At 38.4% G+C, this 72,089-nt stretch overlaps 1 non-coding gene across 1 annotated transcript; it reads left to right on the plus strand.

Moving 5' to 3' along the window:
* Nucleotides 1-22,962: 22,962 nt before the first annotated feature.
* LOC121483638 lies at nucleotides 22,963-23,069 on the plus strand. Its single transcript, XR_005985768.1, has one exon. It is a non-coding gene; the product is annotated as a U6 spliceosomal RNA (small nuclear RNA).
* The last annotated feature ends 49,020 nt before the right edge of the window (nucleotides 23,070-72,089 follow it).

Below are 72,089 nucleotides of genomic sequence, written 5' to 3' on the forward strand. Positions count from 1 at the left end.
CTAATCTAGTTCCCTTTTTTTGCATAGAGAACTACACTAAGCCTTTTATGAATAAATGGAGGTGCAGCAAGAACTACTCAGGCTGTTAGGACAAAGAAACTTGATTTTTAAATTCTGGTTACAGGGATACTGGCTGGTTCAGTTGGTAGAGCATGCAACTCTTGCTTTCAGGGTTTTGAGTTCTAGCCCCTCGGGTATAGAGATTACTTAAAAATAAAATAAAATCTTAAAAAATAAATTCTGGTTACATAGGTAGCAATATGACCTTAGACAGTGGTTCTAAAAGTATCAAAGCCTCATTTTTTATGTGTAAAATAGGGCACAGTATTTCTACATCACAGCATAGATTGAAGATACTACCGATACAGGAGAGCTTGGTTCTTGTTTCACGAAGTTGAAGAATGAATCATGTGGACATAGGAGAGTGAATAAAAGGATAGAAATTTAATAAGCAAAGATACATAGAAAGCTCTCAGGAGTGAGAGGGGTCCTGACAGAATTGCCACTGAGGGCTTGTAGGGTTGGTCTTTTATTGAGAGACTCTTCAGGGAACCTAAATCCTTTTAACATATTCATTGATACCACCATTGAGTATGGACTATTGACAACATCTTTAATGGTTTGCTTCCTTTTTAGAGTCTAATGATTTTTTGTTGGTCACAGATGACTATCATAAAAAAAGATGCCGGAGGAGGGAGCAAGTTGGCGAAAGAGTAGGGTCCCCAAGCCACATGTCTCCATAGATAACTTTCAAATCATCCTGAAAACCTACAAATTTAGTCTGAGATTTAAAGAGAGAACAGCTGGAATGCTACAGTGAGAAGAGTTCGTGCTTCTATCAAGGTAGGAAGATGGAAAAAAATAAAGAAATAAAAAAGCATCCAAGGGGGAGGAGCCCCGAGAGGAGCTGGGATAAGGCCACACGGCGAGTGCCCCCAGGACAGGAAAGCCCCGTTCTCGGAGAAGCAGGAGCTTCACCAATCTTCCCAGACAGAAAGGCACTGGCAGGGAGTTGGGCCAGGAACCAGGAGATGCGAGGATGCCCTCTGACTCCCAGGGGCACTAACAGAGGACATGGGCCCTGGGGAGAGCACGCCACACACCGCTGGGCCAAGCTCCCTAAGCGCTGCAACATGCACCCGGCGGGACCCTGGATGCAGCGCCTGGGCGGCTCTGGCAGCGGCTCCGCTCGGAAGAGGCTTCTCGCCCCAGAGTGGGATTCCAGTGGCGATGGCCCAAGAACCGGTGCTCTGCCCGGGACAGAGGCTGGAAAGACACAGGACAACAAGGACGCTCCTGCCTCTGGACGGCCCTGAGCTGTGTAGATCCACGGCCCCTGCCCCTGGAGCACCCAGGCCCCCGCAGACTGAGAGCTCCATAGTTACTGAGGGAGCTGACTCCAGGGCTGGACAGCTGGCCGCTGCCACAGTTGTTTTTCCTCCTGGGGCATCACAGGAAAAACAACCCCATTGAGCCTCACAGTGGCCTCACAGGATAAACAGGATAAACAACTCCCACTTAGCCCTGTACCAGGCAGGGGGCTGAGCAGCTCCCCCATGTGCTCACACCGGAGAATCAGCACAGTAGGCCACTCCCCTAGAAGACCACCTAGAAGGACAGGGGAAAAGCCAGTTATTGAACAAACAGCATTGAAAAGCTCCAGGGGAAGTCGAGGGACATACAGTATATAGAATCAGAGAATACTCCCCCTTGTTTTTTGTTTTCTGTGTGCTTCCCCACTTTTTTTTTTCTATTTTTTTTTCTTTTATCTCTTCTCTTTCTCCCTTTTCCAGTACAACTTGTTTTTGGCCACTCTGCACTGAGCAAAATGACTAGAAGGACAAACTCACCTCAAAATAAAGAATCAGAAACAGTCCTCTCTCCCACAGGGTTACAAAATTTGGATTACAATTCAATGTCAGAAAGCCAATTCAGAAGCACAATTAATAAGCTACTGGTGACTCTAGAAAAAAGCATAAAGGATTGAAGAGACATCATAACTAGAGAATTTAGATCTAATGAGGCAAAAATTAAAAATAAATTAAATTAGATGCAATCCAAACTAGAGGTACAAACAATAAGGGTTAACGAGGTAGAAGAACGAGTGAGTGACTTAGAAGACAAGTTAATGGCAAGGAAGGAAGCTGAGGAAAAAAGAGAAAAATAATTAAAAGATCACGAGGATAAGTTAAGGGAAATAAATGACAGCCTCAGAAGGAAAAATCTACGTTTAATAGGGGTTCCCAAGGGTGCCGAAAGGGACAGAGGTCCAGAATATGTATTTGAACAAATCATAGCTGAGAACTTCCCTAACTTGGGGTAGAGAAACAGGCATTCAGATGCAGGAGATAGATCCGCCCCCCCTAAAAATCAATAAAAACCGCTCAACACCTCAACATGCAATAATGAAACGTGCAAATTCCAAAGACAAAGAGAAGATCCTTAAAGCAGTAAGAGACAAGAAATCTCTAACTTTTATGGGGAGAAATATTAGATTAAAAGCAGACCTCTCCACAGAGACCTGGCAGGCCAGAAAGGGCAGGAAGGATATATTCAGGGTCCTAAATGAGAAGAACCTGCAGCCAAGAATACTTTATCCAGGAAGGCTCTCATTCAGACTAGAAGGAGAGATAAAGACCTTCCAAGATAGGCAGAAACTGAAAGAATATGTGACCACCAAGCCGGCTGTGCAAGAAATACTAAGGGGGATTCTGTAATAGATAGAGGAAGTCCAAGGGAACAATCCACAAAAACAGGGACTGAATAGGTATCATGATGACACTAAACTCCTATCTTTCAATAGTAACTCTGAACGTGAATGGGCTTAATGACGCCATTCAAAGGTACAGGGTTTCAGACTGGATAAAAAAGCAAGACCCATCTATTTGCTGTCTACAAGAAACCCATTTGAGACATAAGGACACCTACAGCATGAAAATAAAAGGTTGGAAAACCATGTAACATTCAAATGGTCTTCAAAGGAAAGCAGGGGTAGCCATCCTTATATGAGATAAGTAAGTTTATCCCAAAGACTAGTAACAGATGAAGAGGGACACTATTTCCTACTTCAAGGATGTATCCAACAAGAGGACCTAACAATCATGACTGTTTATGCCCTGAATATGGGAGCTGCCAAGTATATCAGTCAATTAATAACCAACGTTAAGACATAGAAAATAATACACTAATGCTGGGAGACTTCAACACAGCTCTTTATACAAATGACAGCTATTCTAAGCACAACATCTCCAAGGAAAGAAGAGCTTTAAATGATACAATGACCTGATGGATTTCACAGATATTTACAGAACTTTACATCCAAATGCAACTGAATACATATTCTTGTCAAATGCACATGGAACTTTCTCCAGAATAGACCACATACTGGGTCACATATCAGTTTTTTACCAATACCAAAAGATTGGGAATGTCTCCTGCATGTTTTCAGACCATAATGCTTTGAAATAAGAACTAAATCACAAGAAGAAGTATGGAAGGATTTCAAACACATGGAGGTTAAGGACCATCCTGTTAAAAGATGAAAGGGTCAACCAGGAAATTAGAGAAGAATTAAAAAGATTCATGGAAACTAATGAGAATGAAGACACAACTGTTCAAAATCATTCAGATACAGCAAAAGCAGTCCTGAAGGGGAAATACATCGCAATACAAGCATCCATCCAAAACCTGGAAAGAACTCAAATATAAAAGCTAACCTTTCACCTAAAGGAGCTAGAGAAAAAACAGCAAATATCCTACATCTAACAGAAGAAGAGAGTTGATAAAAATTCGAGGAGAATTAAATGAAATAGAGACCAGAATAACTGTGGAACAGATCAACAAAACCAGGAGTTGGTTCTTTGAAAGAATAAGATAGATAAAGCATTAGCCAGCCTTATTAAAAAGAAGAGAGAGAAGACACAAATTAATAAAATCATGAATGAGAAAGGAGAGATCACTACCAACACCAAGGAAATACAAACGATTTTAAAAACATATTAAGAGCAGGTTTACGCCAATAAATTAAGCAATCTAGAAGAAATGGACGCATTTCTGAAAAACCACAAACTATGAAAACTGAAACAGGAAAAAACAGAAAACCTGAACAGGCCAATAACCAGGGAGGAAATTGAAGCAGTCATCAAAAACCTCCCAACACAAATGTCCAGGGCCAGATGGCTTACCTGGGGAATTCTATGAAACGTTTAAAGAAGAAACCATACCTATTCCACTAAAGCTGTTCGGAAAGATAGAAACATATGCAATACTTCCAAACTCGTTCAAAAAGGCCAGCATCACCTTAATTCCATAACCAGACCAAGACCCCACCAAAAAGAAGAATTATAGACCTGATGAAGATGGATGCAAAAATTCTCAACAAGATAGTAGCCAAGAGGACCCAACACTACATTAAGAACATTATTCACCATGACCAAGTGGTATTTATCCCCAGGATGCAAGGCTGCTTCAACACTCATAAAACAATCAATGTGATTGATCATATAAGCATGAGAAAAACCAAGAACCATAGGATCCTCTCAATAGATGCAGAGAAAGCATTTGACAAACTACAGTATCCATTCCTGATCAAAACTCTTCAGAGGGAGGGGCAAGATGGCAGAAGAGTAGGGTCCCCAAGTTACCTGTCCACACCAAATAACCTAGATAACCTTCAAATCACCCTGAAAATCTACAAATTCGGCTTGAGATTTAAAGAGAGAACAGTTGGAATGCTACAGTGAGAAGAGTTCACGCTTCTATCAAGGTAGGAAGATAGAAAAAAGAAATAAAGAAACAAAAGGCATCCAATGGGGAGGGGCCCCACCAGGAGCCGGGTGAAGGCTGGGGCGAGTGCCCCCAGGGCAGGAAACCCCAGTCCCGGAGAAGCAGGAGCTTCACCAATCTTCCTGGACATAAAGGGACTCGCAGGGAGTTAGAGCAGAACCCCTGGAGGGCGGGGATGACCTCAGGTTCCCTGGGACACTAACAGACCCCTGGGCCTCGGGGAGAGTGTGTGGAGCTCCCTAAAGGGCTGCAGCGCCCACACAGCGGACACGGGAGCAGCTCAGAGGGGCTCAGGCGGTGGCTCCGCGGAGAGGGAGCTGCCCGGCTGGGAGCACGAATCCAACAGCGCAGGCACAGGAGCACAGGGCGCTGGGGACACAGCCCAGAATCCAACCTCACCCTGGGACAGGCAGAGGCCAGGAGGCCCTAGGACAGCAAGGACGCTCCTGCCCCAAGCTGAGCAGATCAGCGGCCACACCCCCAGAGCATCTAGGCTTCTGCAGAGGGAGAGCTCTGTAGCTACTGTGGGAGCTGAATCCAGGGCTCTACAGCTGGCCACTGCCTCTGTGGTTGTTCCTCCAGGGGGCTCACGTGGTAAACAACCCCCACCGAGCCCTGCAGAACTCAGGGGGCTGAACAGCTCCCCCAACTGCTAACACCTGAAAATCAGCACAACAGGACCCTCCCCCAGAACAACTAGATGGACAAGTTCCAGGGGAAGTCAGGGGGTTAAAGTATACAGAATCAGAAGATACTCCACTGTGTTCTTTTTTTTTAAATTTAAATCTTAATTTTTTGCTTTTTGATTTCTGTTTGCTTCCCCCACCCCCTTTTTTTCCTTTCTTTCTTTTTCTTTCTCTTTTTATTCTCTTTTCTACCTTATTTTCTTTTTTTCCTTCTCTCTTTTCTTTCCTTCTTTCTCTCCTCTCTTTCTCTCATTTTCCCAATACAACTTGTTTTTGGCCACTCTGCACTGAGCAAAATGACTAGAAGGAAAACCTTACCTCAAAAGAAAGAATCAGAAACAGTCCTCTCTCCCACAGAATTACAAAATTTGGATTAAAATTCAATGTCAGAAAGCCAATTCAGAAGCACTATTATACAGCTACTGGTGGCTCTAGAAAAAAGCATAAAGAACTCAAGAGACTTCATGACTGCAGAAATTAGATCTAATCAGGCAGAAATTAAAAATGAATTGAATGAGATGCAATCCAAACTAGAGGTCCTAACAACGAAGGTTAATGACGTAGAAGAACGCGGGAGTGACATAGAAGACAAGTTGATGGCAAAGAGGGAAACTGAGGAAAAAAGAGAAAAAACAATTAAAATATCATGAGGATAGGTTTAGGGAAATAAACGACAGGCTCAGAAAGACATTCTATGTTTAAGGGGGTTCCCGAGGGTGCTGAAAGGGACAGAGGTCCAGAATATGTATTTGAACAAATGATGGCTGAAAACTTTCCTAATCTGGGAAGGGAAACAGGCATTCAGATCCAGGAAATAGAGATCCCCCCCATAAATCAATAAAAAACGTTCAACACCTCGACATTTAATAGTGAAGCTTGCAAATTCCAAAGATAAACAGAAGATCCTTAAAGCAGCAAGAGAAAAGAAATCCCTGACTTTTATGGGGAAGAATATTAGGGTAACAGCAGACCTCTCCACAGAGACCTGGCAGGCCAGAAAGGGCTGGCAGGATATATTCAGGTTCCTAAATGAGAAAAACATGCAACCAAGAATGCTTTATCCAACAAGGCTCTCATTCAAAATGGCAGGAGAGATAAAGAGCTTCCAAGACAGGCAGGAACTGAAAGAATATGTGACCTCCAAACCAGCTCTGCAAGAAATTTTAAGGGGGACTCTTAAAATTCCCCTTTAAGAAGAAGTGTAGTGGAACAATCCACAAAAACAAGGACTGAATAGATATCACGATGACACTAAACTCATATCTGTCAATAGTAACTCTGAATGTGAACAGGCTTAAACCCCATCAAAAGGTGCAGGGTTTCAGACTGGTTAAAAAAGCAGGACCCATCTATTTGCTGTCTACAAGAGACTCATTTTAGACAGAAGGATACCTACAGCCTGAAAATAAAAGGTTGGAGAACCATTTACCATTCAAATAGTCCTCAAAAGAAAGCAGGGATCGCCATCCTTATATCAGATAAACTCAAATTTACCCCAAAGTCTCTAGTGAGAGATGAAGAGGGACACTATATCAACTTAAAGGATCTATCCAACAAGAGGACTTAACAATCCTCAATATGCATGCCCCGAATGTGGGAGCTGCCTAGCCTATCAATCAATTAATAACCAAAGTTAAGATATACTTAGATAATAATACACTTATACTTGGTGACTTCAATCTGGTGCTTTCTACACTCTATAGGTCTTCTAAACACAATATCTCCAAAGAAACGAGAACTTTAAATGATACACTGGACCAGATGGATTTCACAGATATCTACAGAACTTTACATCCAAACTCAACTGAATACACATTCTTCTCAAGTACACATGGAACTTTCTCCAGAATAGACCACATACTGGGTCACAAATCGGGTCTGAACTGATACCAAAAGATTGGGATCATCCCCTGCAAATTCTAGACCATAATGCCTTCAAATTAGAAGTAAATGACAACAAGAAGTTTGGAAGGACTTCAAACGCGTGGAGGACCATCTTGCTAAAAGATGAAAGGGTCATCTTGCTAAAAGATGAAACAGTCAACCAGGAAATTGGAGAAGAACTAAAAGATTCACAGAAACTAATGAGAATGAAGATACAACCGTTCAAAATATTTTGAATAGAGCAAAAGCAGTCCTGAAGGGAAAATACATCGCAATACAAGCATCCACCACAAAACTGGAAAAAACTCAAATACAAAAGCTAACCTTACTCCTAAAGGAGCTAGAGAAAAAACAGCAAATAGATCCTACACCCAGCAGAAGAAGAGAGTTGATAAAGATTCGAGCAGAACTCAACGAAATCGAGACCAGAAGAACTGTGGAACAGATCAACAAACCAAGGAGTTGGTTCTTTGAAAAAAGTAATAATGTAGATAAAGCATTAGCCAGCCTTATTAAAAAGAAGAGAGAGAAGACTCAAGTTAATAAAATCATGAATGAGAAAGGAGAGATCACTACCAACACAAAGGAAATACAAACGATTTTAAAAACATATTATGAACAGCTGTACTCCAATAAATTAGGCAATCTAGAAGAAATGGACGCATTCCTGGAAAGCCACCAACTACCAAAACTGTAACAGGAAGATATAGAAAACCTGAACAGGCCAATAACCAGGGAAGAAATGAAGCAGTCATCAAAAACATCCCAAGACACAAGAGTCTAGGGCCAGATGGCTTCCCTGGGGAATTCTATCAAATGTTTAAAGAAGAAACCATACCTATTCTACTAAAGTTGTTTGGAAAGATAGAAGGAGATGGAGTACTTCCAAATTCGTTCTATGAGGCCAGCATCACCTTAATTCCAAAACCAGACAAAGACCCCACCAAAAAGGAGAAATACAGACCAATATCCCTGATGAACATGGATGCAAAAATTCTCAACAAGATACTAGCCAATAGGATCCAACAACACATTAAGGAAATTATTTGCCATGACCAAGTAGGATTTATCCCTGGGACACAAGGCTCGTTCAACACTCGTAAAAAAATCAGTGTGATTCATCATATCAGCAAGAGAGAAACCAAGAACCATATGATCCTCTCATTAGATATACAGAAAGCATTTGACAAAATACAGCATCCATTCCTGATCAAAACTCTGTAGAGTATAAGGATGGAGGGAACTTTCCTCAACATCTTAAAAGCCATTTACGAAAAGCCCACAGCAAATATCATTCTCAACGGGGAAGCACTGGCAGCCATTCTCCTAAGATCAGGAACAAGACAGGGATGTCCACTCTCACTACTGCTATTCAACATAGTACTGGAAGTCCTAGCCTCAGCAATCAGACAACAAAAGGACATTAAAGGCATTCAAATTGGCAAAGAAGTCAAACTCTCCCTCTTTGCCGATGACATGATACTCCACATAGAAAACCCAAAAGCCTCCATCCCAAGATTGCTAGAACTCATACAGCACTTTGATAGCATGGCAGGATACAAAATCAATGCCGAGAAATCAATGGCATTTCTATACACTAACAATGAGAGTGAAGAAAGAGAAATTAAGGAGTCAATCCCATTTACAATTGCACCCAAAAGCATAAGATATCTAAGAATAATCCTATCCAAAGAGGTAAAGGATCTATACCCTAAAAACTGTAGAACACTCCTGAAAGAAATTGAGGAAGACACAAAAATATTCCATGGTCATGGATTGGCAGAATTAATATAGTGAAAATGTCAATGTTACCCAGGGCAATTTACACGTTTAATGCAATCCCTCTCAAAATACAATGGAATTTTTTCAGAGAGTTAGAACAAATTATTTTAAGATTGTATGGAATCAGAAACAACCCCGAATAGCTAGGGGAATTTTGAAAAAGAAAACCATATCTGGGGGCATCACAATGCCAGATTTCAGGTTGTACTACAAAGCTGTGGTCATCAAGACAGTGCGGTACTGGCACAAAAACAGACACATAGATCAATGGAACAGAATAGAGAATCCAGAAGCGGACCCTCAACTTTATGGTCAACTAATATTCGATAAAGGAGGAAAGACTGTCCATTGGAAGAAAGATAGTCTCTTCAATAAATGGTGCTGGGAATATTGGACATCCACATGCAGAAGAATGAAACTAGACCACTGTCTTGCACCATACACAAAGATAAACTCAAAATGGATGAAAGATCTAAATGTGAGACAAGATTCCATCAAAATCCTAGAGCAGATCACAGGCAACACCCTTTTTGAACTTGGCCACAGTAACTTCTTGCAAGATACATCCACAAAGGCAAAAGAAACAAAAGCAAAAATGAACTATTGGGACTTCATCAAGATAAGAAGCTTTTGCACAGCAAAGGATACAGTCAAGAAAACTAAAAGACAACCTACAGAATGGGAGAAGATATTTGCAAATGATGTATCATATAAAGGGCTAGTTTCCAAGATCTATAAAGAACTTCTTAAACTCAACAGCAAAGAAACAAAAATCCAATCATGAAATGGGCAAAAGACATGAAGAGAAATCTCACAGAGGAAGAGATAGACATGGCCAGGACACACATGAGAAAATGCTCTGCATCACTTGCCATCAGGGAAATACAAATCAAAACCACAATGGATTCCACCTCACACCAGTGAGAATGGGGAAAATTAACAAGGCAGGAAACCACAAATGGAGAGGATGCAGAGAAAAGGGATCCCTCTTACAACTGTTGGTGGGAATGTGAACTGGTGCAGCCACTCTGGAAAACTCTGCGGAGGTTCTTCAAAGAGTTAAAAATAGACCTGTCCTATGACCCAGCAATTGCACTGTTGGGGATTTACCCCAAAGATACAGATGCAATGAAACGCCGGGACCTGCACCCCAATGTTTATAGCAGCAGTGTCCATAATAGCCTAACTGTGGAAGGAGCCTCGGTGTCCATCGAAAGATGAATGGATAAAGAAGATGTGGTTTATGTATACAAGGGAATATTACTAAGCCATTAGAAATGACAAACACCCACCATTTGCTTCAACATGGATGGAACTGGAGGGTATTATGCTGAGTGAAACAAGTCAATCGGAGAAGGACAAACATCATATGTCCTCATTCATTTGGGGAATATAAATAATAGTGAGAGGAAATAGAAAGGAAGGGAGAAGAAATGGGTAGGAAATATCAGAAAGGGAGACAGAACATAAAGACTCCTAAGTCCGGGAAACGAACTAGGGGTGGTGAAGGGGAGTAGGGCAGGGAGTGGGGGTGAATGGGTGATGGGCACTGGGGGGGGGTCACTTGACGGGATGATCACTGAGTGTTATTCTGTATGTTGGCAAATTGAACACTAATAAAAAATAAATTTATTATTTAAAAAACTCTTCAGGGATCCCTGGGTGGCGCAGCGGTTTGGCGCTTGTCTTTGCCCCAGGGCGCGATCCTGGAGACCCGGGATCGAATCCCACATCAGGCTCCCGGTGCATGGAGCCTGCTTCTCCCTCTGCCTATGTCTCTGCCTCTCTCTCTCTCTCTGTGACTATCATAAATAAATAAAAATTTAAAAAAAAAAAACTCTTCAGAGGGTAGGGATAGAGGGAATATTCCTCTGGATCATAAAAGCCATCTGTGACAAGCCCACAGCAAATATAATTCTCAGTGGGGAAACACTGGGAGCCTTTCCCCTAATATCAGGAACAAGACAGTGATGTCCACTGTCACCATTGTCATTCAACATAATATCAGAGTCCTAGGCTCAGCAATCAGACAACAACAGCAACAAAAAAATAAAAAATAAAACGCACTCCAATTGGCAAATAAGTAGTGAAACTCTCCCTTTTTGTAGATGACATGATACTGTACATAGAAAAACCCACAAGACTCCACGCCAAGATTGCTAGAACTCAAACAGCAATTCGGCAGTATGGCCGAATACAAAATCAGTGCCTGGAAATCAGTGGCATTTGTATCCACTAGCAATGAGACTGAAGAAAGAGAAATTAAGGAGTTGATCCCATTTATAATTGTACACAAAAGCATAAGATACCTAGGAATAAACCTAACCAAAGAGGTAAAGGATCTCTACCCTAAAAACTACAGAACACTTGTGAAAGAAATTGAGGAAGACACAAGAAGATGGAACAATATTGCATGCTCATGGATTGGAAGAAAAAATATTTTGATAATGTCTATTCTCTCCAGGGCCATTTACACATGTATGCAATCCCTATCAAAATACCATAGACTTTCTTCAGAGACTTGGAACAAATTATATTAAGGATTGTGTGTTATCACACTGGGTGTTTTATTATATGTTGGCCAATTGAACACCAATAAAAAATAAATTAGAAAAATGAATTCTGTTGAATCAGAAAAGACCCTGAATAGTCAGGGGAATATTATAAAAAAAAACATCTGGGGGCATCAGAATGCCAGATTTCAGGTTGTACTACAAAGTTGTGGTCATCAAAACAGTGTGGTACTGGAACAAAATCAGACACATACATCAATGGAACAGAATAGAAATCCAGAACTGAACCCTCAACTTTATGGTCAACTAATATTCGAAAAAGCAGGAAAGACTATCCACTGGAAAAAAGATAGTCTCTTCAATAAATGGTGCTGGGAATATTGGACATCCACATGCAGAAGAATGAAACTAGACCACTGTCTTGCACCATACACAAAGATAAACTCAAAATGGATGAAAGATCTAAATGTGAGACAAGATTCCATCAAAATCCTAGAGCAGATCACAGGCAACACCCTTTTTGAACTTGGCCACAGTAACTTCTTGCAAGATACATCCACAAAGGCAAAAGAAACAAAAGCAAAAATGAACTATTGGGACTTCATCAAGATAAGAAGCTTTTGCACAGCAAAGGATACAGTCAAGAAAACTAAAAGACAACCTACAGAATGGGAGAAGATATTTGCAAATGATGTATCATATAAAGGGCTAGTTTCCAAGATCTATAAAGAACTTCTTAAACTCAACAGCAAAGAAACAAAAATCCAATCATGAAATGGGCAAAAGACATGAAGAGAAATCTCACAGAGGAAGAGATAGACATGGCCAGGACACACATGAGAAAATGCTCTGCATCACTTGCCATCAGGGAAATACAAATCAAAACCACAATGGATTCCACCTCACACCAGTGAGAATGGGGAAAATTAACAAGGCAGGAAACCACAAATGGAGAGGATGCAGAGAAAAGGGATCCCTCTTACAACTGTTGGTGGGAATGTGAACTGGTGCAGCCACTCTGGAAAACTCTGCGGAGGTTCTTCAAAGAGTTAAAAATAGACCTGTCCTATGACCCAGCAATTGCACTGTTGGGGATTTACCCCAAAGATACAGATGCAATGAAACGCCGGGACCTGCACCCCAATGTTTATAGCAGCAGTGTCCATAATAGCCTAACTGTGGAAGGAGCCTCGGTGTCCATCGAAAGATGAATGGATAAAGAAGATGTGGTTTATGTATACAAGGGAATATTACTAAGCCATTAGAAATGACAAACACCCACCATTTGCTTCAACATGGATGGAACTGGAGGGTATTATGCTGAGTGAAACAAGTCAATCGGAGAAGGACAAACATCATATGTCCTCATTCATTTGGGGAATATAAATAATAGTGAGAGGAAATAGAAAGGAAGGGAGAAGAAATGGGTAGGAAATATCAGAAAGGGAGACAGAACATAAAGACTCCTAAGTCCGGGAAACGAACTAGGGGTGGTGAAGGGGAGTAGGGCAGGGAGTGGGGGTGAATGGGTGATGGGCACTGGGGGGGGGTCACTTGACGGGATGATCACTGAGTGTTATTCTGTATGTTGGCAAATTGAACACTAATAAAAAATAAATTTATTATTTAAAAAACTCTTCAGGGATCCCTGGGTGGCGCAGCGGTTTGGCGCTTGTCTTTGCCCCAGGGCGCGATCCTGGAGACCCGGGATCGAATCCCACATCAGGCTCCCGGTGCATGGAGCCTGCTTCTCCCTCTGCCTATGTCTCTGCCTCTCTCTCTCTCTCTGTGACTATCATAAATAAATAAAAATTTAAAAAAAAAAAACTCTTCAGAGGGTAGGGATAGAGGGAATATTCCTCTGGATCATAAAAGCCATCTGTGACAAGCCCACAGCAAATATAATTCTCAGTGGGGAAACACTGGGAGCCTTTCCCCTAATATCAGGAACAAGACAGTGATGTCCACTGTCACCATTGTCATTCAACATAATATCAGAGTCCTAGGCTCAGCAATCAGACAACAACAGCAACAAAAAAATAAAAAATAAAACGCACTCCAATTGGCAAATAAGTAGTGAAACTCTCCCTTTTTGTAGATGACATGATACTGTACATAGAAAAACCCACAAGACTCCACGCCAAGATTGCTAGAACTCAAACAGCAATTCGGCAGTATGGCCGAATACAAAATCAGTGCCTGGAAATCAGTGGCATTTGTATCCACTAGCAATGAGACTGAAGAAAGAGAAATTAAGGAGTTGATCCCATTTATAATTGTACACAAAAGCATAAGATACCTAGGAATAAACCTAACCAAAGAGGTAAAGGATCTCTACCCTAAAAACTACAGAACACTTGTGAAAGAAATTGAGGAAGACACAAGAAGATGGAACAATATTGCATGCTCATGGATTGGAAGAAAAAATATTTTGATAATGTCTATTCTCTCCAGGGCCATTTACACATGTATGCAATCCCTATCAAAATACCATAGACTTTCTTCAGAGACTTGGAACAAATTATATTAAGGATTGTGTGTTATCACACTGGGTGTTTTATTATATGTTGGCCAATTGAACACCAATAAAAAATAAATTAGAAAAATGAATTCTGTTGAATCAGAAAAGACCCTGAATAGTCAGGGGAATATTATAAAAAAAACATCTGGGGGCATCAGAATGCCAGATTTCAGGTTGTACTACAAAGTTGTGGTCATCAAAACAGTGTGGTACTGGAACAAAATCAGACACATACATCAATGGAACAGAATAGAAATCCAGAACTGAACCCTCAACTTTATGGTCAACTAATATTCGAAAAAGCAGGAAAGACTATCCACTGGAAAAAAGACAGTCTCTTCAATAAATGGTGCTGGGAATATTGGACAGCCACGTGTAGAAGAATTAAACTAGACCATTATCTTACAACATACACAAAGATAAACTCAAAATGGAAGAAAGATCTAAATGTGAGACAAGAATCCTTCAAAATCCTAGAGGAGAAGACAGGCCACACCTTCTTTGCGCTTGGCCACAGCAACTTCTTGCAAGATACATCCATGGAGGCAAGGGAAACAAAAGGAAAAATGAATTACTGTGACTTCATCAAGATAACAAGCTTCTGTACAGCCAAAGAAACAGTCCACAAAACTAAAGGGCAACCTACAGAATGGGAGAAGATATTTGAAAATGACCTGTCAGATGAAGGGCAAGTATTCAGTGTCCATAAAGAACTTATGAAACTCAACATCAAAGAAAGAAACAATCCAGTCATGAAATGGGCAGAAGACATGAACAGAAATTTCACAGAGGAAGACATAGACATGGCCAACAAGCACATGAGAAAATGTTCCACCTCATTGGCCATCAGGAAAATACAAATCAAAAGCACAATGAGATACCACCTCACACCAGTAAGAATGGTGAAAATTAACAAGACAGGAGACAACACCTGTTGCAGAGGATGTGGAGAAAGTCGAGCCCTCTTGCACTGTTGGTGGGAATGTGAAATGGTGTAGCCACTCTGCAAAACTGTGTGGAGGTTCCTAAAAGCATTAAGAATAGATATGCCCTACGACCCAGCAATTGCATTCCTGGGGAATTACACCAAAGATAAAGATGCAGTGAATGCCAGGACACTTGCACCCCAATTTTTATAGCAGCAATGTCCACAATAGTCAAACTGTGGAAGGAGCCTCGGTGTCCATCGAAAGATGAATGGATAAAGATGTGGTTTATGTATACAATGGAATATTGCTCAGCCATTAGAAACGACAAATACCCACCATTTGCTTCGATGTGGAAGGAGTTGAAGGGTATTATGCTGAGTGAAATAAGTCAATTGGAAAAGGACAAACATTATATGGTCTTATTCATTTGGTAAATATAAAAATTAGCGAAAGGGAATAAGGGAAAGGAGTGAAAATATCAGTGAGGGTTACAAACATGAGATACACTTAATTCTGGGAAACAAACAAGGGGTAGTGGAAAGGGAGGTGACCATGGGTTGGGGTGACTGGGTCATGGGCACTGAGGGGGACACTTGGCGGGTAGAGGCCTTGGTCTTATTGTATATGTTGGCAAATTGAACTCCAATAAAAAGAATTTTTAAAAAAGACAGCTTGAGCGTGGTACAAAAACAGACACATAGATCAGTGTAATAGAATAGAGAACCCAGAAATGGGCCCTAAACCCAATGGACAACTAATCCTTGACAAAGCAGGAAAGACTATGCATTGGAAAAAAGGACAGTCACTTCAATAAATGGTGGGGTGAAAATTGGACGTCCACATGCAGAAGAATGAAACTAGACCATTATCTTACACCATACACAAAGATAAACCCAAGATGGATGAAAGATCTAAATGTGGGACAAGAATCCATCAAAATCCTAGAGGAGAACACAGGAAACACCCTTTTTGAGCTTGGCCACAGCAGCTTCTTCCAAGATACATCTATGAAGGCAAGAGAAAGAAAAGCAAACACGATCTATTGGGACTTCAAGATAAAAACCTTCTGCACAGCAAAGGAAACAGTCAACAAAACTGAAAAACCACCTACACAATGGGAGAAGATATTTGCAAATGACCTATCAGATAAAGGGCCATGATCCAAGATCCTTAAAGAACTCATTCAACTCAACAGCAAAGAAACAAACAATCCAATCATTAAATGCGCAAAAACATGAACAGAAATGTCACCAAAGAGACATACACATGGCCCACTAGCACCTGAGAAAATGCTCCACATCATTGCCATCTTGAAATACAAATCAAAAGCACAATGAGATCACTTTACTCCAGTGAGAATGGTGAAAATTAGTGAGACAGGAGGCAGCAAATGTTTGGAGAGGATGTGGAGAAAGGGGAACCCTCTTGCACTGTTGGTAGGAATGTGAACTGCTACAGCCACTCTGGAAAACTGTTTGGAGGTTCCTCAAAGAGTTAAAAATAGATCTGCCCTACGACCCAGCAATTGTACTGCTGGGGATTCACCCCAAAGATACAGATGCAGTGAAATGGCAGGACACCTGCACCGCAATGTTTAGAGCAGCAATGTCCATAATAGATAAGCTGTGGAAGTATCGTCAGTGTCCATCGAAAGATAATGGATAAAAAAGGTGTGGTATATGTGTACAATGGAATATTACTCAGCCATTAGAAATGACAGACACCCACCATTTGATTCAACGTGGATGGAACTGGAGGGTATTATGCTGAGTGAAATAAGTCAATCAGAGAAGGATAAACAGTATATGGTTTCATTCATTTGGGGCATATAAAAATAGTGAAAGGGAATAAAAGGGAAAGGAGAGAAATGAATAGGAAATGTCAGTGAGGGGGACTGAACATGAGAGACACCTAACTCTGGGAAATGAACAATGGTTGGTGGAAACGGAGGTGGGCGGGGGGTTGGGGTGACTGGGTGATGGGCAGTGAGGGGGTGATGGGAGGGGGGGGGTGATGGGCAGGATGAGCCCTGTGTGTTATGCTATATGTTGACAAATCAAATTCCAATAAAAATATACAAAAAACAGACAATCCAGATTAAAAAAGAAGATAAAACAGTAAGTGGAAAAAAATTTAACTGAAGGAAAGAGTGGCTCAGCTACAACTGCAGTGAATATACAGCACAATAGGAACCACTCCTAAAAGGCTAGGTTCTGGTAAATAAAGGACACACACTGGAAGGCAATGCAGGACCACTTCTTCATAGAGCCATTATTTTCAAGAGCTCGAGAGAATTGTCTTTCCTAACACATTGAAGTAGACACAGAAAGTTACAAATGAAAAGAGAAGAATATGTCCCCAATGAAAGAACAGAACAAAATAACAGCAAGAGACCCAAGCAAAGCAGAGTTAAGTAATATGCCTAAGAGCAAACTTAAACTTACGATCAACCATAAAGATTCTCACTAGACTTAATAGTAGAGGACATCAATGAGACCACTAACTCTGAGATAAAAAAAAAAAAGAACCAGTCATAGATGAAGAACACAATAAATGAAATTAAAGATAAACTAGATAGAGTAAAGCAAACAGATCAAATCAGCCACCTGGAAGGCATAGTAGTGGAAAACATACAAGCTGAGTAGGTTGAGAGAAACAAAAAATATGCACAATGAAAATAGACATGGAAAACTCTGTGACAACTACAAACATAATAACATTAGTATTATAGGGATACCAGAAGAATAAGAAAAAGAACATGGGGCAAAAAATTTCTTTAAAGAAATTATAGGTGAAAACTTCCCAAATCTGGAAAAGGAAGCAGAAATTCAGATTCAGGAGGCACAGAGAGCTCCCAATAAAATCAACCCAAGGAGGTCCACACCAAGATAGATAGTAATTAAAATGGAAAAAGTAGGAGTGCCTGGGTGATTCAACTGGTTAAGCAGCTGAGTCAATTTCAAGTCAGGTCATAATTTTCAGGGCCCTGAGATTGAGTCCTGAGTCAGGCTCCATGCTCAGCAAGGAGTCTGATTTAGATTCTCTCTTCCTCTGTTCCTCCCTCTCTCTCTGTGTCTCTCTTTATCTAAAATAAATACATCTTTTAAAAAATGGTAAAGGTAGTGACAAAGAGAAAAATTTAAAAGAAGCAAAACAAAAGAAGATAGTTACATACAAATGAAACCCCACAAGGATATCAGCATATTTTTTTCCAATTTTAAACTTATTTATGATTGATATATAAAAAGTCATACATATTTAATGTATACAACTTGATGAGTTTGGAGGTAAGTACACATCCATGAAACAATCACCACAATCTATGTCATGAACATTTCCATTACCACCAAAAGATTCCTACTGCCCCTTTATAATTATCATTATTACTGATAATACAACATAAGATACACTCTCAGCAAATATTTTGTATATAATTTGGTATTGTTAACCATAGGCTTTATACTGTATAGCAGCTCTCTAGAACTTATTCATTTTGTATACATGAAACTTCATATCCTTTGAATAATACCTCCCCATGCCCCCCACCACAGTGATTGGTGACCACCACTGCACTTTCTGCTTCTATGAGTCTATTTTAGATTTCTCATATAAGTGGGATCATGCAGTATTGTTCTTCTATGACTGGCTTATTTCACTAAGCAGGATGTCCTCCAGGTTCATCCATGTTGCCACAAGTTTCAGGATTTCCTTTTTTCTAAGGCTGAATAGTATTACTTTGTATGCATATACCATATATTCTTTATCCATTCACCTATTGATGGACACTTAGTTGGATTCTGTATCTTGGCTACGATCATGGGTGTGCAGTATCTTTTTGAGATCCTGATTTCATTTCCTTTGAATATATACCCAGAACTGGGATTGTTTGATCATATAGTAACTGTATTTTTTTTAATTTTTGAGGGATCTCTATATTGTTCTCCATAATGGTCCCCGCAATTTGTATTCCCACCATCAGCAAATTTTTCAGCAGAAATTTTACAGGCCAGAAGGGTCTGGCATGACATATTCAAAGTGATGAAAGGGAAAATATCTGCAAGCCAGTATACTCTAATCAGTAAGGCTATCATTCAGAATACAAAGAGACATTAATAGCTTCTCAGATTAACAAAAATTAAAGGAATTAGTGACTACTAAACTAGCCCTACAAGAAATGTTAAAGGGAACTCATTAAGTGGAAAGGAAAGACCATAAGCATGAGTAAGAAAAGTAAGAAACACAAAATCATCAAAAATAAGTATATCTATAAATATAAATCAAGAGACTCTCAAAATAAAAGGAAATAAAGTATGAAACCATATACCTCAAATGTAGATAAGAGTAATGGATGGGTACAAACTTAAGTGACCATCACCTTAATATATACTGCTATATGAAATGTTATATACAAACCAAATGGTAACCAGAAATAAAAAATCAATGATAGATATGTGAAAGATAATGAGAAAATAATCCAAGTATATCACTAAAGAAAACCAACTAATCATGAAAGAAGAGAGCAAGATAGTAACAAAGAAAACTACAAAACAACCAGAAAATCAGAAACAAAATGGTAATAAAGACATATTATCAAAAATTACTTTGAATTTAAGTGCATTAAATGCTCCAAACAAATCACATAGGATGACAGAAGAGATTTTAAAAAAACACAAACAAGCAAGACCCATCTCTATGCTGCCTACTCATATCAAACCTAAAGACACATGCAGATTGAAAGTAAAAGAATGGAGAAGCATCCCATCATGCAAAGGTTTGTAAAAAAATTATTGTAGCAATACTTATTTTGGACAAAATAGACTTGAAAACAAAGATGGTAATAAGAGACAAAGACAAAGAGTATATAATAAAGAGAACAAACCAACAAGAAGATTAAACAATTATAAATATTTATGCACCCAACCTGGGTGCACCTCAATACTTAAAATCGTTAATAGCAAATAGAAAAGAAGAAATCAATACTAATTCCATAGCAGTAAGGACCTAACATACAACTTACATCAATGGACAGATAGTCCAAACAGAAACTCAACAAGGATGTAGTGGCTTTGAATGACACACTGGAACATATGGACTTGACAGATATATTCAGAATAACCCATCCTAAAACAGCAGAATGCACAGTTTTTTCAAGTGTACAAGAAAAATTCTCCAGAATCGACCACATATTAGGCTACTGTCTTGAAATCATTTGAGAACTAAAATATCTCTTTTTCCCAAAGTTCTGCAAACTAAATATAAATGACTTTATATATAAAGAAATAAACATAATAGCTCATGCATAGACAACCTTTGTGCTATTGCTCTATGACCCACTCAAAAGACCACCAGAGACATTTAAACTATAAACCAGGAAGACCAATCAGGTTGCCCCTAGCTGTCTTCTCTCTATCTGAAGATATTTCAAGTTTGACATCTACAAGCATTATCAACTGGCTACACTCAGAACCCAGAAAGTGGGTTACCATTTGATCCAAACATTAAGAACCGATTTTCTTTTGTTTCCATAGAAATGGAACCTGATTCAACACCTGATTTCTTTGAACCATAGGCCTAACTTTGAAAATAAATCATAATCTCCTCAAATGAGTTTGACTGAACTGACCTATTATCAGAACTAAGGGATTGAAAAAAAGATCTAAGGGATTAGATCAAAGAAATGAAACCACCTATCAGCTCAAATTTTAATATGTAAAACCCCCAAGGATGTTTCAAATGGGGGTACTGGGGGTGTGTGCCTGTGTGGCTCAATGGTTGAGAATCTGCATTCGGCTCAGGGTGTGATCCTGCAGTCTTGGCATTGAGTCCCACATCATGTTCCTTTGGGGAGCCTACTTCTCTTCTGCCTATGTCTCTGCCTCTGTGCGTCTCTCATGAATAAATAAATAAAAATCTAAAAAGAAACAAGTTCTTTATGATCTATAAAGAACTTATTAAACTCAACAGTAAAGAAACAAACAATCCAATCATGAAATGGGCAAAAGACATGAACAGAAATCTCACAGAGGAAGACATAGACATGGCCAACAAGCCCATGAGAAAATGCTCTGCATCACTGGCCATCAGGGAAATACAAATCAAAACCACCATGAGATACCATCTCACACCAGTGAGAATGGGGAAAATTAACAAGACAGGAAACCACAAATGTTGGAGAGGATGTGGAGAAAGGGGAGCCCTCCTGCACTGTTGGTGGGAATGGGAACTGGTGCAGCCACTCTGGAAAACTGTGTGGAGGTTCCTCAAAGAGTTAAAAATAGATCTGCCCTATGACCCAGCAATTGCACTACTGGGGATTTACTCCAAAGATACAGATACAATGAAATGCCGGGACACCTGCACCCCGATGTTTATAGCAGCAATGTCCACAATAGCCAAACTGTGGATGGAGACTTGGTGTCCATCGAAAGATGAATGGATAAGGAAGATGTGGTATATGTATACAATGGAATATGACTCAGCCATTAGAAACGACAAATATCCACCATTTGCTTCGACGTGGATGGAACTGGAGGGTAATATGCTGAGTGACGTAAATCAATCGGAGAAGGACAAACATTATATGGTCTCGTTCATTTGGGGAATATAAAAAATAGTGAAAGGGAATAAAGGGGAAAGGAGAAAAAATGAGTGGGAAATGTCAGAAAGGGAGACAGAACATGAGAGACTCCTAATTCTGGGAAACGAACTAGGGGTGGTGGAAGGGGAGGTGGGCAGGCGGTAGGGGTGACTGGGTGATGGGCACTGAGGGGGGCGGTTAAGGGGATGAGCACTGGGTGTTATTCTATATGTTGGCAAATTGAACACCAATAAAAAATAAATTTATTAAAAAAATAAAAAATAAAAAGAAACAAATGGGGATACTAAAGGGGTTCAGGACAGGTCCTCCACCCATAACATGTACTTTGGAATGTGGATTATTTTGAGCTGAAAGCACTTGAGACCCTGCAGGCTCAAAAGAAGCGTCTGCCTCCTCCCCTTTAACTACATAGAAGAATATAAATTGGGAGTCTTTCCCAGAATAAGGGTTATTAACTGAGATAAATTTTACCTGGGTGACCCATCTGTATGGTAGAAAAAACAAACATCTAATTACCAAAAATATGTTCTTATCACCCTGTGAGATGCATTCCTTTCCTCTGAAATCCCAGACCCTTACCCTCTTCTTCTTAGTACAGAATGACATCTATACCTCATTTTGCCTGTCTTTAGAATTTCCATGTCTATGTGGATTCCCTGTATGTACACCTATTACATTTGATTTTTTTTCTCTTAATCTGTCTCATGTCAATTTGATTCTTAGTCCAGGTACAAAAGTCTTTGAGGAGACAGGAATTATGGCTCCCTGACAAGTTATATCGTCTAATGCACTATGCAATTTTAAATGTCTCCAGAACTGAGACATCCACTCTTTCATCATCAATTAGAAATATGGAATTAATATATAAAATTACATTCACATAAATTTACCCTTCCTTCTTTCCTTCCTTCTTTCTTCCTTCCTTCCTTCCCCCCTCCCTCCCTCCCCCTCTTTTTTCCTTTTCTTTTGCTCTTTTTTTTTTTTTGCCTATGAACCTTAGTTATATTTTTGAAACTTCCCTAACTGCTTTTATTTTTACCTTATTTATGGCTCTATACCTTTCACAGATGTGTTGAAAATACCATGTCCTGAATTTTTCTATGCTTACTAGTAGTAGTAATTTTGCAAAATTGCATGTTATTAACACAGGTAGTACATTATAAAGATGAAAAGGCCAGGATCCAAAATAAGACTGCCTGGATTTGAGTCCTGGCTCTGCCATACACATCACTGTCTCATTTTCCTCATCTGTAAAATGAGGACAGTGCTCACTTTGGAAGCACATATACTGAAATTGGAACAATATAAAGGAGACTAGCATGGCCCCTGTGCAAGGATGACATGCAAATTCATGAAGCATTCCATATTTTTTTGGACATTAAGGCGAGCACGTGATATAATGAGCACTGGATATTATATAAGACTGACAAATCACTGAACTCTACCTCTGGAACCAATAATACACTATATGTTAATTAATTGAATTTAAATTAAAAAATAAAATGAGGATAATCATAGCACATGTGTAACTTCTAGAAGATTAACAGATACATGCTCACATATTAATTTTAATTACGATCTCCAGAGTATACCAAAGAACATGTGTTTTCAAAGGAAAAACAGAGAGGTATAAATATATAATATTAGTATATATATGGCATAAATATAATTATATTATATATAAATATAAATATGGTCATTTGATTTTAGTAAAATCATCAGATTATTTATATAACGTATTTTCTACCACTCCTTATTAAAAAAATCCCAATCACTTCAAATTACCTTGGACATGGTATGGTAAAAGAGAAAAAGCAAGATTTTTATTTAGAAAACCTCTACAGTTTCTCCCACTATTCAAATTTAGAACATCTCTGTGCAATCTTTCATAAGCTGAAAGGTTTCATAAACCTTTTTTATATTGTATAAAGCAAAGAGTATCCTCTGTATTCCAAAAGTTTGCATTAAGCCACTTTATCTTTAAGAAAGACTTGCATTAATACCTGGTTTTGCTAGCCAAAGTAAATCTGAGAGGATTTTCACTTTTGCAGAAAAAAGCTGTTACCATACTAATGTAGGTCTTTTGTAAAAGGAAAGATGGGTAATATCTATATTCAAATTCTAGCTCTAACATTTACATGTTGTGTAACTGCATACAAAATTCTTATCTCTTTGAGCCTCATTCTCTTCATTTGTAAAATAAGGATAATAATAGTATTCCCCTCATATGATTGTTATGAGGTTTAAATAACTGGAAATAATAATAGACATTTTTATGTTAAATGTTCAAAAATATTCAGAGCTCTGCATAATCAGACTTCCTGGGTTCATATCTGTGATGGTTAATTTTCTGTGTGAACTTGAAAGTTGTTTTTGGATGACATTGACATTTAAATCATTGGGTTTTGAGTAAGTATATTGCCTTTCGTTATGTTTATGTACCTCATCCAATCAGTTGTAAGCTTGAATAGAACAACAACAAAACCCTCCCAGAGCAAGAAAGAATTCTCCAGAAGACTGTTTCTGGACTTTATCTGTACCATTGGCTCTTCAGGATCTCAATTACTGCCAGCTCACACTGTAGATTTGGACTAGCAAGCCATTATAATTGCCTGAGCCAATTTCTTATCATAAATCACTTCTCAAAATATACACATTCTATTGGTTTTGTTTCTCCACAGAGCCTTAACTAATAGAATATCCCAGCTTTGCAGTTTACTAACTGACTTTGTTCTAGTTATTTAACCACTGTGAGTCTTAGTTTTTCATCTACAAAATGAAAATAATGTTTGCCTTACTTGCTTGTTGTAAGAATTAACCAAGTTAGAATCTATAAAGTGGCTAACCCACTATTTAGCACCTAGGAAATTATCGTTAAATGAGTTTCATGGAGTCCCTGAAAACAGAAGACACTATTTCCCCACATAAGGATGTGTCTGTTTTCAGTTATTTTGTCCAAGAACTAATAGAACATGGATATATAAACAGTCTCTTCAAAGCAAAATACATGACTGTCAGGATAAATTATTTCAGAAAAGTGAGGTAAGTCCCATAGATAAAAATTTAGTTTATGAAAAAAGTTTCCCTATTTTCTCAGATCCAGCCATTTTCTCAGACCCACTAGGGCCACAATATGTGTGGTCAATGAAATCTTAGGGAACTTGAGCCATGAGAAAACTATGCCAATATATGTTACATCCTGTTCTGCCCTGTGTGGTCCCTACTTCAGGTCAGTTTCTAGATCCTGATTTTCTTGCCTCACCATTTTCTGAGAAGGCATTTATGTATCCCCATGACACTAGTTTATTATTTTTTTTAAAAAGTACTAAAAAAGATTTGCTTATTTTCTAGTATAGACCAGTCTATTATATCTTGCATTGCTAGTTGCAACCTACTCGATTAGTTTTACAATTCATTAGTTGGTCACTAACCAGAGCTTGAAAACACTGCTCTTTATACTGCTTTGTGAAAAATGTGTTTAACCTTTGCTACCCCTCCCTGCCATATATTCTAGTCAATCCTTCCTTTCCGCATGGGATGCCATTCGTTTTTTTAAGTGCTGAAAAGCCACTCCCATTCACTTCCTTTCTGGTACCTTCTGCTCATTCTACATACCCTTCCTGGGTTTTTTGTGCATGGTAATTGGCTCTGTCACACTTATGCATGTGATTCTTAGAACAACAATGCTGAAAGTCAAGAAAAGTGATCTGTTTTAGGTCTAAGAAATGGTGACAAATCCATAAATTTTGTTCCATTCTGGAGCAGAAAAACCAATACTATTAGTTTTTTTTTAATTGCTGTATAACAAATTACCACAAAATTAATGGTTTTAAAGAAATACCATTTCCGCTGGTCAGGTGCCAGGAACAGTTTAGTTGGGTCATCTGCTTAGCATCTCACCAGAATGAAATCAAGGTGTTGGCTGGGGCTGTGATCTCATCGGGGGCTCAAGTTCCTGCTCCAAGATCACTGGTTGCTGGCAGAGTTCAGTTCCTTCTGGCTATGTCTATCAAACTCATGGTGGCTGGCTTCTTCAAGGTCTGGAGTAGAATCTCTTCAGGAGTGACTTAGTCCCTTTTTGAAGAGCCCACGGGATTACACCACACCTACCTAGGATAATCTCCCTCATGATTAGCTGTAAGTCAACTGGTTAGTAGCCTAATCGTGATAGTGATATCCCATTCCCAGTTCCTGCTCATACTTAAGGGGGTGGAAATCATAGAGGATATATACATTAAGCCTTCAGAACTATATTAGAATTTAGTTTACCACACCAAACATCTCAATTTTCCAAGATATGCCCTGGGTTTAGCAATGAAAATCCCACATCCCCAGGGAAGAACTTCAGTCACAGGCAAACTGATATACTGGTCACATTATCAATGGAACCCAGGCATGTAATTTGTTCCTGTTCTCCTCTGATACAGTGTTTGTAAAGAACATTGAAGTGTGCCAAAAGTCAGACGCCTCAGAGTCAGCATCATAGAAACACTTGACCCAAAACATATATTTTTCTTGGTCATATTCCACCTACTGCACACACTGAACAATATTCACAAATGAAACAGTTTGGAGAGGGAAGGAAAATCACATTTTTACAGTTCTTTTTGAACACGCTATGTGTGTCAAAAAATAAATATAGTATTACCTCAGTGATATAACTTTTTTCTGATTGTAGGCAACAACAGGTCAAGTCAGAAGCATATTAGAACAAATATAATTTAAATTTTAAAAATTATTAGGAAGCATACATTTTATTATTTAATAATTTTTTATTTTTTTAATTTTTAAAAATGTCCTATAAATTTATTTTTATTGGTGGTCAATTTGCCAACATATAGAATAACACCCAGTGCTAATCCCATCAAGTGCACCCCTCAGTGCCCATCACCCAGTCACCCCCAACCCCCGCCCACCTCCCCTTCTACCACCCCTAGTTCGTTTCCCAGAATTAGGAGTCTCATGTTCTGTCTCCCTTTCTGATACTTCCCACTCATTTTATTCCTTTCCCCTTTATTCCCTTTCACTATTTTTTATATTCCCCAAATGAATGAGACCATATAATGTTTGTCCTTCCCCGACTGACTTACGTCACTCAGCATAATACCCTCAAGTTCCATCCACGTCGAAGCAAATGGTGGATATTTGTCGTTTCTAATGGCTGAGTCATATTCCATTGTATACATATACCACATCTTCCTTATCCATTCATCTTTCGATGGACACCAAGTCTCCATCCACAGTTTGGCTATTGTGGACATTGCTGCTATAAACATCGGGGTGCAGGTATCCCGAGTTTCATTGTATCTGTATCTTTGGAGTAAATCCCCAGTAGTGCAATTGCTGGGTCATAGGGCAGCTCTATCTTTAACTGTTTGAGGAACCTCCACACAGTTTTCCAGAGTGGCTGCACCAGTTCCCATTCCCACCAACAGTGCAGGAGGGTTCGCCTTTCTCCACATCCTCTCCAACATTTGTGGTTTCCTGCCTTGTTAATTTTCCCCATTCTCCCTGCTGTGAGATACTATCTCATTGTGGTTTTGATTTGTATTTCCCTGATGGCCAGTGATGCAGAGCATTTTCTCATGTGCGTGTTGGCCATGTCTATGTCTTCCTCTATGAGATTTCTGTTCATGTCTTTTGCCCATTTCATGATTGGATTGTTTGCTTCTTTGGTGTTGAATTTAAGAAGTTCTTTATAGATCTTGGAAACTAGCCCTTTAGCTGATACATCATTTGCAAAAATCGTCTTCCATTCTGTAGGTTGTCTTTTAGTTTAGTTGACTGTATCCTTTGTTGTGCAAAAGCCTCTTATCTTGATGAAGTCCCAATAGTTCATTTTTGCTTTTCTTTCTTTTGCCTTCGTGGATGTATCTTGCAAGAAGTTACTGTGGCCCAGTTCAAAAAGGGTGTTGCCTGTGTTCTTCTCTAGGATTTTGATGGAATCTTGTCTCACATTTAGATCTTTCATCCATTTTGACTTTATCGTTGTGTATAGTGCAAGAGAGTGGTCTAGTTTCCTTCTTCTGCATGTGGATGTCCAATTTTCCCAGCACCATTTATTGAAGAGACCGTCTTTCTTCCAATGGATAGTCTTTCCTCCTTTATCGAATATTAGTTGACCATAAAGTTCAAGGTCCACTTCTGGGTTCTCTATTCTGTTCCATTGATCTATGTGTCTGTTTTTGTGCCAGTACCACACTGTCTTGATGACCACAGCTTTGTAGTACAACCTGAAATCTGGCATTGTGATGCCCCCAGCTGTGGTTTTCTTTTTTAAAATTCCCCTGGCTATTCGGGGTCTTTTCTGATTCCACACAAATCTTAAAATAATTTGTTCTGACTCTCTGAAGAAAGTCCATGGTATTTTGAGAGGGATTGCATTAAACGTGTAAATTGCCCTGGGTAACATTGACATTTTCACAATATTAATTCTGCCAATCCATGAGCATGGAATATTTTTCCATCTCTTTGTGTCTTCCTCAATTTCTTTCAGAAGTGTTCTGTAGTTTTTAGAGTATAGATCCTTTACCTCTTTGGATAGGAATATTCCTAGGTATCTTCTGCTTTTGGGTGCAATTGTAAATGGGATTGACTCCTTAATTTCTCTTTCTTCAGTCTCATTTCTAGTGTATAGAAATGCTACTGACTTCTGGGCATTGATTTTGTATCCTGCCACCCTGCGAAATTGTTGTATGAGTTCTAGCAATCTTGGGGTGGAGGCTTTTGGGTTTTCTATCTAGAGTATCATGTCATCGGCGAAGAGGGAGAGTTTGACTTCTTCTTTGCCAATTTGAATGCCTTTTATTTCTTTTTGTTGTCTGATTGATGAGGCTAGGACTTCTAGTACTATGTTGAATAGCAGTGATGAGAGTGGACATCCCTGTTTTGTTCCTAATCTTAGGGGAACGGCTCCCAGTGTTTCCCCTTTGGGAATGCTATATGCTGTGGGCTTTTTAGATGGCTTTGAAGATGCTGAGGAATGTCCCTCTCTCCTTACCCTTTGAAGAGTTTTGATCAGGAATGGATGCTGTAGTTTGTCAAATGCTTTTTCTGCATCTATTGAAATGTTCTTATGGTTCTAGTTTTTTTCTGTTGCTGATATGATGAATCACATTGTTTGTTTTAGAAGTGTTGAACCAGCCTTGCATCTCAAGGGTAAATACCACTTGGTCATGGTGAATAATCTTCTTAATGTATTGTTGGATCCTATTGGCTAATATCTTGTTGAGAATTTTGCATTTGTGATCATCAGGGATACTGGTCTATAATTCTCCTTTTTGGTTGGGTCTTGGTCTGGTTTTGCAATTAAGGTGATGCTGGCCTCATAAAATGAGATTGGAATTATTCTGTCCCTTTCTATCTTTCAGAACAGCTTTAGTAGAATAGGTATTCTTTAAAAATTTGATACAATTCCCCTGAGAAACCCTCTGGCCCTGGACTTTTGTGTATTTGGAGGTTTCTGATGACTGCTTCAATTTCCTCCTGGTTATTCGCCTGTTCAGGTTTCCTATTTCTTCCTGTTCCAGGTTTGGTCATTTATGGTTGTCCAGATATGTGTCCATTTCTTTTAGATTGCCTAATTTATTGGTGTATAGCTGCTCATAATATGTTTTCAAATTCATTTGTATTTCCTTGGTATTGGTTGTGATCTCTCCTTTTTCATTTGTGGATTTCTTTAATTTGAGTGTATTCTCTTTTGTTTCTAGTAAGGCTGGCTAATGGTTTATCTGTATTATTAATTCTTTGAATTAACCAACTCCTGGTTTTGTTTATCTGTTCTACAGTTCTTCTGGTCTCTATTTCATTGAGTTCTGCTCCAATCTTTATTAACTCTCTTCTGCTTGGTGTAGGTTTTATCTGCTTTTCTTTTTTCTGTTCCTCTAGGTGCAAGGCTAGCTTCTGTAATTTGATTTTTTTGAATTTTTGAGGGATGCTTGTATTGCGATCTATTTCCCTCTTAGGACTTCTTTTGCTGTATCCCAAAGATTTTGAATGGTTGTATCTTCTTTCTCATTACTTTCCATGAATCTTTTTAATTTTCTCCTAGTTCCTGGTTTACCCTTTCATCTTTTAGCAGGATGGTCTCTAACCTCTACGTGTTTGAGTGTCTTCCAAATTTCTTCTTGTAATTGAGTTCAAGTTCAAAGCATTATGGTCTGAAAATATGCAGAAGACCATCCCAACCTTTTGGTATTGGTTGAGACCTGATTTGTGAGCCAGTATGTGTTCTATTCTGGAGAAAGTTCCATGTGCAGTTGAGAAGAATGTATTAAGTTGCAATCGGATATAGAGTTCTGTAAATATTTGTGAAATCCATATGGTCCAGTGTATCATTTAAAGCTCTTGTTTCTTTGGAGATGTTGTGCTTAGGAAATCTGTCATTTGAAGAAAACGCTGTGTTGTAGTCTCCCAGTATAAGTGTATTATTATATAAGTATGTCTTTACTCTTTTTATTAATTGATTGATATACTTGGAAGCTCCCACATGAGGGGCATAAATATTCATGGTTTAGGTCCTCTTGTTGGATAGATCCTTTAAGTATGATATAGTATCCCTCTTCATCTCTTACTACAGTGTTTGGGATAAACTTTAATTTATTTGATATGAGGATGGCTACCCCTACTTTCTTTTGAGGACCATTTGAATGGTAAATGGTTCTCCAACCTTTCATTTTCAGGCTGTAGGTGTCCTTATGTTCAAAATGAGTCTCTTATAGAAAGCAGATAGATGGGTCTTGCTTTTTCATCCAGTCTGAATCCCTGTGCCTTTTTATGGGATTCTTAAGCCCACTCACATTCAAAGTTACTTTGAAATATATGAATTTAGTGTCATCGTAATACCTATTCAGTCCCTTTTTTGTGGATTATTTCTGTGGCCTTCTCTTTCTTTTTCAGAATCCCCCTTAATATTTCTTGCAGAGCTGGTTTAGTGGTCACATATTCTTTCAGTTTCTTCCTATCTTGGAAGCTCATTATCTCTTCTATTCTGAATAAGATCCTTACTGGATATAGTATTCTTGGCTTCATGTTCTTCTCATTTAGGACCTTGAATATATCCTGCCATCCCTTTCAGGCCTGCCAGGTCTCTGTGGAGAGTTCTGCTGTTAATCTAATATTTCTGCCACTATTTGTTAGGGATCCCTTGTCTCTTGATGCTTTAAGGATCTTCTCTTTATCTTTGGTATTTGTAAGTTTCACTATGAAATGTCGAGGTGTTGAACAGTTTTTATTTATTTCAGGGGGGTACCATTCTATCTTCTGGATCTGAATGCCCGTTTCCCTCCTCAAGTTATGGAAGTTCTCAGCTATGATTTGTTCAAATATGCTTTCTGGTTCTTTGTCCCTTTTGGGGCCCTCTGGAACCCCTATTATAGGTTGAATTTTCCTTCTGAGGCTGTCATTTATTTCCCTTTACCTTTCCTCATGGTCTTTTAATTGTTTTTTGCTTTTATCCTCAGCTTCCTTCCTTGCCATCACTTTGTCTTCTATGCCACTTACTTTTTCTTCTACCTCATTAACCTTCACCATTAGGACCTCCCATTTGGATTGCACCTCAGTTAATTGATTTTCAAATTTTTCCTGATTATAGCTCAATTCTGCAGTCATGAAGTCTCTTGAATCCTTTATGCTTTTTTTCCAGAGTGACCAGTAGCCTTATAATTGTGCTTCTGAATTGGCTTTCTAACTTTGAATTTTAATCCAAATTCTGTAACACTGTGGCATAGCATACTGTTCCTGATTCTTTCTTTTGTGGTGAGTTCTTCTTTCTAGTCATTTTGTTCATTGCAGAGTGGCTAAAAATGTGTTGTGCTTGTTAGAATGGAAAACTCTTCTCTCTGTAGCATTCCAGCTGATCTCTCTGTAAATATCAGGTTGAATTCATGGGTTTTCAGGATGATTTGAAAGTTTTCTAGATAAGTTGGTGGGGACAGGTGACTTGTGGACACTACTCCTCTGCCATCTTGACATATGTTTCTAATATAATGGGTTCATATGTTTATTTGGGGGTTTTGATATTTGGGTTTTTTCTCTTGTACAAGAAGAATTTCTTTTGCTTTCTAGTTTGACCAGTGGCCAACATCAGCAAGATAATAGTTCTCTGTCCTGATGCCTTGTCATCATAAGTGAGGAGGGTATTTCACTGCCCCACAACTGGGAGATAACTTTTCTCTTTCCATTTTCTAGAAGTTTAAGTTAATTCATTTTAGAAGTACTCAGAAGGAAGGAGGGCAAGGATTTAATACACATCTTGGGATTCTGCACTCTATGCCTTCCTGTATGTAAAACATATTTTGATATAATTGGTCGTTCTGGAATTCTTCCCAGAAGCATAGAAATGCCTACAATAGGGGTAAATCTGAACTACTAATGCTAAATCTAGATTCTCTTTTCAGACTTTTAATTCTGCCATATGCAAATGTCTTTCCAGGCCTTAAAAAAAAGCTTCATTAAGGATATTTAAATATATCAAAGAGCACTGTTTCATAGCTACTGCCAACGTTCATTGTTAAATACTGGGGGCCTGAAGGAAACACAGACTCCTTAGAAATAGAATATTCATCAAGTTATAATGGTTGATTATTATATTGCTACATTCCGAACTTTCAATATATTTGAAAAACAACTCTTACATGTTGGCATCACATCACCACCAACTGGCCAAGAATGTTTACTAGGAAAGTTTACTAGGAAGAAAACCGATGTTTACAAAAAATGAACAGAAATGGATTTAAAAAATCCAGTATTTGATAAATTCATGGAGAAGCTAAATGCTCATGATCATTTTTTTTCAGTTTAGATTGAATTCCAACAACTTCAAGTGTAGAGAATGTTGTCAGCTGTGATTCTGCAATTTTTTGTGACTACATCCACCATTTGTCAATCATTTAGCCTTAAGAAATTGTGAAGAGTAAGTTCACTAAGTTTGTTCACTCTTTTATGAGCCCTGTCCAAAGAAACTATTTAATGCATTCATTTGGTGAAATTAACTGAACATTCCAGCACTTTTATAAAGGCTTCTGCTCTCTGGCAGCTGATTAGACTTCATTTCAAACATCTAGATATACTTAAGAGTATTTCTTCTCTACTGTCTGATCTAAGTAATTTATGTACACTAAGAAAATTTTACTTGGCAATGAAAATTCCAGTACCTGGTTTCCAGATTAACTATCAACTTATAAAACTGAATACCGGATTGGATTTATTAACTAACTCACTTATGGTTTATAAATAACATATAACATTCTTAAAGGTTAGTTCCAACAATTTCAGGAGCCTAAGATACTTATCCAGAAATGATATATTTCTAGTTTTTATCAAATTCTCAGTTTCACCATTTCACTGATGGAATTCACCACAAAACACACCATATAACTTGTAGATATTGCCATTTTGTGTGTGATCAAAGACATATATAGATATGTACATGGAAAACTGTAATCTTTTTCACAGTGATGAATTTTTAGCTTTGTTTAGATGATTATATCAGCTATTTCCTCTTAATCTTTACTTCATTCTCAGTACAATTATATAGCTCTGGGCCAGGGAAAAAAGCTTCTGAGTGGTTAACTAGCATAGATAGGCACATAAAAATTGCTATTCTGTTTGACTGTTTCCTTGTTTGTCTTTCAACTTTATAATATTCTCACTTTCTACTATGGAAGCACGGTTTCTAGTACCAGTCAGATTTAGGATTTTTTTCTCAATTCTGTTTTCCAGTATTCTTGTCTTGTTTGCCAGATTACAACAATCTCCAAACTAAATTCATAGTCTTAAGTATCTTTGCCCTTGGTTATACTCTCCATATCACTGTCAAATTTGTCTTTTCAAGCATCACTTATAACTTGTAATCCTCTGTGACCACATTCTTACAGTGATATTCTGTCATTCAGTGAATCAAATCCAAACTCATCATTTGACAATTCAAGCCACATAATCTAACACAACACTCCCTCTATCTAACCACTGATTTTAAATCCCTATTCTTTTCATCCCATCCCCACTCTTTATGAAAGGCTTGACACATTTATGTGATTCATCTATTAATTCATACTGCAAAATGAATGTTATATTAAAATAACAGAAAATTCCAAGAGAAAATTGCTCACAAGCTAATAACAATCAAGTATTTTGACTTTTTCTTCATATAATAATAACAGCAAATAGTGATACAGTGCTTATTAGGTATCAGGCCTTATTTTTAAAAACTATTCTATTTATTTGTTTGTTTGAGAGTGGGAGAACAGGGAGAGGAGAAAAGAGAGAGAGAGAATCTCAAGAAGACTTTGCACTGAGCACAGAGCCCAATGTGGAGTTTGATCCCACAACCCGAGATCATGACCTGAGCCAAAATCAAGAGCTGGATGCTGAAATGGCTGAACCAGTCAGGCACCCTTGTCAGGACCTATTTTGATGGCTTTAAAAATATTATCTATATAGCCAGCATCTATTCTGATTGGCTTGGTGCTTGCGCCATACTGTGTATTAAATATAGTGGCGGGGATCCCTGGGTGGCACAGCGGTTTGGCGCCTGCCTTTGGCCCAGGGCGCGATCCTGGAGACCCGGGGTCGAATCCCACATCGGGCTCCCGGTGCATGGAGCCTGCTTCTCCCTCTTCCTGTGTCTCTGCCTCTCTCTCTCTCTCTCTCTCTCTCTCTCTCTCTCTGTGACTATCATAAATAAAAAAATTTAAAAAAAAATTAAAAATAAATAAATAAATATAGTGGCTATCATTCTTAGAAATAGAGGTGGTCAGAAAAGGCTTTCACTTGTGCTAAGTTAAAAGCAGGAGTACTAAAAACTTCAGGCAAAGGAAGAGAAGTTCAAGATAACATAAGAAATTATAAGTAAGCCTGTATATGTGGAGTGAAAAGAGAGTAATGGATTGAGAAAAATGCTAGAAAGACATGTTCCGGAAAGACCATGATGGTCCTTGAAAATTATTGAAGCCAATAGGGACTAAAGTAAGGAAATGTCATGCTCAGATTAGTATTTTAGAAACTTTACTCCTCCAGCAGTGTTGAAAAGATTTAAAAGGTTAGGTTGTAGGCAGAGCTCCTTGTGTGAGGAGAACTCTTTTCTAACTCTGTCACATTCATCAATCTCAAATTCTCTCAACAGTATTGAGTTTTAAAACTCTTTCCCAAGTGCAAGTGAGATACAGACTTTTTCCTTTTCTCCAAAAAACTGTTTCATGTCAGTTCATCAGGAATGCCTGTCTGTCTTCTGCATTCATGTCATTTTTCAGTTCAATTTTTTCTGGACTTGTTATCAAACTTAAAATCTAAAGTCCTTTTGGCTTGCAAAGTGTTAAATGATCTTTTTTTCTGACCTTGTCCATGAGCTCATCTCATATCACTCTACTGTCACTTACCGTGGCCCAGCCACACTGGGCTTATTTTGTTACATGAACAAATGAAGGACTTATCATTAGTTGTTTACTTCTGCCTGGAATATATCAAACCCTCCCCCTTTCCTCAAAACTACTACACCTGGATGCTTCCCATTCTTCATATCTCAGCTTAAATATAATGTTAAAGAGGCTTTTATAACCAGTTAATCTAAAGAGCATACAAAACACTTGTATTACTCTTTTAAAAATCTATGTATAGTACATATTCTTTGCTACTCCTCCCGTTATTTGTTAGCTTGTTGGTTTGTATTTTTATTTATTGTCTGTCTTCCTTCAACACTAGAATATACACAATGAAAAGATAAGAACCTTGTCTATCTCACTTAATGTTGAACTCCCAGGGACGGAGCAAAGTAGGTGTTGAATAAATATTTGTAGAAGGAATAAATAAATCAAGTGCACACTGACCACATTGATTCACCTAAAATAAAAACTAAAACTCTGTTGACTAAATTTCAATAAGTAATTTTTAAAAATAATCCTCACAGGATTAATTCTTTATGCTTGATTTATTTTGCATATCAATACACAAATGATGCATATACACAATGTGAACATCAAAGAATAATGCTATTATTATTTTTTCTTTTTTTTTAATTAATTTTTATTGGTGTTCAATTTAACAACATACAGAAAAACACCCAGTGCTCATCCCGTCAAGTGTCCACCTCAGTGCCCGTCACCCATTCCCCTCCAACACCCGCCCTCCTCCCCTTCCACCACCCTTAGTTTGTTTCCCCGAGTTAGGAGTCTTTATGTTCTGTCTCCCTTCCTGATATTTCCCAACATTTCTTTTCCCTTCCTTTATATTCCCTTTCACTATTATTTATATTCCCCAAATGAATGAGAACATACACTGTTTGTCCTTCTCCGATTGACTTATTTCACTCAGCATAATACCCTCTAGTTCCATCCACGTAGAAGCAAATGGTGGGTATTTGTCATTTCTAATTGCTGAGTAATATTCCATTGTATACATAAACCACATCTTCTTTATCCATTCATCTTTCGATGGACATCGAGGCTCCTTCCACAGTTTGGCTATTGGGGCCATTGCTGATAGAAACATCGGGGTGCAGGTGTCCCGACGTTTCATTGCATCTGAATCTTTGGGGTAAATCCCCAACAGTGCAATTGCTGGGTCGTAGGGCAGGTCTATTTTTAACTCTTTGAGGAACCTCCACACAGTTTTCCAGAGTGGCTGCACCAGTTCACATTCCCACCAACAGTGCAGGAGGGCTCCCCTTTCTCCACATCCTCTCCAACATTTGTGGTTTCCTGTCTTGTTAATTTTCCCCATTCTCACTGGTGTGAGGTGGTATCTCATTGTGGTTTTGATTTGTATTTCCCTGATGGCAAGTGATGCAGAGCATTTTCTCATGTGCATGTTGGCCATGTCTATGTCTTCCTCTGTGAGATTTATCTTCATGGCTTTTGCCCATTTCATGATTGGATTGTTTGCTTCTTTGGTGTTGAGTTTAAGAAGTTCTTTATAGATCTTGGAAACTAGTCCTTTATCTGATATGTCATTTGCAAATATCTTCTCCCATTCTGTAGGTTGTCTTTTAGTTTTGTTGACTGTATCCTTTGCTGTGCAAAAGCTTCTTTTCTTGATGAAGTCCCAATAGTTCATTTTTGCTTTTGTTTCTTTTGCCTTTGTGGATGTATCTTGCAAGAAGTTACTGTGGCCGAGCTCAAAAAGGGTGTTGCCTACGTTCTCTTCTATGATTTTGATGGACTCTTGTCTCACATTTAGATCTCTCATCCATTTTGAGTTTATCTTTGTGTATGGTGAAAGAGAGTGGTCCAGTTTCAGTCTTCTGCATGTGGATGTCCAATTTTCCCAGCACCATTTATTGAAGAGAATGTCTTTCTTCCAATGGATAGCCTTTCCTCCTTTATCAAATATTAGTTGACCATACATTTCAGGGTCAACTTCTGGGTTCTCTATTCTGTTCCATTGATCTATGTGTCTGTTTTTGTGCCAGTACCACACTGTCGTGATGACCACAGCTTTGTAGTACAACCTGAAATCTGGCATTGTGATGCCCCAGATATGGTTTTCTTTTTTAAAATTCCCCTGGCTATTCGGGGTCTTTTCTGATTCCCCACAAATCTTAAAATAATTTGTTCTAGCTCTCTGAAGAAAGTCCATGGTATTTTGATAGGGATTGCATTAAACGTGTAAATTGCCCTGGGTAACATTGACATTTTTACAATATTAATTCTGCCAATCCATGAGCATGGAATATTTTTCCATCTCTTTGTGTCTTCCTCAATTTCTTTCAGAAGTGTTCTATAGTTTTTAGGGTAGAGATCTTTTACCTCTTTGGTTAGGTTTATTCCTAGGTATCTTATGCTTTTGGGTGCAATTGTAAATGGGATTGACTCCTTAATTTCTCTTTCTTCAGTCTCATTGTTAGTGTATAGAAATGCCATTGATTTCTGGGCATTGATTTTGTATCCTGCCACGCTACCAAATTGCTGTATGAGTTCTAGCAATCTTGGGGTGGAGTCTTTTGGGTTTTCTATGTAGAGTATCATGTCATCGGCGAAGAGGGAGAGTTTGACTTCTTTTTTGCCAATTTGAATGCCTTTAATGTCTTTTTGTTGTCTGATTGCTGAGGCGAGGACTTCCAGAACTATGTTGAACAGCAGTGGTGAGAGTGGACATCCCTGTCTTGTTCCTGATCTTAGGGGAAAGGCTCCCAGTGCTTCCCCATTGAGAATGATATTTGCTGTGGGCTTTTCGTAAATGGCATTTAAGATGACGAGGAAAGTTCCCTCTATCCCAACACTCTGAAGGGTTTTGATCAGGAATGGATGCTGTATTTTGTCAAATGCTTTCTCTGCATCTAATAAGAGTATCATATGGTTCTTGGTTTTTCTCTTGCTGATATGATGAATCACATTGATGGTTTTACGAATGTTGAACCAGCCTTGTGTCCCAGGGATAAATCCTACTTGGTCATGGTGAATAATTTTCTTAATGTGTTGTTGGATCCTATTAGCTAGTATCTTGTTCAGAATTTTTGCATCCATGTTCATCAGGGATATTGGTCTGTAATTCTCCTTTTTGGTGGGGTCTTTGTCTGGTTTCGGAATTAAGGTGATGCTGGCCTCATCGAACGAATTTGGAAGTACTCCATCTCTTTCTATCTTTCCAAACAGCTTTAGTAGAATAGGTATGATTTCTTCTTTAAACGTTTGATAGAATTCCCCTGGGAAGCCATCTGGCCCTGGACTCTTGTGTCTTGGGAGGTTTTGGATGACTGCTTCAATTTCCTCCCTGGTTATTGGCCTGTTCAGGTTTTCTATTTCTTCCTGCTCCAGTTTTGGTAGTTTGTGGCTTTCCAGGAATGCGTCCATTTCTTCTAGATTTCCTAATTTATTGGCGTACAGCTGTTCATAATATGTTTTTAAAATCGTTTGTATTTCCTTGGTGTTGGTAGTGATCTCTCCTTTCTCATTCTTGATTTTATTAATTTGAGTCTTCTCTCTCTTCTTTTTAATAAGGTTGGCTAATGGTTTATCTATCTTGTTAATTCGTTCAAAGAACCAACTCCTGGTTCTGTTGATCTGTTCCACCGTTCTTTTGGTCTCGATATCATTTAGTTCTGCTCGAATTTTAATTAACTGTCTTCTTCTGCTGGGGGTGGGATCTATTTGTTGCTTTTTCTCTAGTTCCTTTATGTGTAAGGTGAGCTTTTGAATTTGAGTTCTTTCCAGTTTTTGAATGGATGCTTGTATTGCGATGTATTTCCCCCTCAGGACTGCTTTTGCTTCATCCCAAAGATTTTGAACGGTTGTATCTTCATTCTCATTAGTTTCCATGAATCTTTTTAATTCTTCCTTAATTTCCTGGTTGACCTTTTCATCTTGTAGCAGGATGATCCTTCACCTCCACGTGTTTGTGGTCCTTCCAAACTTCTTGTTGTGATTGAGTTCTAATTTCAAGGCATTATGGTCGGAGAATATACAGGGGACTATCCCGATCTTTTGGTATCGGTTCAGACCCGATTTGTGACCCAGTATGTCGTCTATTCTGGAGAAAGTTCCATGTGCACTTGAGAAGAATGTGTATTCAGTTGAGTTTGGATGTAAAGTTCTGTAGATATCTGTGAAATCCATCTGGTCCAGTGTATCATTTAAAGCTCTCGTTTCTTTGGATATGTTGTGCTTGGAAGACCTATCTAGTATAGAGAGAGCTAGATTGAAGTCACCAAGTATAAGTGTATTATTATCAAAGTATTTCTTGAGTTTGGTATTAATTGGTTTAAATATTTGGCAGCTCCCACATTCGGGGCATATATATTGAGGATTGTTAAGTCCTCTTGTTGGATAGATCCTTTGAGTATGAGATAGTGTCCCTCTTCATCTCTCACTATAGTCTTCGGGGTAAATTTTAATTTATCTGATATAAGGATGGCAACCCCTGCTTTCTTTTGAGGACCATTTGAATGGTAAATGGTTCTCCAACCTTTTATTTTCAGGTTGTAGGTGTCCTTCTGTCTAAAATGAGTCTCTTGTAGACAGAAAATAGATGGGTCCTGCTTTTTTATCCAGTCTGAAACCCTGCGCCTTTTGATGGGGTCATTAAGCCCGTTCATGTTCAGAGTTACTATTGATAGATATGAGTTTAGTGTCATCATATCTATTCAGTCCTTGTTTTTGTGGATTGTTCCACCGAACTTCTTCTTAAAGGGGAATTTTAAGAGTCCCCCTTAAAATTTCTTGCAGAGCTGGTTTGGAGGTCACATATTCTTTCAGTTCCTGCCTGTCTTGGAAGCTCTTTATCTCTCCTTCCATTTTGAATGAAAGCCTTGCTGGATAAAGTATTCTTCGTTGCATGTTTTTTTCATTTAGGACCCTGAAGATATCCTGCCAGCCCTTTCTGGCCTGCCAGGTCTCTGTGGAGAGGTCTGCTGTTACCCTAATATTCCTCCCCATAAAAGTCAGGGACATTTTTTCTCTTGCTGCTTTAAGGATCTTCTCCTTATCTTTGGAATTTGCAAGCTTCACTATTAAATGTTGAGGTGTTGAACGGTTTTTGTTGATTTTAGGGGGGGATCTCTCTATTTCCTGGATCTGAATGCCTGTTTCCCTTCCCAGATTCGGAAAGTTTTCAGCTAGGATTTGTTCAAATACGTATTCTGGCACTCTGTCCCTTTCGGCGCCCTCGGGAACCCCAATTAAACGTAGGTTTTTCTTCCTCAGGCTGTCATTTATTTCCCTTAATCTATCCTCATGATCTTTTAATTGCCTGTCTCTTTTTTCCTCAGTTTCCCTCTTTGCCATCAACTTGTCTTCTATGTCACTCACTCGTTCTTCCACCTCGTTAAGCCTCGTCGTTAGGACTTCTAGCTTGGATTGCATCTCATTTAATTGATTTTTAATTTCTGCCTGATTGGATCTAAATTCTGCAGTCATGAAGTCTCTTGAGTCCTTTATGCTTTTTTCTAGAGACACCAGTAGCTGTATAATAGTGCTTCTGAATTGGCTTTCTGACATTGAATTGTAATCCAGATTTTGTAACTCTGTGGGAGAGAGGGCTGTTTCTGATTCTTTTTTTTTTGAGGTGAGGTTTTTCTTCTACTCATTTTGCTCAGTGCAGAGTGGCCAAAAACAAGTTGTATTGGGAAAAGGAGAAAAAGAGAGAGAAGGAAAGAAAAGAGAAAAAGAAAAAAGAGAATGAAGAACAAAACGGGGGGAAGAAGAAAAAGAGAAAGAAAAAGAAAGAAAGGAGAGAAAAAAAAAGGGTGGGGTGGGGTGGGGGAAGCAATCAGAAATCAAGGAGAAAGAGAAAAAAAACACAAACCAAAACAAAAACAAAAAAACAAAAACAAAGTCTCCCTGGCCTTCTGGGGGAGGGGCCTGCTGTGCTGATTTTCAGGTGTTAGCACTTGGGGGAGCTGCTCTGCCCCTGCCTGGTGCAGGGCTCAGTGGGGGTTGTTTACCCCGTGAGGCCCCGGGAGGAAGCCACAGTGGCAGGGGGGGCAGCTCTGGAACCTGGTTTCAGCTCCCGCAGTAACTCCGGGGCTCTCCGTCTGCAGGGCCTGGAGGCTCCTGGGCGGGGCCGCTGATCTGCTCAGCTCCAGGCAGGAGCGTCCTTGCTGTCCTGGGCCCTCCTGGTCTCTGCCTGTCCTGGGGGAGGCCGGATCCTGGGCTGTGTCCTGGCGCCCTGTGCTCCGGGGCCTGCGCTGTTGGATTCGCGCTCCCGGCGGTGCAGCCCCCTCCGCGGAGCTGCCGCCCGAGCCCCCCCGAGCTGCTCCCGGAGCCCCGCAGCCCCCTCTGCGGAGCCGCTGCCCGAGCCCCTTAGCGAGCTCGGCGCACTCTCCAGCGTGCCTGTTAGTGTCCCAGGGAGCCCAAAGCATCCCCGCCCTCCTGGGGTCCTGCTCTAACTCCCTGCGGGCCCCTTTCCGCCCGGGAATGTTGGTGCAGCTCCTGCTCCTTATTTATTTCTTTTTCCCCGTCTTCCTACCTTGATAGAAGCGCGAACTCTTCTCACTGTAGCATTCCAGCTGGTCTCTCTTTAAATCTCAGGCCGAATTCGTAGATTTTCAGGATGATTTGAAGGTTTTCTAGGTAATTTGTTGGGGACAGGTGATTTGGGGACCCTACTCTTCCGCCATCTTGCCCCTCCTCTCAACACATCTTCTTATTAATTATTAATTATTTAGATACCCTCTTTTGTGAATTGCCTATTCAAGTTTTCTTCCCATGTTTCTATTTATTTTGTTTTGTTCTTCCCATGTTTTGTCATAAATCACATTTTAGTAAATGTATAGATTTATTTCTGCACTTTCTCTTCTGTCTTATTGATCAGTGTTTTTTGTTTGCAATAATAAATATTTGTTGAATACATGAGTGCATGCAAGGCTTATTTGCACAAAATGTATAAGTATAAAACATCAAGGAAACAATAGGGATTCATGAAAAATTTGGCTTATTTGATAACCAAAAGTAATAAGATGTATCTCGTTATTTATATCCACCAAAAAATGTCTTACACTTGTGTGATAAAATTTGTCAATATAAGTAATACCATCTGTACATTCAATAATTTTGACAAATATGAATCAAAGTCCATGAAATTTTACACTGACATCTTCCTTCTATTTTTGGTCATAAATTATTAGTTGTACTTTTCTCTCAACTTAGAAAGCTCCAAAATCTCATCGCTTTAAGGGCTTATAGGGTATAAAATAATAGCATTATTCTGGGGGGGAGGGGCAAGATGGCGGAGGAGTAGGGTCTCCAAGTAAAGGAGCTGCACCAACCTTCCCCGCGGAAAGGGGCTCCCGGGGAATTGGAGCAGGATCCCCAGAAAGGCGGGGACGCCCTCGGGCTCCCTGGGACAGTAACAGAGGAACTGCGCCCCGGGAGATGCGCCGAGCTCCCTAAGGGCTGCAGCGCTCGGCGGGACCCGGAGCAGCTCGGAGGGGCTCGGGCGGCGGCTCCGCAGAGGGGGCTGCGAGGCTCCGGGAACAGCTCGGAGGGGCTCGGGCGGCGGCTCCGCAGAGGGGGCTGCGCGGCTCCGGGAACAGCTCAGCAGCGGCGGCGGCTCGGGCGGAGGAAGAAGCTCCACTCGGAGGGGGCGGCGGGGATCCGGGAACAGCTCGGGGGGGCTCGGGCTGCGGCTCCGGGGAGGGGGCTGCGGGGCGGGAGCACGAATCCAACAGCGCAGGCTCCGAAGCACATGGCCCCAGGACACAGCCCAGGATCCGGCCTCCCCAGGGACAGGCAGAGGCCCGGAGGGCCCAGAACAGCAAGGACGCTCCTACCCCAAGCTGTGCAGATCAGCGGCCCCACCCCGGAGCCCCCAGGCCCTGCACACGGAGAGCCCCGGAGCTACTGCGGAGGCTGAATCCAGGTTTCCAGAGCTGCCGCCCCGCCACTGTGGCTTCCTCCCGGGGCCTCACGGGGTAAACACCCCCACTGAGCCCTGCACCAGGCAGGGGCAGAGCAGCTCCCCCAAGTGCTCACACCTGAGAATCAGCACAGCAGGCCCCTCCCCCAGAAGACCAGCAAGACGGACCAGTTCAAAGGGAAGTCAAGGGACTTAAAGTACACAGAATCGGAAGATACTCCCCCGTGGGTTTTTTTGTGTGTGTGTGTGCTTTTTTTTTTCTTTCTTTCTTCTTGATTTCTGATTGCTTCCCCCACCCCCCCTTTTTTTTCCTCCTTTCTTTCTCTTTCTCTTTTTCTTCTCTTCCCCCCCTTTTTTTTCTTATTTCTCTTTTTTCTTTTTCTCTTTTCTTTCCTTCTCTCTCTTTTTCTCCTTTTCCCAATACAAGTTGTTTTTGGCCACTCTGCACTGAGCAAAATAACTAGAAGGAAAACCTCACCTCAAGAAAAAGAATCAGGAACAGCCCTCTCTCCCACAGGGTTACAAAATCTGGATTACAAGTCAATGTCAGAAGCACTATTATACAGCTACTGGTGGCTCTAGAAAAAACCATAAAGGACTCAAGAGACTTCATGACTGCAGAATTTAGATCCAATCAGGCAGAAATTAAAAATCAATTAAATGAGATGCAATCCAATCTAGAAGTCCTAACGACGAGGGTTAACCAGGTGGAAGAACGAGTGAGTGACATAGAAGACAAGTTGATGGCAAAGAGGGAAACTGAGGAAAAAAGAGACAAGCAATTAAAAGATCATGAGGATAGATTAAGGGAAATAAATGACAGCCTGAGGAAGAAAAACCTACGTTTAATTGGGGTTCCCGAGGGCGCCGAAAGGGACAGAGTGCCAGAATACGTATTTGAACAAATCCTAGCTGAAAACTTTCCGAATCTGGGAAGGGAAACAGGCATTCAGATCCAGGAAATAGAGAGATCCCCCCCTAAAATCAACAAAAACCGTTCAACACCTCAACATTTAATAGTGAAGCTTGCAAATTCCAAAGATAAGGAGAAGATCCTTAAAGCAGCAAGAGAAAAAATGTCCCTGACTTTTATGGGGAGGAATATTAGGGTAACAGCAGACCTCTCCACAGAGACCTGGCAGGCCAGAAAGGGCTGGCAGGATATCTTCAGGGTCCTAAATGAGAAGAACATGCAACCAAGAATACTTTATCCAGCAAGGCTCTCATTCAAAATGGAAGGAGAGATAAAGAGCTTCCAAGACAGGCAGGAACTGAAAGAATATGTGACCTCCAAACCAGCTCTGCAAGAAATTTTAAGGGGGACTCTTAAAATTCCCCTTTAAGAAGAAGTTCGGTGGAACAATCCACAAAAACAAGGACTGAATAGATATGATGACACTAAACTTATATCTCTCAATAGTAACTCTGAACATGAACTGGCTTAATGACCCCATCAAAAGGCGCAGGGTTTCAGACTGGATAAAAAAGCAGGACCCGTCTATTTTCTGTCTACAAGAGACTCATTTTAGACAGAAGGACACCTACAACCTGAAAATAAAAGGTTGGAGAACCATTTACCATTCAAATAGTCCTCAAAATAAAGCAGGGGTAGCCATCCTTATATCAGATAAATTAAAATTTACCCGAAGACTATAGTGAGAGATGAAGAGGGACACTCTCTCATACTCAGAGGATCTATCCAAAAAGAGGACTTAACAATCCTCAATATATATGCCCCGAATGGGGGAGCTGCCAAATATTTAAACCAATTAATAACCAAACTCAAGAAATACTTTGATAATAATACACTTATACTTGGTGACTTCAATCTAGCTCTTTCTACCCTCGATAGGTCTTCTAAGCACAACATCTCCAAAGAAACGAGAGCTTTAAATGATACACTGGACCAGATGGATTACACAGATATCTACAGAACTTTACATCCAAACTCAACGGAATACACATTCTTCTCAAGTGCACATGGAACTTTCTCCAGAATAGACCACATACTGGGTCAAAAATCGGGTCTGAACCGATACCAAAAGATCGGGATAGTCCCCTGTATATTCTCAGACCATAATGCCTTGAAATTAGAACTCAATCACAACAAGAAGTTTGGAAGGACCACAAACACGTGGAGGTTAAGGACCATCCTGCTACAAGATGAAAAGGTCCACCAGGAAATTAAGGAAGAATGAAAAAGATTCATGGAAACTAATGAGAATGAAGATACAACCATACAAAATCTTTGGGATGCAGAAAAAGCAGTCCTGAGGGGGAAATACATCGCAATACAAGCATCCATTCAAAAACTGGAAAGAACTCAAATTCAAAAGCTCACCTTACACATAAAGGAGCTAGAGAAAAAGCAGCAAGTGCACCCCACCCCCAACAGAAGAAGACAGTTAATTAAAATTCGAGCAGAACTAAATGATACCGAGACCAAAAGAACTGTGGAACAGATCAACAGAACCAGGAGTTGGTTCTTTGAAAGAATTAATAAGATAGATAAACCATTAGCCAACCTTATTAAAAAGAAGAGAGAGAAGACTCAAATTAATAAAATCATGAATGAGAAAGGAGAGATCACTACCAACACCAAGGAAATACAAACAATTTTAAAAACATATTATGAACAGCTGTACGCCAATAAATTAGGAAATCTAGAAGAAATAGACGCATTCCTGGAAAGCCACAAACTACCAAAACTGGAGCAGGAAGAAATAGAAAACCTGAACAGGCCAATAACCAGGGAGGAAATTGAAGCAGTCATCAAAAACCTCCCAAGACACCAGAGTCCAGGGCCAGATGGCTTCCCAGGGGAATTCTATCAAACGTTTAAAGAAGAAATCATACCTATTCTACTAAAGCTGTTTGGAAAGATAGAAAGAGATGGAGTACTTCCAAATTCGTTCGATGAGGCCAGCATCACCTTAATTCCAAAACCAGACAAAGACCCCACCAAAAAGGAGAATTAGAGACCAATATCCCTGATGAACATGGATGCAAAAATTCTCAGCAAGATATTAGCCAATAGGATCCAACAACACATTAGGAAAATTATTCACCATGACCAAGTAGGATTTATCCCTGGGATGCAAGGCTGGTTCAACACTCGTAAAACCATCAATGTGATTCATCATATCAGCAAGAGAAAAACCAAGAACCATATGATCCTCTCATTAGATGCAGGGAAAGCATTTGACAAAATACAGCATCCATTCCTGATCAAAACCCTTCAGAGTGTTGGGATAGAGGGAACTTTCCTCGTCATCTTAAAAGCCATCTACGAAAAGCCCACAGCAAATATCATTCTCAATGGGGAAGCACTGGGAGGCTTTCCCCTAAGATCAGGAACAAGACAGGGATGTCCACTCTCACCACTGCTATTCAACATAGTTCTGGAAGTCCTCGCCTCAGCAATCAGACAACAAAAAGACATTAAAGGCATTCAAATTGGCAAAGAAGAAGTCAAACTCTCCCTCTTCGCCGATGACATGATACTCTACATAGAAAACCCAAAAGCCTCCACCCCAAGATTGCTAGAACAACTCATACAGGAATTTGGTAGCGTGGCAGGATACAAAATCAATGCCCAGAAATCAATGGCATTTCTATACACTAACAATGAGACTGAAGAAAGAGAAATTAAGGAGTCAATCCCATTTACAATTGCACCCAAAAGCATAAGATACCTAGGAATAAACCTAACCAAAGAGGTAAAGGATCTATACCCTAAAAACTATAGAACACTTCTGAAAGAAATTGAGGAAGACACAAAGAGATGGAAAAATATTCCATGCTCATGGATTGGCAAAATTAATATTGTAAAAATGTCAATGTTACCCAGGGCAATTTACACGTTTAATGCAATCCCTATCAAAATACCATGGACTTTCTTCAGAGAGTTAGAACAAATTATTTTAAGATTTGTGGGGAATCAGAAAAGTCCCCGAATAGCCAGGGGAATTTTAAAAAAGAAAACCATATCTGGGGCATCACAATGCCAGATTTCAGGTTGTACTACAAATCTGTGGTCATCAAGACAGTGTGGTACTGGCACAAAAACAGACACATAGATCAATGGAACAGAATAGGGAACCCAGAAGTGGACCCTGGAATGTATGGTCAACTAATATTCGATAAAGGAGGAAAGACTATCCATTGGAAGAAAGACAGTCTCTTCAATAAATGGTGCTGGGAAAATTGGACATCTGCATGCAGAAAAATGAAACTGGACCACTCTCTTTCACCATACAAAGATAAACTCAAAATGGATGAGAGATCTAAATGTGAGACAAGAGTCCATCAAAATCATAGAAGAGAACACAGGCAACACCCTTTTTGAACTTGGCCACAGTAACTTCTTGCAAGATACATCCACAAAGGCAAAAGAAATAAAAGCAAAAATGAACTACTGGGACTTCATCAAGATAAGAAGCTTTTGCACAGCAAAGGATACAGTCAACAAAACTAAAAGACAACCTACAAAATGGGAGAAGATATTTGCAAATGACGTATCAGATGAAGGGCTAGTTTCCAAAATCTATAAAGAACTTATTAAACTCAACACCAAAGAAACAAACAATCCAATCATGAAATGGGAAAAAGAATTGAAGAGAAATCTCACAGAGGAAGACATGGACATGGCCAACATGCACATGAGAAAATGCTCTGCATCACTTGCCATCAGAGAAATACAAATCAAAACCACAATGAGATACCACCTCACACCAGTGAGAATGGGGAAAATTAACAAGGCAGGTAACAACAAATGTTGGAGAGGATGCGGAGAATAGGGAACCCTCTTACACTGTTGGTGGGAATGTGAACTGGTGCAGCCACTCTGGAAAACTGTGTGGAGGTTCCTCAAAGAGTTAAAAATAGACCTGCCCTACGACCCAGCAATTGCACTGTTGGGGATTTACCCCCAAGATTCAGATGCAATGAAACGTCGGGACACCTGCACCCCGATATTTCTAGCAGCAATGTCCACAATAGCCAAACTGTGGAAGGAGCCTTGGTGTCCATCGAAAGGTGAATGGATAAAGAAGATGTGGTCATGTATACAAGGGAATATTACTCAGCAATTAGAAATGACAAATACCCACCATTTGCTTCAACGTGGATGGAACTGGAGGGTATTATGCTGAGTGAAATAAGTCAATCGGAGAAGGACAAACAGTGTATGTTCTCACTCTGTTGGGGAATATAAAAAATAGTGAAAGGGAATATAAAGGAAGGGAAAAGAAATGTTGGGAAATATCAGGAAGGGAGACAGAACATAAAGACTCCTAAGTCGGGGAAAAGAACTAGGGGTGGTGGATGGGGAGGTGGGTGGGGGGTGGAGGGGAATGGGTGATGGGCACTGAGGCGGACACTTGACGGGATGAGCTCTGGGTGTTTCTCTGTATGTTGGTAAATTGAACACCAATAAAAATTAATTTAAAAAAAAAGAAGATGTGCTGATGCTTTTCAGTTATCAGGAAAAATCCTAATTAAAAGCACAATACAATACCCTACAAATCCACCAAAATAACTAAAATGAAAAAATATAAAATATATGTTGGCAAGGATATATAAAAAACTATAATGATCTTACTCTGTTGGAAGTAAAATTGGTGCAACTGCTTTGGAAAATTGTTTGGTAGTACCTACTAACACTGAACATATGCCTACTCTAATCCAGCAATTTTACTTTGGCACTTAGACATGTAATTAATAGAAACGCCTAGATTTTGCTCACTAAAGAACATGAATTAGAATGTCTATGGTAGCACTATTTGTAAAATCTTCAAACTTGAAGTTGTTTATAAATAGTAGAATGATTTAATATTGGTATATTCACAGAATATCACATAGAAATCATAAATAAAAACTGCATCAATACCAAGTAACATGGATAAATCTTATAAATGTAATTCTGAGTGAAGGAATCTAGACACAAAATAGTGCCTACTGTACTTTCCAATTATATAAAGTACAAAAACAACAAAACTAATTTTTATTTGTAGATATCAGGATAGTGGTTTCCCTGAAACATGGGTAATGATAGGTAGATGAACAGAAGTCAATTTCTAGGGTATTGGTACTACGTTTCTGAATCAGGATGCTGGTTACATAAGTGAATTCAGTGGGTATAATTTATTGAGTTGTGTACATAGAAGATAGTTCACTTTTCTGTGTGTATTTTGAAAATACAAGCACAAATTTGAAAACCTTTTCCTATGTGCCTATTATATTCTAGAACTCTTTAAGGGTCAGGGGCAAATAGAGATGAACAAGCTGATGTGGTCTCTGGATGCATAGAACAGCTTTTAGTTAGGGAAAATAGGGATACATATATATTATAGTTTATTATATGTAGAGTATATACATATATACATGTATATTATACATATTACATATACATATTACATGTATATTATATACATATAATAAAATAAGTGTTATGATAAACACAGCAAATATATTGCCTAACATCACTGAGCTTAGTGTCCAACAGAAAAGCTAGAAAGTTAAACCACTAATATCAACAAAATGTTATAAAACAATGTTGTGATCTCAAAAGTACAATGCACTATGATAATCTAGTGACTGCAGAAAAGAAGTGATATTTGAGCTGAGACCTGAAGCGTGAGTTAGTAGTTACATGGAGAAAGCAGAAGGGTGTGTATGACCTCAAGCCAATTTCATGCCCTGCAGCGTTAAGGCTAAGTTTGAAGAACAAAATTGTTGAAGTTAGAAACCGAGGGATAAATGAAACATGATGGGCTTACAGTAGTAAACAAGAGTCAGATTGTGAGACATTTTGGACCAGATTAAAGATTTTGTTTTGTATTCCAAATGTAATTGGAAGTCAAGTTTAAGCAGAGGAGTCATATCATTTGATTTAAAGTTTTAAAAGATCATTATAGCGGCAAGGTGAAATGAATTGAGAGGAACATATCAGTTAAACAATTTAGTACACGAGAATAAATAATAACTTAGAACAAAATGATAGCAATTGAACTAGAAACAAGTAGAGTAATGTGGGGTATATTTTAAAATTAAAGTCAATTCAATTAGCTCTCATTTTATTTTATTTATTTATTTTTTTAATAATAAATTTATTTTTTTATTGGTGTTCAATTTGCTAACATACAGAATAACACCCAGTGCTCATCCCGTCAAGTGCACACCTCAGTGGCCGTCACCCGGTCACCCCCACCCCCCACCCTCGTCCCCTTCTACCACCCTTAGTTCGTTTCCCAGAGTTAGGAGTTTTCCATGTTCTGTCTCCCTTTCTGATATTTCCCACTTATTTTTTCTCCTTTCCCCTTTATTCCCTTTCACTATTATTTATATTCCCCAAATGAATGAGACCATATAATGTTTGTCCTTCTCCGATTGACTTATTTCACTCAGCATAATACCCTCCAGTTCTATCCACGTCGAAGCAAATGGTGGATATTTGTCGTTTCTAATGGCTGAGTAATTAGCTCTCATTTTAAAGAGTAGTGAAGGAATACAAAGAATCAAAAAAAATTTATAAGTTTGGAACTTGAACTACTGGGTGATGCCCATTACATAATTTCATCTGTGCACACATTGCTCACTCCCTTACTTCATTTTGGACTCTATTCAGATGTCATCTAATCAGAAAAAAGGTTTTTCCTGACCTCCCTATACTAAATAGCAATTTTCCTTTTTTAAAGATTTTATTTATTTATTCATTCAAATGCATTTATTTATTATTCATTATTTATTCAAAATAAATATTCATTTATTTTATTTATTTATTCAAGACACAAAGAGAAAGGCAGAGACATAGGCAGAGAGAGAAGCAGGCTCCATGCAGGGAGACTGATGTGGGACTAAATCCCAGGACTCTAGGATATGTCCCGGGCCAAAGGCAGATGCTCAACCACTGAGCCACCTAGGAGTCCCACTAAACAGCAATTTTCATCACTCTTTATCCCTTTTTTTACTTTACTTTCCTTCTTAGAACTTATTTGCTGACATTTTATTTGTTGACCTTGCCACTAGAATATATACCTTACAAAACCATGAATGTTGTCTGTGTTGTCCACTATTGTATCCATTGTCTAAAATAACATCTAGCAGAAGAGATTTTCAATTAATATTTGCCAAATGAATACATTTTCTAAATATATATAATGTTGATGGAAGTATAGGTTGGGGAAATCAATATTTCTATTATTTTAAGTTTGAAGTATTTATTACACATTCAAGTAGATACGGTGAGTAGGCAGTTGGATATACAAGTTTAGAGATCAGGAAGAGGTTAATGATAAAGATAAAATTTCAGTTGTCAATAGCATATTAATAGTATTTAAAGTGGTTGAACTGCATGATGTCATGGTGCTATATTGGGGCTTTGAAATTTTGCTCTTGCCCTCTTAGAATGCTGTCATGAGAAACGATCTTTTGAAGAATCTGATTCAACATATTGGAAGATAAGAGAGCATATGGATGAGAACTGAGGTGCCCCAACCATCTGCTAGCACCAACTGCAAAATCTGTGTGATATAATCTTAGACCTTACAGCCATTACAGCTGCCACCTAACTGTAACTGCACAAGTAAAACCAGATAAGAATGGTCAAAGAACTGCCCATTCCACTCAGATTCACAAGTAATAATATTTCAGTGTGTTTTTAAGCCACTAAGATGTGGAGTAGTTTGCTACCCAGCAATAGCTAACTGAAGCAGCCACTGAGGATAAGACTGAAGAAAAAGCAGGCAGTTAGATGATGGAATTAGAGACAAAGAAAAAAAATGGGGAAATGTATTTTGACATATATATTTGAGTGACATAATAGATCAATGATGATGGAATGGATGGGTGGTAAATGAAAGGAAGCTCTAAGGAACTCCAATATTTATGATCTGTTAGAGAAAGAGGTACTAACAAAGTAGTACTTTCAAAGAAGTAGTCAAAAGGATAAAAGGAAAAGCAGGAAAGTAAAATACCACAGAAAGGTATACAGTATTTCCTACAAAGAGTGGTAAATTGTATAAAAACTTTTGATAGATGAAAAAGATGAATGTTTTTAAATGATTATTGTATTTAATGAGATCACATAAACAAAAATAAATGTAATTTATTATTGTAATTAACTGCTGAATGGATTTGTAAATCATTCAAAAACTTAAACCTTACATTATACAAACACCACTGATAATTGATTTAATACATTTATAAAAAGTATGGTTATTGTACCCTTCTCCAGTAATACATTTTCATATTATTAAATTGTTCCTAGGAGAAAATAATATTATACTTAAATTATTTCATCCTGAAATTCTCTATAGGAAAAATCTACAATTTGAAGGTTGTATTTGATTAGATGAAAAGTCTGGTACTCAATAAGGGTACTGTGACATTTGCTATTTTTGAATGGATTTTAATTTTTTTTTTAATTTATGATAGTCACAGAGAGAGAGAGAGAGGCAGAGAAACAGGCAGAGGGAGAAGCAGGATCCATGCACCCTGAGCCCAACGTGGGATTCGATCCCGGGTCTCCAGGATCGCGCCCTGGGCCAAAGACATGCGCCAAACCGCTGTGCCACCCAGGGATCCCTTGAATGGATTTTAATCTGTCAAATGTACTTCTCTAAATACTTTCATGAAGACTTACCTTTAAATGCAAGAATTTCTCTTTTAAAGCTAAAATGTATTTAATCAGTATCATTTTTCACAAGGGGACAAAAGAAAGCTCAGTTACTTTTTTTCAAAAAAAAACTTACATATTTATGCATCTTAGAAATGTATAATAAATTAAAAGTATACAGAAAAGTAAATACCACTTTAAAACAAAAATACTTATGAAAATAAATCATAAGCATATTGGATATGTACCTTTGATTATACTGTCTATTCTTATGAACATCAATGAGGTTATATTTGAAACTAACTTACAAATATACTGCTTTCCATAACTGCTTCCATTTGGTTTTTGTGCTACATTCCTAATTACCAATTATTAATTTGGTATTTTAATTATTAAAAGTATGCATAAAGCCACAAATGTATGGAACTTTCAATTTACTTAATTACTGTACAGTCTTACTATATAAGGAAAGCAATATGTAAAGAAACGTATTGATGTAGCAGAAACATTTTATCCCTGTATGTGCTGAGCATTTGCAACTACTCTAAATGTAACTTGAATAGAAAAGCAAACAAATGCAAAAAAAAAATATTGAGCCCCAACACTATAGCCTCTTCAACCCTATACTTCTAAAGCCAGTTCCCATTATGTTTTCAAGACCAATGAAAAGTGTATGGACATGCTTATAGCTAAAAACGGCATTTGCCCCCTTTTTCTTTATAAATCAGTGCAAAGAAGAAGAGTGAAAAACAGGAAAACAAACTTCATTTACAAAAAAACTAAAAGATATCTCAAATTCCAATGGCAAATCTGTAGAAAGACTACCAAAATCATTGATGGTCAAGTAGACTACAAGAAGACATAATGCCTGTGGCTAAAGATGTCAGTAAACCCTGGAAAGTAGGTGGGATAGCCTGAAATACAAAACCAGTGACAACTTATTTTCTACAACAAGAAAAGGATTAAATAGTAGTAGTTGAAGCTTTCCTGGACTCCATTAAACATGAAGTCTTGAGAAACTATGGAGATGACACCAAATCAGAAGTAATGTGAACATGTAACATTTACAGGAAATTAATAATTACTAATATATTAATTATATCAATTATATATCTATAATATAGGATTATATGCACATTTTGTCTATAAATTATTAATAGTTATTAATAATTAATCAGGGAAAAATAGACTCCACCTGTCCTCATTCTAGTTTCCTGAGTCTAAAAAAATCACACTTTTACGTGTCCTTCACATCAGGAGAATATCTGATCGTTTAAATCATCTTCTTGTTTCCTCACTCATACAAACTTCCTAAATAGATCCATCCCAAGAAGAATGCACTGCATAGTGAATAAAGAAATTATATTTTAGTTTCAATTCTGACATGAATTGCTTTAAGTTTTCCCTTCTGTTCTTGTACAAGAAATGTCTGAACACACTGAAAAAATAATTTTGATGAATTTCAGGAGGCTGACTATGAACTAGCATTGAGAATGAAAAACTCCTGAGAGTCACACTCTAAGGGATGTCTCCATTCCATGCAAACCTAGAAATCCCATGAGATTTTCATGGTAATGAGTTAAGAACGATTCCTCTTGGTTCTCATGTGGAGGAGAGAAGAGTGACCATTCTGACATACATGCAAAGCATGCTGCTCACCAAAGAGGAGAAAAGCCAAGAAATGAATTTGAATGTCAACTCATAAGGGCAAATGTCTATTAAAAGACTGATATTTAATCATAATGTAATAAAATGTTACCCCTCTTTCACATATTACCACCACATAACAGCTCCAGTATAATCACAGAACAGAATGAACTATAAAATTCAGATGTTCCCGGAGGAGTAGTCCAAAATCAAGACAGGAGACTAAATGATATTAGAGGAATTTGAAGACATTGGCATCTCTAGCTACAGCCAAAATTAAACAAGTCTAACTCCTAGCCAAATGAATAAACCATCATGCACAGCATCTATTCAGTTTCTAATACCTGAAACGTGTATGGATTTTTTCAAGGTTTTATTTAAATTCCAGTTAGTTAACATACAGTGTAATATTAGTTTCAGATGTACAATTTAGTATTCATCACTTACATAAAACAAGCAGTGCTCATCACAAGTGTCCTTAACCCACCATCCATTTAAAACAACCCCCACCCATCTCCTCTCCAATAACTCTCAGTATGTTTTCTTTAGTTAAAAGTCTGTTTCACCTCTTTTTTGCACCCATGTTCATCGGTTTTATTTCTTAAATTCCACAAATGAATGAAATCATATGGTATTTATCTTTTTCTGAATTATTTAGCTTAGCATAATATTCTTTAGCTCCATCCACATTGTTGTGGATGGCAAATTTCATTATTTTTTATGGCTAAGTAATATTCTGTTGTATATACTTGTGCCATCTCTTCTTTATACATTCATCAGTTGATGCACATGTGGGCTTTTTACTTAATTTGGCTATTGTTGATAATGTTGCTACAAACATTAGGGTGACTGTATCCCTTTGAATTATTATTTTTGTACTCTATGGGTAAATCCCTAGTAGTGCAATTCCTAGATCTAAAGGTAGTCCTATTTTTGACTTTTTGAGGAAGCTCCATAGTGTTTTTCAGAACAGCTGCACCAGTTGCATTCCCACCAACAATGGAAAGAGGGTTCCCTTTCTCTGCATCCTTACTAACACCTGTTGATTCCTGTGTTGTTAATGTTAGCTGTTCTGACTGGTATGAGGTCATATGTCATTGTAGTTTTGATTTATATTGCCCTGATGATCAGCAATGTTGAATCTTTTCAAGTGTCTGTTAGCCAACTATATGTCTTTGGAAAAATGTCCATTCATGCATCCTGCCCATATTTTAATTTGATTATTTATTTTGGGGTGTTCAGTTTTATAATTTCTTTATATATTTTGGATTCTAGCCCTTTATCAGGTAGGTCATTTGCAAATGTCTTCTCTGATTCTGTAGGCTGCCTTTTAGTTTTGTTGATTGTTTCCTTCACTGTGCAAAAGATTTTAATTTGAATAAATCCCAATAGGTTATTTTTGCTTTTGTTTCCCTTGCCTCAAGAGACATATCTAAGAAGTTGCCATACCCTATGTCAGAGAGATTATGGCCTGTGTTACTCTCTAAGATTTTGATGTTTTCCAGGATCACAATTAGTTATTTTATCCATTTTGAATTTGTTTTTTCGCAGTGTAAGGAAGTGGTCCAGTTTCATTATTTTTCATGTTGCTGTCCAGTTTTCCCAACACCATTTGTTGAAGAGACTGTCTTTTTCACATTGGATATTCTTTCCTGCTTTGTGGAAGATTCGTTGATCATATACCTGTGGGTTCATTTCTGGTTTTCTATTGTATCATTGATCTATGTTTCTGTTTTTATGCCAATACCATACTGTTTTGATCACTACAGCTTGGTAATATAACTTGAAGTATGGAATTGTGATGCCTATAGCTTTGCTTTTCCTTTTCAAATTTGCTGAGCATATTTGGGGTCTTTTGTAGTTCCATACAAATTTTAGGATTGTTTTTTCTAGCTCTGTGAAAAATACTGATGATATTTTGATAGGAATTGCATGAAATGTGTAGATTTGCTTTGGGTAGTAGACACATTTCAACAATATTTGTTCTTTCGATTTATGAACATGGAGTGTTTTTCAATTTCTTCCTGTCGTCTTCAATTTTTTCATTGTTTTATAGTTTTCAGGATAAAGGCATTTTACCACTTTGGTCAGGTATATTCCTAAGTATCTTATGGGTTTTGGTATAATAGTAAATGGGATTAATTCCTTGATTTCTCTTTCTGCTGTTTCATTATTGGTGTATAGAAATGCAATAGATTTCTGTACATTAATTTTGGATCCTGCCACTATACCAAATTTGTGAATCAGTTCTGGCTGGTTTTTGATGAGGTTTTTCTGTTTTTTTATATAGAGTATTATGCCATCTGCAAATAGTAAAAAATTTGACTTCTTCCTTATGGGTTTGGATGCCTTTCATTTCTTTTTGTTGTCTGATTGTTGGAGCTGGACTTCCAATATTATGTTAAATAGAAGTGGTGAGAGTGGACACCTCTGTCTTATTCCTGAACATAGAGGAAAAGCTCTCAGTTTTGCTTTTTATCCTTTCTTTAATTATTGTGGTGCATCACATTGATTGATTTGTGCATGCTGAACCAACCCTGCAGCCCAGAAATAAAACCTACTTGATCGTAGTGAATGATTCTTTTAATGTACTGTTGGATTAGATTTGCTAATAGGTTGGTGAGAACTTTTGCATTCATATTTATCAGGGATATTGGCCCATAGTTCTCTTTTTTAAGTGGAGTCTTTGGTTTTGGAATCAAGGTAATGCTGGTCTTCTGGAATGAGTTTGAAAGTTTTTCTTCTATTACTATTTTTTTAATAGTTTGAGAAGAATACGTATTAACTGCTCTTTAAATGCTTGGTACAATTCCCCCTGTAAAGCCATCTGGCACTGGACTTTTGTTTTTTTGGGAGACTTTTGACTACTGATTTAATCTATTTGCTAGTTATTAGTCTGTTCATATTTTGCATTTCTTCTTGTTTCAATTTTGGTAGTTTATACTTCCAGGAATGTGTCATTTCTTTCAAAATGTCCAATTTATTGGCATATAATTTTTCCCAGTATTCTCTTAGAATTATTTGTATTTCTGTGATGTTGGTTGTGATCTCTCTCTCTCTCATTTGTGATTTCATTTGTTTGGGTCCTTTCTCTTTTCTTTTTGATAAGCTCTGTCAGGAGTTTATCGATTTTATTAATTCTTGGTTTCATGGATCTGTTTTACTGTTTTTGTTTTGTTTTCTCTTTTAGTTTCTATATCAATCAATAATTACTATGAATGTAAATGGACTAAATGCTCCAATCAAAAGACATATAGCATCAGAATGGATTAAAAAAAAAAAACTATCAGAACTCCTGGGCTGGCTCAGGGCTTGAGCATCTGCCTTTGGCTCAGAACATGATCTGGGGGTCCCAGGATAGAGTCCCTCATCAGGCTCCCAGCAGGGAGCCTGCTTCTCCCTCTGCCTATGTCTCTGCCCCTCTCTCTCTCTTTATCTCTTATGAAAAAATAAGTAAAATCTTTAAAAAATAAAACAAAACCTATCTATATACTGCTTACAAGAAACTCACTTTAGACCTAAGACACCTGCAAATTGAAAGTGAGGAGATGGAGAGGCATTAATTATGCAGAAGGCCATCAGAAGAAAGCCAGAGTAGTCATACTTATATCAGATAAACCCAATTTTAAACCAAACTGTAACGAGAGGTAAAGAAGGGCATTATATTATAAAAGGGGGTCTATCCAACAAGAAGATCTAACAATTGTAAATACTTATGCACTCGATATGGAAGCACCCAAATGTATACAATAATTAAAAACAAACATAAAAGAAATCATTGATAAAAATACAATAATAGTAGGAGACTTTAACACTCTATTTACTACAAGAGACAGATCATCTAAGCAGAAAATCAACAGGAAACAATTATTTTGAATGACACAATGGACCAGATGGACTTAACAGATATATTCAGAATGATTCATGCTAAAGCAGTAGAATATTTTTTTCAGGTGCACATGGGACATTCTCCTGAATAGATCACATACTAGGTCACAAATCAGGTATCCACTGACACAAAAATATTGAGATCATACCATGCATATTTTCAGACCACAACACTGTGAAACTTGAAGTCAAACACACATACAAAAAAGTTTGGAACAATCACAAATACATGGAGGTTAAACAACATGCTAGTAAAAAAATGAATGGGTCAACCAGAAAATCAAGAATGAATGAATGAATGAATGAATAAATGGAAATAGATGAAAATGAAAACATGAGGGGATCCCTGAGTGGCTCAGCGGTTTAGTGCCTGCTTTTGACTCAGGGCGTGATCCTGGATTCCCGGGATCCAGTCCCATGTCGGGCTCCCTGCATGGAGCCTGCTTCTCCCTCTGCCTGTGTCTCTGCCTCTCTCTCTCTGTGTGTGTCTCTCATGATTAAATAAATAAAATCTTTAAAAAAAATGAAAACATGACAGTCCAGAACATTGGAGATACAGTAGAAACATTTATAAGAAGTACATAGCAATACAGACCTAGCTCAAGAAGCCATGAAAACTCAAACAATGTAACCTTACAACTGAAGGAAGTAGTAAAAGAACAACAAACAGAGTCTAAGGCCAGCAAAAGAAGGGAAATAATAAGGATTAGAGCAGAAGTAGATAAATATATACTTAACACCTTTTTAATTATTTGTTTTATTATTTCTGGAGATTTTCTTTATTCCTTTTTATTCTTTGTCACTTTTGATCTTTACTTCCCACTCAGAGTCCCCTTTAATATTGTTTGCAGGTCTGTTTTTACTAGTCATGAACTCCTTTAGTTTGTGTTTGTCTGGGACACTTTTTATCTCTCTTTCTCTTCTGAATGATAGCCTTGCTAGATAGTGTATTTTGGCTATAGATTTTTCCCTTTCAGCACATTTAATATATCATGCTTTCCTCTTCTGGCTTGCCAAATTTCTGTGGAGATATAGACTGCTAAATTTATTTATCTTCCCTTGTAAATTTGAGACCTCTAACCCTGGCTGCTTTTAGGATTTTTTCTTTACCACTAAAATTTGCAAATTTAACTACCATTTGTCTTGATGTTGGCTTGCTTTTGTTGATTTTGAGGGGAGTCATCTGTGTCTCCTAGAGTCATCTGTGTTTCCTTGGATGTCTGTTTCCTTCCCAGATTAGGGAGTTTTCCTCAAACAAATTTTTTGCCCCCTTTTCTCTCTATTCTTCTGGGACTCCTATGATATAAATATCACACTTCATGAAGTCACTAAGTTCCCTAATTCTACTCTCATGTTCCATAATTCTTTCTCTCTTTTATTCTGCTTCATTATTTTCCATATTACTATCTTCTATATCACTTATTCAATCTCTGCTTCTTCTGTCCTGTGGTCATTGCATCCAGTCTATTTTGAATCTCACTTATTGCATTTTTCATTTCTGCCTGATTGTTTTTTTAACTCTTTTATCTCTGTTGTAATGGTCTCCCTGATATTTTCCATGCTTTTCTCAAGCCCAACAAGTATCCTTATGATTGTTGCTTTAAGTTCTGGATCAGGCATATTAAATCTGTTTCAATTTGATCTGTGGTCATCACCTTTTCTTGTTTATTCTTTTGGGAAGAATTCCTCCATATTGGAATTTTGTCTAGGTCTCTGTCTTCTTCTCTGTGTTAGGAAACCTGTTATGTTTCCTGCTTATAATAATAATGGCTTTATGAAGAGATCATTTAGTTTCTAGGCCCTTCAGAGAGTGTCTATTATGTGCTGCATATTTTTGCTGCTCTATCCCTCAGGTCAGTCATTTGCAGAGTTTCTCCTCACCTGCAGTGGGCACTGTTTGGACTTTGGCCATAGTGTTGTGAGTTTCTACTAGATGTGCTTTGGTCTGCTTGATAAATGAGAACTAATGTTCCTTCTACTAGAATTGAAGTCTTACAGAAGTCTATGATCAGTAGATGTAGTGCGTTTGGGGTTTTCTGCTGTTCTTCTGGGGAAGGGGCCTGATGCATTGGGTCCTAGGCATTCTTGTCCAAGAAAGTCAATACCAGCAGATTGAGGGGACAGGACTTAGTGTAACTAATTTAGGCAGTCAGTGTTGGTACTGTTTACTAAAGCTTACTTATGTTGAGAGGTGGGGAGAGAAATGGCACTACCAATATCTTTGACCCTGGAAAGGGGATTTTGTTCTTGCTACTCTCAGAGGAGTACTCCCAGAAGAGTGGATAATTTCCCTTCTTGAATCCCAGGTGTGTTTTTGGATCACTGTTTTCATACTTTCTGTCTCTGGTTTGCTTCCTGCCTGGAGCAAGACAGTGCACTTTAGCTCCAACTCAGCCAAGCCTGATGACATTTAAAACTTCAACTTTAGGAACCTGTTGTGACAGGGACCTGAATTATTCTTCTAAGGTGGCTATCACCACTCTGGGACTAATGCAGGTTTGACCCAGAAGGACAGTTGTGCCAGAGTGTAGAGGCATGGGATTTGGAGGAAAGCAGGCAATACACCCAGTATCTGGGTTAGCTGCACTCAGCAGGTATCTCTGGGTGGGGGAAGGAAATGGTACCCACTGGCTCTTTTGTCTTCAGAGAGGCATTCTGCAAACTCTCTCCCAATGTACCTTAGATGATCCTCAGATCATGCAGTCTGGCCCCAGGTTTCTTGTGTGCCTTCTAGCTAGGAATAGAGCAGCATCTTCAGGGATTTATCCTAGTCAAGACCACCACCCTCCAAAACTCTAGTCATTGAGCCCTGCTGATTTCAAACATGTATGAAAATCAGCCCTTCTCCTTTCCCAGACAATGGCTTTGGGGAAGTGTTCTCTTTGTGTGTATCCATGTGCACTCCACTTTTTCCCTCTTGCCTTTCTCCATGACCAGGGCTCCCTCTCCTCCACAGCAACCCTGATCTGTTTCTTCCCTAAACCTCCTCTCAGCACTTCCTACCTTCCTTGATGTGGCCCCTTCACTACCTCTACTTGTGCAGTTTATTCTTTCAATCCTCAGGTTCCTTTCTTGGGTATTCAGAATGATTTTATAGTTATCGAATTATATTTGAGGGACAAGGCAACCCTAAGATCCTCCTATTATTCCACCATCTTAACTTCTCTCCCTGATACATGTCTGGTTTCAAACAGAATATTACCAGATATAGCAAAACACATTCAGTAAATAAATAACACTTATTAAATACAAACTCAGATATGACAAAGATGTTGGAATTATCAAGTGGTAGTTTTAAATTACTTGATTAATGAGTTAAAGGTACTATGAAAAATGTAGGTACCAGAAGCAGAGAGACTTAAATGCTAAGAAAGAATGAAAGTGAAGTGTTAAAGACAAAAATCACTGTTAGAGAAATGAAGAATGCTTTTTTATTTATTTATAAGAGACACAGAGAGAGAGAGGCGCAGAGACACAGGCAGAGGGAGAAGCAGGCTCCATGCAGGAAGCCCCACGTGGGACTCGATTCTGGGTCTCCAGGATCACGCCCTGGGCCGAACGCAGGTGCTAAACTGCTGAGCCACTCAGGGATCCCAAGAAGACAAAATCTTAAAGGTAATCAGAAATAAAATGCTTTATAAACAGAGTGACAAGTAGAAGATTTCCATGGATTTCTCATCAGAACACATGAAAGCAAGAATGAGTGGAATGAAATATTTAACATGATGAAAGAAAGAAAAAAAAAACCCAGAATTGTGTATTCAGTTAATTTATCATTTAAAATTAAAAAAAAATTAAGAATTTTTATTACTAGGTTTTGCAAGTTTAATTACAAAATGTCCTGGTGTTGGTCTGCTTTTGCTGATTTTCATGGGAATTCTCTGGGCCTCCTAGATCTGGATCTGTTTCCTTCCTAGGGTTAAGGATTTTTTTTTTCAATTATCATTTCTTCAAATAAAATTTCTGCCCCCTTTTCTCTCTTTTCTTCTCAGAATCCTATAATTCAAATGTTATTACATTTTCTCTAGTTGATTTCTATAGACCTATGCTCATTTTCTATAATTTCTCTAAGTCTGATATTTCTTATTTCATTTACTGAGTCTTTTATCTCTGCTTTATTATTCCTTACCTGTGTTAAAGGTCTCACCCATGTCTTCCACTCCTTTTTCAAGTTCAGTGAGTATCCTTTCATCATTTCTTTAAGTTCTCTAACAGTCATGTTACATATGTCTGTTTCCATTAGATCTCTGGATGTGGCCTTCACCTCTTCTTTCATTTGGGATAAATTTCTCCATCTTCTCATTTTGTCTGCTCTCTGGGTCTGTTTCTGTTTATTAAATAAGTCAGTTATATCTTCTGCTTTTGAAAATACTGACACTGTGAAGGAGAGGCCATGAAGTGTCATGCAGTGTAGTGTCCCCTTGCCCTTTAGGACTGTATCCTACATATGTTGCTTACTCTCTGCTGTTGTGTCTGATTCATTTTTCTTTTCAGTGCAGTCATCGGTACTGGCTCTGCCTACTGTAGCTTATTTCATTATTTCATAATGAAAAGTAGTTCAACATTTTAAAAATCCCATTATAGGGATCCCTGGGTGGCGCAGCGGTTTGGCGCCTGCCTTTGGCCCAGGGCGCGATCCTGGAGACCTGGGATCGAATCCCACGTCAGGCTCCCGGTGCATGGAGCCTGCTTCTCCCTCTGCCTGTGTCTCTGCTTCTCTCTCTCTCTCTCTCTGTGACTATCAAAAATAAATAAAAATTAAAATAAAATAAAATAAAATAAAATAAAAATAAAAATAAATAAAAATCCCATTATAATATGAGTGTCATCTTTTTTCTTCCCAAAAGGCATTTTATGGTATGGTTCTATTAATTAAGTAGCACTGGTTCCTACAATTTATATAAACCCTGGATTTTCTTAAATCTTGCAAAAACTTCACAATTTTAGAGCCAGTTTATGAAAATCTATTTTTGTATTGGATTTGGTAGAAACTACACAATGCTTTTAGTGCTAGAAAACAAAGAATGATTTATTTTATTCCATACCTTTCAGAGAAGATAGTTAGATTCCACTTCATGTCTAAGTCATTGAACATCTCAAGCACTTCATACATTTCTAGTCTATGTTACCAAGGCAAAAGTTATCAAAACATATGTACTATGTCAACCAATTGTAGAAAAATCACTAGCTGGTGTATAAGTTTGACATTAGGAGATAAGACTGAGATATAATTTTATGAGTCAACTACATCCCAAATATGACACCTACAATTATTTGAATTAAGAATTTTAGAGTTTGTGAATAGGGTTAACAGATTTTGTTTCTTCATATTAGATTAATTTTGTCACATATAAATCAAATATTTTCAATGAGCAATAGAAATAGCAAACAAGGGATCCCTGGGTGGCGCAGCGGTTTGGCGCCTGCCTTTGGCCCAGGGCGCGATCCTGGAGACCCGGGATCGAATCCCACATCGGGCTCCCGGTGCATGGAGCCTGCTTCTCCCTCCGCCTGTGTCTCTGCCTCTCTCTCTCTCTCTCTCTCTCTCTATGACTATCATAAATAAATAATAAAAAAAAAAAAAAAAAAAAAAGAAATAGCAAACAATGCATTAGGTCATTTAAGTGTAGAGACAATTTTATTTACAAAATTTCCTCTTAAAGCTTTACTTCTTAGCGATATCTTTAGATTCTTCTATATTCCTTTTTATCTATAGTAGCTCTCAGATGTCTTTGATAATAAAGAAAAAGTGCCAGCAACTTCTTTTCTGTACTATGTTCAGCCACATAAAAATTCCCTTTCCCTTGTCATGTCCTTCAAATATTCTTTTCAATATGTTAAGAAGACTCTGCTCCAAATTGACACTTAACCAAATGATTGATAAGAAATAGCCTAAAAAATGAATGCACTGGGAATTCAAAGGTTATATCTGAATGTGAGACAAGATTCCATCAAAATCCTAGAGGAAAACACAGGCAACACCCTTTTTGAACTCGGCCACAGTAACTTCTTGAAGATACATCCACAAAGGCAAAAGAAACAAAAGCAAAAATGAACTACTGGGACTTCATCAAGATAAGAAGCTTTTGCACAGCAAAGGATACAGTCAACAAAACTGAAAGACAACCTACAGAATGGGAGAAGATATTTGCAATGACGTATCAGATAAAGGACTAGTATCCAAAATATATAAAGAACTTCTTAAACTCAACAGCAAAGAAACAAACAATCCAATCATGAAATGGGCAAAAGACATGAACAGAAATCTCACAGAGGAAGACATAGATATGGCCAACAAGCACATGAGAAAATGCTCTGCATCACTTTCTATCAGGGAAATACAAATCAAAACCACAATGAGATACCACCTCACACCAGTGAGAATGGGGAAAATAAACAAGGCAGGAAACCACAAATATTGGGGAGTATGCAGAGAAAAGGGAACCCTCTTGCACTGTTGGTGGGAATGTGAACTGGTGCAGCCACTCTGGAAAACTGTGTGGAGTTTCCTCAAAGAGTTAAAAATAGACCTGCCCTATGACCCAGCAATTGCACTGTTGGGGATTTACCCCAAAGATACTGATGCAATGAAACACCAGGACACCTGCACCCCGATGTTTCTAGCAGCAATGTCCACAATAGCCAAACTGTGGAAGGAGCCTCTGTGTCCATCGAAAGATGAATGGATAAAGAAGATGTGGTTTATTTATATAATGGAATATTACTCAGCCATTAGAAATGACAAATACCCACTTTTGCTTCGATGTGGATGGAACTGGAGGGTATTATGCTGAGTGAAATGAGTCAATCGGAGAAGGACAAACATTATATGGTCTCATTCATTTGGGGAATATAAATAATAGTGAAAAGGAATAGAAGGGAAGGGAGAAGAAATGGGTAGGAAATATCAGAAAGGGAGACAGAACATAAAGACTCCTAACTCTGGGAAATGAACTAAGGGTAGTGGAAAGGGAGGAGGGCGGGGGGTGGGGGTGACTAGGTGATGGGCACGGAGGGGGCACTTGACGGGATGAGCACTGGGTGTTATTCTGTATGTTGGTAAATTGAACACCAATAAAAAATACATTTATTATTTTAAAAAAACTTTCTATATAAATCCAGTCATTCAACTAAGCAACAACAAAATGAAATTAATTTTTGGAGTGTTAATGACTAAACATGCATGGAGAAATCAATAAAACATCAAAAAAACCCACAAAGGTTATATCTGCAAATTAGAAGCTTCCATCTGATCTTTGGATTTAACACACAAGTAATTAGTGTAAGCAGTTGCATCGTTAGTCTCAATGGATGATGGATAGATATAGATATATATAAAAGTGCTAGCAAGTTCTTAATATAAAATGTGCATTTCCATACATCTGAGGGGGCAGGATTGTAGAATTTTACATTTTTATAGTATGTTCTTAGAAACCTAGAGTGTAAGAATTCCAAAGCAGAAAGATGACCGTGTAAATTAATGTCATTTAGGATTAGAAGGATGATGGCAATAGAGCAGGAAGACCCTACGCTCATTTTGTCCCACAAATACAACTAGATACCTATCAAATCATACTAAATACTTCAGAAGTTGATGTGAAAACTGACAGAACAAACTCCACAACTAAAGGGAGAGAAAAGGTCATACTGAAGAAGGTAAGAAATGGGGAGACCTGACTTAGAGGAGAAATAAACTGGGGTTGCTACAGAGAGGAGGGAGCCATGGTCACAGAGAAGGGTAGGAGGGAGGATCACACAGAGAAACACACAAGGAGAATTTTTCTCAAAAGGCATTGACTTGGAAAACAAGAAGGGCTTGATTTTGTGAGTTCTCACAAGCAGTGGAGCTTAAAGACTGAAGTTTTAAAGGTCAGTGTACTTGGCTAGCATAAAGCCTGGAGGGCACCATCCTGCGCCTCAAGAGAAGGCAGGCAAACAACCTGGGGGCAGATGGCATGGAAATGGCTATTTGAAGAACATCTCTGGCACACTATGAGGAGATTATTCACTCTTCTCAGAGTGTGTCCCTGAGAAACAGCATTCATAGAGATACCTCTCCGGGTACAAAGTAGCTGGCTGGTGCCTTTTCAATCTGCCACCCTTAGGATAACACAGAACAACCTGTGAGAAACTAACTTGCTTATACCACACCCCACACTACTGCACAATGGCAGGACTGCCCTTCTCAGTCAAGCTTGCCTCAGTCCCAGTGTAGTAGGTTCCTTCTCCAGAAGACCAGCACAAACCTGTGCTCACAACACATCTCCAGATCAGAGAGGTTTGTAGGGATTCAGTTCCATTGGACATGATGAAAAGCCTCATTTTGCAAGCAAAATAAGGCACACCTCATTAAAACTCTCCACAGTTCAGGCCAATGGCCAACCACTGCCCACAACAGGCAAGGAGAGCCTCTGCAGATGACTGGCCTGAAGGATAGAGCAGCCCAAACACAACAGCAGAATGCACTCAGCATACACGAGAAACTCCCTGAAGTGCCAGGTTGTGGGTGCTACAAGACCTCTTTTTCATAAATTCACAACTTTCAAGAGCAGGAGACATAAGTGGCTTTTCTAACTTAGAGAAGAAGGCATAGATTTAGACAAAATGAAAAGACAGAGGAGTTTATCACAAATGAGAGAACAAGATAAGGTGTTGGCCAGAGATTTAAGTGAAAAAGATATTTTAAGAAATGCCTAATGGCCAATTTAAAGCAACAATCATAAGCATACTCACTGGGTTTGATAAAATAATAGAACACATCAGTGAGAACCTTACCACAGAGATAAAAGAATAAAAGAATAATAAATGAGAGATCAAGAATGCAATAAATGAGATTAGAAAGAGGCTTGAAGCAAAACAAACAAACAAAACCCCAACAACAACAACAAAAACCCTAGCAGGATAGAAGAAACAGGGGAATGAATGAGGGACCTACAAAACAAAATAATGGAAAATTATAAATCTGAACAAAAGAGAGAAAGAAGAACTATGCAACACAAAGATACACTAAGGAAACTCAGTGACTCCATAAATCATAATAACATTCATATTATAGGACTCCCAGTAAAAGAAGAGAAAGAGAAAAGGCTAAACATTTATTTCAAGGAATAATAATAGAAAATTTCCATAATCTGGGGAAGGAAACAGACATCTGGATCTTAGGAAGCACAGAGAACTCCCATCAAAATCAACAAAATCAGGCCAATGCCAAAACATATTATAATTAAATTGGCAAAATATAATGATTTTTAAAAATCTTAAAAGCAGCAAGATAAAAGAAGCCCTTAAATTACAAAGGAAGACCCATAAGACTAGCTACAGATTTCTCAATATAAACTTGGCAAGCCAGAAGGGAGTGACATTATATATTCAAATTTCTAAATGGGAAAATCTGCAGCCAAGAATATTCTATCCAACAAGACTATCATGCAGAATAGAAGGAGAGATAAAGAGTTTCCCAAACATAACTAAAAGAGTATGTGACTACTAAACTAACCATACAAAAAATATTAAAGGGATCTCTTTGGTGTAAAGAAGAGACCCAAAGTGACAAAGGCAAGAAAGGATCAGAGAAAATCTCCAGAAACAATGACAAAATAAGTAATAAAATGGCACTAGATACATATCTATCAATAATTACTATGAATATAAATAGCCTAAATGCTCCAATCAAAAGACATAGGGTACCAGAATGAATAAACAACAGCAATGACAACAAAAACAAGACCCATATATATGCTGCCCACAAGAGACTCATATAGACCTAAAGAAACCTATAGACTGAAAGTGAGGATATGGAGAACCACTGATCATGCAAATGGATATCAGAAGAAAGCCAGAGTACCAACACATATATGAGACAAATTAGACTTTAAAACAAAGAGTGTAACAAGAGATGAAAATGGCACTATATCATAATAAAGGGGATTATCCACCAAGAAGATTTAACAATTATAACACTTATGCTCCTGGATTAGGAGCACAATTAATGACAAACTTAAAGAAACTCATTGATAATAATACAGTAATAGTAGGGGACATTAACATCTCACATTAATAGAGAGATCATCTAAGAAGAAAATCAACAAGAAAACAATAGCTTTCACAAATCAGACAAATACAGAAAGATTGAGATCATACCATGTATATTTTCTGACCACAATGCTATGAAAATTGCAGTCAACCACAAGAAAAAAATGTGGAATGAACACAAATACATGGAGGTTAAGCATCATATTATTACACAATAAATAGATCAACCAGGAAATCAAAGAAGAAACAAAAGAAAATACATGGAAACAAATGGAAATGAAAACAGAATGGTCCAAAATCATTTGGATGCAATAAGGCAGTCCTAATAGGGAAGTATATAGCAATACAGACCTACCATAAGAAGAAAAAAAAAACCAGTCAAATAAACAACCTCATTTAACACCTAAAGGAGCTAGAAAAAGATCAAAGCCTAAAGCCAGCAGATGGAAGAAGAAAAAATAAACATTAGCGCAGAAATAAAATATATAAAAACTAAAAAACATGATAGAACAGATAATGAAACCAGTAGCTGGATCTTTGAAAAAATTAATACATTTGATAAAATCTTAGCTAGACTTATCAAAAAGATAAGAGAAAGGACCCAAATAAATAAAATCACAAATGAAAGAGGAAAGATTGCTACCAACACCACAGAAATACAAGCAATTATAAAAGAATGTTAAGAACAATTATATATCAATAAATTGGACAATGTGGAAGAAATAGGTAAATTCCTAGAAATATATAAACTATCAAAACTGAAATAGGAATAGAAAATTTGAATAACCAGCAAAATTTGAATCAGTTATCAAAAAACTCAAGAAAAAAAGGTCCAGGGATGCCTGGGTGGCTCAGAGGTTGAGCTTCTGCTTTTGGCTCAGGGTGTGATCCCAGGGTCCTGGGATCGAGTTCCACTTTGGGCTCCTTGTGAGGCACCTGCTTCTCCCTCTGCCTATGTCGCTGCCTCTTTTTCTGTGTCTCTTATAAATAAAAAAAATCTTTAAAAAAGAAACAAAAGTCCAAAGCCAGATAACTTCACAAATTTTTTTTTTTTAAATGGTAGGTGCTACCCTCCCACATAGTTTTCTTTTTTTTTTTTTTTTAATTTCTTTTTTTTTTTTTTAAATTTTTTTTTTTTTTTAATGATAGTCACAGAGAGAGAGAGAGGCAGAGACACAGGCGGAGGGAGAAGCAGGCTCCATGCACCGGGAGCCTGATGTGGGATTCGATCCCGGGTCTCCAGGATCGCGCCCTGGGCCAAAGGCAGGCGCCAAACCGCTGCGCCACCCAGGGATCCCTAACTTCACAAATTTTATGAAACTTTTAAAGAATAGTTAAAATCTATTCTTCTCAAACTAATCTGAAAAATAGAATAGGAAAGACAACTCCCAAGTTCATTTTATTAGGCCAGCATTACACTCATGACAAAACCAGATAGATTTCACAAAAAAAGAGAACTACAAGCAATATCCCTGATGAATATGAATGCCAAAATCCCCCCAAAATATTAGCAAACCAAATTCAGCAATACATCAAAGAAATCATTTACCAGGATCTGGTTGGATTTATTCCTGGGCTGCAAGTATGGTTCAATATCCACAAATCAATCAATGTGATACTCCATATTAATAAAAGAAAGAATCAGAACCTTATGATCATTTCAATACATGCAGAAAAAACATTTGACAAAGTACAACATCCATTTATGATAAAAAACCATCAACAGGGATCCCTGGGTGGCGCAGCGGTTTGGCGCCTGCCTTTGGCCCAGGGCGCGATCCTGGAAACCCGGAATCGAATCCCACGTCGGGCTCCCAGTGCATGGAGCCTGCTTCTCCCTCTGCCTGTGTCTCTGCCTCTCTCTCTCTCTCTGTGTGTGACTATCATAAATAATAAATAAAAATTAAAAAAAAAACCATCAACAAAGTAGGGATAGAAGAAACATAGCTCAACATAATAAAAGCCATATATGAAAAACCCAGAGCTAATGTCCTCTTCAATGGGGAAAGCTAAGAGCTTTCCCTTTATGGTCAGGAACAAGACAGGGATATCCACTCTCAGTATTGTTGTTTAGCACAATACTGGAAGTTGTAGCCATAGCAATCAGACAACAAAAAGAAATAAAAGTCACCCAAACTCGTAAGGAAGAAGTAAACTTTCACCATTTGCAGATGATATGACACTATATATAGAAAGCCATAAACACTCCACTAAACAGTTACTAGAACTGATAAATGATTTCAGTAAAATCACAGGGTATAAAATTAATATACATGGGATGCCTGGGTGGCTCAGCGGTTAAGCCTCTGCCTTCAGCTCAGGGCATGATCCTGGAGTCCTGGGATCAAGTCCGGGGATCGAGTCCCACATCAGGGTCCCTGCATGGAGCCTGCTTCTCCCTCTGCCTGTGTCTCCACCTCTTTCTCTCTATCTCTCTGCGTGTCTCCCATGAATAAACAAATAAAATATTTAAAAAATAAAATTAAATAAAAATAAAGTTAATATACAGAAAAATGTTGTAATTCCATACACAAATACTGAGGCAGCAGAAAGAGAAATTAAGAAAACAATCTTATTTACAATTGCACCAAATACAATGAGATATCTGGGAATAAACCTAATCAAAGAAGACTTGTACTCTGAGAAACAATAAAAAATACTGATGAAAGAAACTGAAGACAACACAAATAAACAGAATTATCTTCCATACTTATGTATTAGAACAAATATTGTTAAAATGTCCATAATGCCCAAAGCAATTTACACATTTCATACAATCCCTATGAAAATACCCACAGCATTTTTCACAGAACTAGAACAAACAATCCTAAATTTTGTAGGGAACCACAGAAGATCTCCAATAGGCAAACCAACCTTGAAAAGAAAAAGGAAATCTCAAGGTATCATAATTCCAGACTTTGTTATATTATAAAGGTGTAGTGATCAAAACAGTATGGTCCTGGTACAAAAACAGAGAGATAGATCAATAAAACAGAATAGAAAACACAGAAATGAACCCACACCTATATGGTGAATTAATCTTCAACCAAACAGGAAAGACTATCCAATGGGAAAAAGATTGTTTCTTTACCAAATAGTGTTGGGAAAACTGGACAGCAATATGAAAAAGAATGAAATGGGGCCACTTTCTTACATTATACACAAAAATAAATTAAAAATGGATGAAAGACCTAAATGTGAGACAGGAAACCATGAAAATCCTAGAAGAAAACATAGGCAGCAACCTCTTTGACCTCAGCAGCAGCAACTTCTTACTAGGCATACCTCTGGAGGCAAGGGAAACAAAAGCAAAAATGAACTATCAGGACTTCATCAAGATTAAAAAAAAAAAAAAAAGCTTCTCTACAGCAAAGAAAACAATCAACAAAACTAAAAGGCAACCTTCAGAACGGAAGAAGATATTTGCAAATGACATATCTGATGAAGGGTTGTTATCCAAAATATATTTTAAAAACCTTATAAAACTCATCACTCCCAAAATGAATAATCCAATTAAAAATAGGTAAAAGAGGGCAGCCCCGGTGGCTCAGCGGTTTAGCGCCACCTTCAGCCCAGGGCCAGATTCCGGAGACCCGGGATGGAGCCTGCTTATCTCTCTGCCTGGGTCTCTGCCTCTTTCTCTCTCTCAATCTGTGTCTCTCATGAATAAGTAAATAAAATCTTAAAAAAGATAGGTAGAAGATATGTGCAAACATTTTTCCAAAAAGACACAAAGATGACCAACAGATACATGAAAACATTCTCTACATCACTGATCATCAAGGAAATACAAATCAAAATCATAATGAGATATCACTTCACATCTGTTAGAATGGCTAGAATCAGTAACATCAGAAACAACAGGTGTGGAGAAAGAAAGTGAAACCCTCTTGTGCTGTTGATGGGAATGCAAATGCAATTCC

This window comes from Vulpes lagopus, chromosome X (genome assembly GCF_018345385.1).
Source record: "Vulpes lagopus strain Blue_001 chromosome X, ASM1834538v1, whole genome shotgun sequence".
In the NCBI taxonomy this organism is placed as follows: domain Eukaryota; kingdom Metazoa; phylum Chordata; class Mammalia; order Carnivora; family Canidae; genus Vulpes; species Vulpes lagopus.